The following is a 60,948-nucleotide window of genomic DNA, read 5'->3' as shown; positions in this document are numbered from 1 at the left end:
AATATTTAGTGTATTTATATCCCTATTAGCATATTATGTGTATACACTTATTTAAATACAAATTAAAGGAATATATCGTTTCACTTGTAATTAATACACAACTGCTGCCGACTGCTGCCTTTTATAGGCTCTCAGGGGCTGACACCGCGCTTAAGCATTCATCTATAAGGTTAGAGGGCGACACAGTGCTGTCTCGCCTGAGCACAGCCTACAGTTCTGATGCAGACCAACAAAAAGAAAAGTTCGGGACACTGATACTCGACCCCGTACCACCCAAATCCAACAAAAGCAAAAAACCACAACTATATAAAGGTTAAGAATACAGTTTGTCTACAGAGCTAATGCGCTATAGTTTCCTTTCACCAACCGATTTGTATTTTAGAACAAATATTTACATAATATTTGAGATGAAGAGCCAATATTGATATGTAACATTGCGCAGGCTATAACCTTGACTGATGCATATTACACAGTATTACATTGCGTGCTGCAGTGTTTAGGTTCTATGTCACTGATATAAATTAACTAGTAGATATACATTTAAAGCAACAGTAACTATGCATGAGGATTAAACAAACAGACTCAGTCTGTACTTAGCACATCGCTGGATCAGCCATGTTTGTCTATGCAGGTTCGATGGTACACATACAGAAGAGATGGAAGAACAGCAGGAGTAACACGACTTACGGCTACAAGTACACACAACGAGAAGTGCCATCTACCCCTAGAAGTAGTCTAGTTGTATCTACTAGTTGTTTGGAAGCTGTGTAAACAACAGCTATGACATCGATGCCACCTGCTGACATGTGTCACCGTCACATGTTCAGTGTATTAAGAAGTAATGAATGAACCAGAGCATAGGGCAGCATACCTTCGTTATTATTAGTGAACATCAGGTGTTGTGAGACAGCTGGATAGTGTGAACATCAATTCATGAGAAAATGGGATTAAACAGAAAGGCAGACACATCCAAAAATCTTAGCAAAATATACTACTGTTTTGTTCATAATATAAATGCATGTCTAAAGTAGATAATGATATAAAATTCTTTAGAAACTCTAACCGCAGTGGTAACTTGGCAGTTAACTCAAATATATTCAAATATGAAGATATCAAGTGCCCAGCTAATGACTGATATGTCACAACTAACTACTTTATATGCAATAAAACTACTTAGAAAGTTGCGTTAGAGAGAAAAAGAGAGTAGGAAATAAGTTAGAGACAAACAATAAACTAAACCTGTGGTAAACACAATGCTCTATATAAGACCATGTTACTAGATGTCTTCACACTACAACTCTCATTGGCTGGAAGAAATATCACATGACCTGGCCCAATTTTACCAATGGTTGAAAAATCACCTTGACCTTCTGTTGCTATGACTATACTTGCACTCTTCTCCTCACTCAAGACATAAGACCTTTCAGCTTCAATCTGTAAAAGAAATATTTGTGGTATCTCTACCCAGAAAAGGCTCCACATGATGAACTTGCAGGTTATAATGTCTGTTGAAAAAAATTGGTGATCATAACAACAATCATCATAGAAGATAGAGAAATATCGAATCTGGTGCTGGAGCTAAACCAGGTGTGAAAGATTCAGTCTATGATTGTTTGGTTGTCTCATGAAAATTGATTAAATCAAATTTAAAAACAGAATTAAAAAATAACTGTCGCTTCTCGAAGTAGACACAAAAATATGACATCGGACAAAAATTTCTGTAAATAAGTTCATATAAGAGGGATAATTCAGACCCGTCTAGTAAAACCAGAATATTCTTGCGGCCAACCTATTGTGATATTAATAAAAATTTCTATCATATATGGATAAATTTCAGAAGAGATCAATGCTACAACGATACAGTTTGTCAGAGCCATATCATAATTAAAATACACAAATCAACCGAATAACAATTTATAGAATACGACCAGCAGAGAAATACAAGTATTAATACTGCAACAAGACTGTTAGTGCCTGGCAGACTATTTGGCTGTGAAAGGGTCAAGTGAACCTACTATATAAAAAGTTTCATTTCGTGTTGGCGCATATATCTACTGTTAAAGTGACTTTTAGAGTGTTTCTGAACACTTATCTTTGTTTTTAGTAAACAAAAGTTGAGAAGGTGAAGGTTAACTGACAGCACAAATTTTTATTGCATTAACAGCAGCGGATAACACGACAGATCGAGGTTATTTTGGAATAATTTTGACCAAATACAGTGGACGCTCCTATAACGTATTTCTCCTATAACATAAATTCCAGATAACATAAAAAACTTATGTGAAGCTTTTGCTTCCTACTACATAAACGATTCCATATAACGTAATGTGCCAAGATGAGCGAGTTTTCAAATTCGATTTGAACGTTAATCTATTTCTCCGCACTTGCGAAAGAAAAATGACGTGTGTATACGTTATACCTATTAAACTATACAGCTTTTGCAAGTTGTATAGTTTAGCGACTAGTTCACCGTGATAGATCATCAGATGTGTCGACAAATCATAGAATAAGTAGCTGTGCATTGTTCATAAATACAAAGGCGATCGATTGGTGCAGGTGTTACAGCGTCGGTCCACCAATCTGACTGTCTCGAGTTGGAGTAACGTCAAAAACCTCCTTTATCCTAACCTTGACCCTTGGATACAGATAGACGACGAACAGGTATTACCACTTTTTGTGAACTATTTTGTTTTGCTTTCTTGTAGACATATAAAATATTTGTTATTAGTTTTACTTTGGGGAGTAGACTTTGCTGTTTAGAAAAAATAAGCAAATTGTTGTAAATGAACGTTGAAAGTGTGCGCTCTCCGTCAACTCATTGTAAAATTACCTCCAATCATGGCCTTTAAAACCAGTGATATTGATCACAAAAAGAAGAGAAGTTGTCGATGCAAACTGATATTGCTGCAGTTATGGTACAGCCCATAAATTAACCAAGTTAAGACAAGTTTTTCCTTTTTGTATGCCCAAAAAGGTTGAGTTTGGAAGGATTTACATGTATTTTACTGCTGTTATAGTTGTAACGTGAAATCCCTATAACCTAAACGCTTCTGGAACAAATTATTTACATTATATGAGCGTCTACTGTACCAGGTGAGCGTCTACTGTACCAGGCTTTACCGGCATCTTCAAGCCATGAAAAGAGCCAGAAAGAATCATCATCTATACAAGATATCGACCAGAAACAGCTGCATTAGCAATAATAATTATATTAAAATCACTTGTTATTTGAACTAGATTATCTAAATAGTGTCCATTTGATATCTTTATAAAAAGCAAAGCACGTGTTGAAAGATTTGAAATGGATGACTTCTGAACATAGCTAGCTATCGTGGACAGATTTTTAAATTTTCTACCAACTACTATTTCCTACTAACGGGAAGGAAGAATTTCTTCCTAGCGTATTCAACAAAATGAACCCACAACTTGACCAGTGTAATTCTATAGTGACTGCTTGAAAGTTAATATGGGACGTACAAATATGATGCAGACCTTTTCAGTATATGTTGACCCGAATTGGACCTTGCCTTATAATTATCTGCCATGCTGAGTAACTATAACAACGTAGCATGGTGATTAGATGGGATAAATGTATCATGGCAGCCAACAGAAATGTAACAGTCTCATGCTTTGGCTAGTTGTCGGCGTTGACAAGTCCAGACATTCACAAGTCTGGACTTTGTCGTACAAATGACTGCCTTAAATCACAGCTTGTAACTTGCATCACGAGTATTTTTGTCTCCAGAATAGGATTTTTGTTCTAACATCAAAATCCTTGCAGAAAACTAAAATATAATGATTATATCATTATGAATAGATATAAATTTAAAATACTGTCAATTAACCTGTAATGTTTTTTTGGTCCATTTTCGCTAAGGCCAAGTACAGTCGGAGCCCCCAGACCTGTAGCACCATCTGACACTTTCGACAGCGAGGCAGTTTACTAAGTTTTCTCAAAGTTACCTCGAACTGTATCATCAGAGCAGGTGTCCAGTCGCCACCTGATTATGTATGTTCTCACCTGTATGTCATGCACAGCGAAGTCAGGAACAGGTGGCTTAAAGACCCTGACACACGGATCATCCACTGAGATAGATGGAGACATGAGGTTGTCTTCCTTTGAACGGGGAGTGTAATCTAACATCTCAACTAGGGTATCAACATCCTTGAACTTAGGAGTGAGTCCAGCGCGTACGACATTGTCTGATGTGGCCATACACTCAATGCAGTCTACAACAGGACTTGACGCATGATCTGCAAGGCATATTCAGCGTGTTGCAGTTGACCTATAAAGGTTAGGCGGCAACTAACTTGCTGAGGTGCGTAGGAATAAACCAGTAATATTAGAGATGACAACAACAATAGTAAAGTTATCCTCCCCAGTAATTTCTTCCAAAACAACAGTGCTAAATCATTGAGCTAACGAAACTGATGCTAAGGAAATCAAGCACTCGGGAAGAACCTGCCAAAGGAAAAGGATGTCTCTACGTAGAAAGTGTCACTTCCAACTTTCGCTACGAACATAAATTAGTCACGGCTTCAAAAAGTGTGTAGTCATATAGAGAAACTTCCTACTGCAAAAGATAAACTTCCTACTGCAAAAAAGAAACTTCCAAATGCAAAAGAGAAAGTTCCTACTGCAAAAGAGAAACTTCCTACTGCAAAAGAGAAACTTTCAAATGCAAGAGAGAAAATTCCTACTGCAATAGAAACTTCCTACTGCAAAAGGTAAACTTCCTACTGCAAAAGAGAAACTTCCAAATGCAAAAGAGAAAGTTCCTACTGCAAATGAGAAACTTGTCATTACTAAAAAGAAATTTGTAATTCCAAAGGAGAAACTTATTACATCTAAAGAGAAACCTGTTAATACTAACGAAAACCTTGTCAATAAAATACATCAGCAGGAATTTGAAAAAGCAGAAAAAAATTTGCATTCCCCTTTTTGAAAGCTGCTAATGAAAATACAAAAACTTACCTCCACTGAGGTAAGCATGAGGAAGATTTGCAGCAAGAAACATGGCTTCTCCAGGCTTGAGTTTCATGTGGTTAAGAAAAAAGGCAGCAAATATACCGACATCTCCGGGGAACTGGCTGTTTAGTCGAATGATAAGCTCCATCAGCTCCTCTTCTATGCCTGAAACAGAAAAAATACACATAAAATTATGACAAAAGATGTAGCCTTGCATTCACAAGTACATTCAAATATTTATTTACGATATCCTTCATAGTACAGTCACACCCCTCAAAGCAAAGGTAATTTGGTTAAGATCTGTGCTGGATCAATATTGCTATAAAAATACAACAGTTCAAGCTGTGGAACACGAATGGGAAACACAGACTGGTTAACTGTCAGCTTTTCCTACTGGAATACGTTGAGACATCACAGTGTTAGACTGTTAGTCTGTCTCGAGATGCTCTATTCTCGTGTGTAGGAGTTGTCTGCTCTATTCTTGACTCGAAGTTTTGTTCAACTAATACTTACATTTATTTATTATTCTCGTTGTTTAAATATGCCAGACATATTTGCTACTATTTTGGAGAATACAGAAATATCAATAAGCTGTCACAGCTAAAGTATTTTAAACAGTGAATTGGCACATATATTGGTGAGTAGTTGTAGGAGTGAGACACACACAAATAGTGATAAAATACACACTATTGACTACTCGATGCCATGTAACAAGAATATTACAGAATATTATAAATTAAACAGAATAAGCAAATAATGACGGAGAGGACATACTGACACCCTATAGAAAGAGCTATCATGCCTTTCATGGTCTGTACGCAGCGTCTCACCAGTAATGGAATGCTATAATACGGTTTTTAACTTCAAAACCTTTTTAAAGAATTCATCGTGTTAAATCAAGTGCAGCCAGCAGTGTTCAGATTCAAAGAAGCTAATTTATCCATTCAATGACCAGATAAGTGATAAGTGATTAGGTAAGCGAATGAGTGAAAGGGTGAGCCACAGTTGAAGTATTCAGTTTCAGAAGATGGATGACATGCGATTGCTCCATGAAATAAATTAGTTTGCTAGCTAAATAAAGCAAGGTGAACTTTGGCCTTTGTGTTGTTTGCCGTAAAATTAAAAATATCTTAAAAATTCGAGCTTGCTTGATGTATTATGAGCCAGAGAAAGGTGGTAGCCTCTCGGTGACTACCCTTTAAGTTCCTCATGTAGTTTTTAATATTTACACACCGTAGATATACATTTATACATATAAATGTACATAAATACAATATATCATATTGACTCGCAGTGACACCAAACCAGAGAATACTAACAGTCGACTGGGAGATGGCTCTCCAATCTGGCCACAAGGGTCATGACCTGTTCCAGTATGACCATACTGTCCTGCCTCATCAGAAAACTGAATGCCTGTTTGAGGGCGGCCTTGATGGCCCCCTCATCATTGACATCTATCGAAATCACAGACTCAACAGCAGCTTCTCCCAACACAATGGCCAATTCTGGAACACCTGCAATTGCACAGGTGTTTATGTAAACATGCTGTGTGCATGTTAATCTTTCATTCAGGCTCAGATGTGACAAACTTGGTTGATAAAATGGAAGATTGTCAAGCAGCTGGTTCTTTGGTCAACTGGAGAAGTTTTTCAGTAAGATATGCAGAAACAATTAATTTACAAAAGCAAAAATTAAAAGATATTAACTGTACAAAGTTTACAGTTAAGGTGCTTTTGGATTCATTACGTTGTAGGGCTGATGTAATTGGGGTCACCATGAGCGTTGCGATTCCAATCATGTGCTATTTTAATTGTAGAAATGTTAGTGGTTTTGTTAAAATCTGACTGCATGTATGAAACTGTATTTAACAAGTGAAGATCACTCACAGAAGGCAGGCAAGTTCACAACAACGAGGTGTGCAATTGCAGAAATAAAATTGTGTCACGAGCAAAAACAAGTACAAAACATGAAACTGTAAATACCCAAATAGCTGCTGGCTTAAGAAATTATATTATTTCAACGTGCTACTTATAAATAACAGGTTTTGCCTTCATTGTGGTACAGAAGAGAAGACAACCACCAAGTTTGATAAAGATTAGCAAGTTGGGTAATCAGTGGGCAAGCGCATGCATGGCTTCGCAGAAGTAAAAGCCATGGTCTGACATCTTAATAAATATGTTAATGTTCTGAGGCTATGAGAATGGAATGAGTGCCTTACAGCGGACACACTAGAAGTAGGCTAGGCATATTTCATTATAGTTGTTCATGAGCCCTTAATAGAGAAGTTACGGTAACTAGAACCTATAGCTCAAAGCGGCATATAGGTGCTATATAGTTATATAGCATATAACTCCTGCTTCATCTGCAAAGGAGTTAATCTAGCAAGAGTAGACAACACCACGTGATATTTTTCACACGCTTGTTTTCTATGCTCAGCTAAACAGTTCATCCGCTAAAATTGATATAAAGTATGCCTTTATATACTTGAGATTAATGTATAAAAGAGGTTAGGTCATGGCCATGTTTATGTCGCTGCATATTTAATAATAGAAGATATGAAATAGAACGACCAACAGCGTACTCGCTGTGCTTTTAAAGGTGAAACATTCGCAAATTTCTTATTAGCGAGATATTTTCACATTTATACAATTCTGACTGAAGCTCTGCCATTCCATTTCTCTCAACAAGAGTGGACCATTCCCTTTCTCTCAACAAGAGTAGGTTCAAGTAGTGTAACAAATACAAACTTGGATATTTTTAAACAAGAATTATTGATCTATTAAAAAAGCTTCGCAAAAAAATGTTTTCTGTTAGTTACTTGCAACTTTTCGTTGAAGTTAAATTTCTTAAACGGAAACATTACAACTTTAAAACTTTTGCTACTATATTCGGGCATATTAGTGTACAATTATTATAACTAGAGCATAAGTATACATCATATTAGTGTACAATTATTATAACTAGAGCATAAGTATACATCATATTAGTGTACAATTATTATAACTAGAGCATAAGTATACATCATATTAGTGTACAATTATTATAACTAGAACAAACATAAGTATACATCATATTAGTGTACAATTATTATAACTAGAGCAAACATAAGTATACATCATATTAGTGTACAATTATTATAACTAGAGCAAACATAAGTATACATCATATTAGTGTACAATTATTATAACTAGAGCATAAGTATACATCATATTAGTGTACAATTATTATAACTAGAACAAACATAAGTATACATCATATTAGTGTACAATTATTATAACTAGAGCAAACATAAGTATACATCATATTAGTGTACAATTATTATAACTAGAACAAACATAAGTATACATCATATTAGTGTACAATTATTATAACTAGAGCAAACATAAGTATACATCATATTAGTGTACAATTATTATAACTAGAACAAACATAAGTATACATCATATTAGTGTACAATTATTATAACTAGAACAAACATAAGTATACATCATATTAGTGTACAATTATTATAACTAGAACAAACATAAGTATACATCATATTAGTGTACAATTATTATAACTAGAGCAAACATAAGTACACATCATATTAGTGTACAATTATTATAACTAGAGCAAACATAAGTATACATCATATTAGTGTACAATTATTATAACTAGAGCAAACATAAGTATACATCATATTAGTGTACAATTATTATAACTAGAGCAAACATAAGTATACATCATATTAGTGTACAATTATTATAACTAGAACAAACATAAGTATACATCATATTAGTGTACAATTATTATAACTAGAACAAACATAAGTATACATCATATTAGTGTACAATTATTATAACTAGAGCAAACATAAGTATACATCATATTAGTGTACAATTATTATAACTAGAGCATAAGTATACATCATATTAGTGTACAATTATTATAACTAGAGCATAAGTATACATCATATTAGTGTACAATTATTATAACTAGAGCATAAGTATACATCATATTAGTGTACAATTATTATAACTAGAACAAACATAAGTATACATCATATTAGTGTACAATTATTATAACTAGAGCAAACATAAGTATACATCATATTAGTGTACAATTATTATAACTAGAGCAAACATAAGTATACATCATATTAGTGTACAATTATTATAACTAGAGCATAAGTATACATCATATTAGTGTACAATTATTATAACTAGAACAAACATAAGTATACATCATATTAGTGTACAATTATTATAACTAGAGCAAACATAAGTATACATCATATTAGTGTACAATTATTATAACTAGAACAAACATAAGTATACATCATATTAGTGTACAATTATTATAACTAGAGCAAACATAAGTATACATCATATTAGTGTACAATTATTATAACTAGAACAAACATAAGTATACATCATATTAGTGTACAATTATTATAACTAGAACAAACATAAGTATACATCATATTAGTGTACAATTATTATAACTAGAACAAACATAAGTATACATCATATTAGTGTACAATTATTATAACTAGAGCAAACATAAGTATACATCATATTAGTGTACAATTATTATAACTAGAGCAAACATAAGTATACATCATATTAGTGTACAATTATTATAACTAGAGCAAACATAAGTATACATCATATTAGTGTACAATTATTATAACTAGAGCAAACATAAGTATACATCATATTAGTGTACAATTATTATAACTAGAACAAACATAAGTATACATCATATTAGTGTACAATTATTATAACTAGAACAAACATAAGTATACATATATGTATTAGCTAGAGCTCAATAAGTGATCTGACAATAGGCAATGTCAGATAGCATCCAAGCGATCTACTGTTGCAATAGATAAAACCAGGTTTAATGGTTACAGTTTGTCGAGATCTTTCAAAGTCCCTTTTTTGACAAGTGGTAATATCTGGTCGAAGCCAAGATTATTGCTGTATTGCTCTCAGCTGAATATCAGATAATGCTTTGACAAACGAAGATAAATCTTACCCTTAACATAAATTTGGAGCTCAGAGAAGGGACGGAAGCCACACATGCCCTCAAAGTCAGTGAGAGCGAGTGCCATCTCTGGCTTATGGTTAGAATCCTTGTATATGTCTGGGAACTTCCTGTTTAGTTCTTCGGCATGTTTCTACAGCCAACAAACAGACTAAGGTAAGTGTCTAGTAAGGTAATAAAGTCATACAACAGACTAAGGTAAGTGTCCCGTATGGTAATAAGGTCATACAACAGACTAAGGTAAGTGTCTAGTAAGGTAATAAGGTCATACAACAGACTAAGGTAAGTGTCTAGTAAGGTAATAAGGTCATACAACAGACTAAGGTAAGTGTCTAGTACAGTTGAACGATTGTTATACATCTCTTGAAATATGACATGTGGATGTGATCATTTGTAACCTGTAACTCTGTGATCACATGCTATCTGAACAGGTAATACAATAATTGTATTTTTATACTCCACTTGTAGAATGGTGGCAATAGAATTATACATTCAATTTGCTGTTTTTCCCTGACAATCCAATGATTATCATATCAACATAACAACGTAAGAACATGATACCACATGAACATGACAAAGCATGAACACGATGACACGTGAACACGATGACACGTGAACATGATGACACGTGAACACGATGACACGTGAACATGATGACATGTGAACACGATGACACGTGAACACGTGAGCACGATGACACGTGAACACGATGACACGTGAACACGATGACACGTGAACACGATGACACGTGAAAATGATGACACGTGCACACAATGACACGTGAACACGATGACACGTGAACACGATGACACGTGAACACGATGACACGTGAACACGATGACCCGTGCACACGATGACACGTGCACACGATGACACTTGAACACGATGACACGTGAACACGATGACGGATGAACATGCTGAACTTGGATTTTCTACTCTACGTCATACATAAATGAGATAGGGTTCTGCTTGTCATACATAAACTATCAAAGAGTTAGTGTAATAGACATACATGTATTTACCCTATCAGGATGAGCTAGGGTTCTCCTTGTGATACATATACCATCAAAGATTTGGTGTAATGGACATATTACCTTATTAGGATGAGCTTGGATTGATAAAGACTTGTTCACACTTAAAACCTTGAACAGGAATGGTAGGGCTTCGTTGAAACCATCCAATATAGTTTTGCCCAAACACGATGGATTTTTAGCGATATAATCAGGCAGGAGAATACCTTTTGGTTTCACAACTGCAGGTCCTGTTGCGAGTGTACCCATCCAAAGCTGCAATGAAATTTAAAGATAACTGCAGGTCCTGTCGCCAGCGTACCCATCCAAAGCTGCAATGACATTTAAAGACAACTGCAGGTCGTGTCGCCAGTGTACCCATCCAAAGCTGCAATGAAATTTAAAGATAACTGCAGGTCCTGTTGCCAGCGTACCCATCCAAAGCTGCAATGACATTTAACCCTTTCGCGGGCAAAGCGACATGTTTGTCGCTTTGCGATACTCCTTCAAATGGGCAGAGCGACATTTTTTTCGCCATAGAAACATATTTCTTTTATTGCGGCTTTTGGTTAGCTAAATGCCCTTTTTTGTTTACTTTTTTGATCGATAGCAAGCTACGGTATATTGGCTTCGGTTAGCCTCTAAAAAAAATTTTTTATTTGCACAAAACGAATGTTTTTAGCAGTAATAAATAAATAAAAATTGCGAAAAAATTAGAAAACCACTATAAATAATTTAATTATATTTTTCTTTTTGGTTCTGTTTTAGTCGTTATTTACTGAAAGCTTCGAGAGTTTTATTTTAGTTTATCGTCATGATGACTTCTAAGAGAACCCTCCATGATTATTCTAATGTAGCAAGTACTAGTACCGGAGTTACTAAAAGAATCACAGCTGACTGTAACTTTTTAGATTTAGTAGCCAGAGATGACAATGAATCAGGCTCAAATTGTGATTGTAATTATTTTACATCTGGAAGTGATATTGATGAAAAAGCTAGTAGCAGTAGTGATGATGAGGTGGGTGGGGTGATGCCAGTGCCTGGAAGAATATTACCAATATAAAAAGAGATAAATCTCCAACCATTCATCAGTTTGTAGTAGTGACAGGTCCAGTATTTACTCCAGTAGATGCTGTGTGATTGGTACAAAAAGACAAGAATAAGCACATGGTGCAAAAACTGTGATGTAGGGCTTTGTAAAGGAGAATGCTTTTGGATATATTATACAGAAATTGTGCTTATTAAAGTGTACATTTGTATCATAAAAAAAAATACAATATATATATTTATCTTGGTAGATCTACATATATAAATATTTTTATGTTATACATTTTTATTCATTTATAATATACAGATATATATATATACATCTGGAAATATACATATATACATATGCATGTTTATACATAGATATATGCACACAATAACATACAAAAGAGTGTATAAACCTTTTAAAAGAAATTGATTTTCTGGAAAATTAATTCGCCCAGGGGGTCTGATTAGGCCTGAAAATTTGTTTGCGAAAGGGTTAAAGACAACTGCAGGTCCTGTCACCAGTGTACCCATCCAAAGCTACAATGACATTTAAAGACAACTGCAGGTCCTGTCGCCAGTGTACCCATCCAAAGCTACAATGACATTTCAAAAGCACAAACTGTAAGATATTTATCCGTAAGTTCTGAGATAACTGAACCAAATCTAAATATATGAATCTCTGTGTTTATCTGTCGGTCGTTTGTCTGTTCAGTTATAGCGATAAGGTTACAGCAACAAAAAACAACCTTTGTACTGGATTTGAACTCGCTACATTCAAACCACAAGTCTACTAATAAGCACGCGTAACCACTAGACTAAGCAGTTCTTATCATTCAACGCTCTATCTATCCTTATCGCGATTGCAAACGCTAAACATGTACTTTTTCTTATTAATTAATATAATCTTTTGGGATTGTTTTTATTAAAAAAATTATTTTTTAAAGCGTTTTTACCATCGGCTATATTTTTAATTTGTAATTTTCAAATGTGCCATTTCAACTTCAAATGTGCCGTAACAATCATTCCCAATTTCGGTCAATCTATAAAAGCTAATGCTTTTTACACGAACGATTGTATTGTCTGGAGTAGGAAGCGCCTCTACATTCTCTCTCAGTTTGGTCAGACAAAGCATCAGACAAAGAAAGTCCGATATCTCATTTTTACGTTTGTACCATTTGTATCGAGAGGTACCAGTATCTGTACCAGTAACGAGCTCCTGCAGCAACATTAATCTTTTTTATACCCTTCCTAGAACTCATTGCTGATTTCTTCTATTAATTTATTTGCACTGAATAAAAACACTCATGATATGAAGTTTAAAAGTTAGAATGGTAAATGTTGTGTATGTCAATTAAATAAGTTTCCTGTCTTTTTTATTACCAAGGCAACGCCGGGCATTCACCTAGTATATATACATGTATAATGAGAATTATGCTTACTTCCGCATACATCTGAGACTCCTCAATGGTGAACTCCTCAGACCCAGCTTTCGCAAACTGGGCAACCTTGCTCGTGGATCCCTCCTTCCCCCAGTGGTAGTTTTTCACGCAGCATTCTAACTGTTTTGCTGTATGAAGGCAATTGCAATGCAGTTACACTGGCTGATAGATTAAAATAGTGGTTAAAATATAAGCTTACCTATTCAGACCAAAAATAATCCATTATTTTTTGTGGGAGTAGTTTACAAAATCTTTTGTTATGGCTTATAATAATATCCAGAAGTTAGCATGATCAGCCAATTCAGATTACATGTACATCTATACTCTCCCAGGAAAACACAAGTTGTCGTAACTTGAAATTCAAATAGACCTTACTCAGACAAATATGATATTTAGCCAGTACTAATTTCCAGCTTAATCCATAAAATTTTATGAGAATCAATAAACAATAAAATTAGATATATAGCAAAGCACAAAAACTTTTTGAATATTTTTCCTTGGACATGTTGATTTCATTGTAGGGAATTTGTTACGGTAAGAGCTAAGCATTTCACCATGTATCGGTTAGACTCTGAAGTTTTGATAAATTGCAGTATCACCAAAATCTACCAACTCACTTGTTACTCGTATGTTGCATCGGAGAGTAATATCAGCCAATCATTAGAACTTTTAAGTTACGATAAATAAGAAGTCAATTGCATGAAAATATAGATTTTTGAGAGACATTTAATAAAATTGGACACTTGATCATCACCCATAACGATTTCCTTTTTCTTCTTAGAAATACCGAGTCAGCTAACATATTGATGCTTAGATAAAACTTTAATAGTTTTAATATGAGCTCCTATAATATTTTGAAGCAGTATATTTCAGCGCACAAGTAGCTTGAAATCCAACAGCTAGCGAACCTTCAAAAGCTCATCTAACACTACTCGCTGGCAATACTGTCAAAAATATAATCAGTTCTTTATTTCCCTCTCCGTGTGCCATTTGTATTTCAGAACATCTATCCACATGCTCAAGCACCAGAGCTCCATCAATTTGTACGCTTGATAATTTAGTAGACTGCGTGTAAATACTAGCGCATGCTGTATGCCATTACAGTGGCAAATAAAAGGTGTAACACAATTAGCTACTTGCGACTGTGTTTTGATATTATTTATTTGTTTTGAGCAAAATGATAAGGTAACATGACGGTTGATTGACCAAATTAGCTTAGTTAAACAGAAAATGAAGTTTTCACAAGCTCTGAGCAATAAAAAATGCTCCAATACAGAGATTCTTTCAAACAAACAGTTCACTAAACAAGAAATATTCAAATATGAGTTAGGAAAACTATGTGTTGGAGTAAGTGTGTGTGATATACTTACGTTGGAGTAAGTATGTGTCATACACTTATGTCGGAGTAAATGTGTGACATATACTTACATTGGAGTAAGTGTGTGTCATATACTTACATCGGGGTAAGTGTGTGTAATATGCTTGCTTACTCCACCGTAAGTATGTGCCATATACTTACGGTGGAGTAAGGGTGTGTCATATACTTACGTTGGAGTAAGTGTCTGTCATATTCTTACATTGGAGTAAGCATAGACTCCTTAAAAAGGACTGCACACTGTGCTGCTCGGGCTTGGAACTAGGGTGCTAGATTCATAAAAAAGAACAATTTAAACTTTGGCCTTTTTTATACTATTCTAGGGTTCTAACACAGTCGGAAAAGTAGGGAATAAGTAAAGAATTATAAAACCTGTTTTCCAGACCGGGAAAAGGTCGGGCATTTCGTGAAACCTCCCTCGTGTTATTGAAAAAGTATGCAAAACCTTGATGACTAAATTGTAGATAAAAAATCATCCAATCTTTCTTTAATCTTTCTTTTTTGCAGTGCAAAGCATAGGGGATTCAAGCAATAAAAATGCCTAAGATGTGCAGCGTATTTGGCTGCAGAAGCAACTACAGAAGAGAGCCGTATACCAGGGTTGCGTCACTACCCACAAAACAAGACGAAAAAGACTGTTGGTTAGATGCACTACCCAATACTCGTGCTCAAATTCTCAATATAAAAATATTTACATTTGTGAGCGCCATGTCGACAGTGATTGGGTAACACCAAGAGATGGAAAGCGTTCTTCTCAGACCCATCTATTTTCCAGAATATTTCCCAGTCTTGAATGAAACAGCAGCAACCTAAAGACCGCACATCAACTTCAGCTGAAGCTGACTTACAGGTACAGCGTCTTGAAGCTTCAGATAGAATCGGCAACTTTCCCTTTTTTGTCTCAGGTTTACACACACGCTTTGGCAAAGATCACATTATGATTCAAGATGGCGAAGACCTTTACCTTTCATAAACGGACTCAAAAGGTAGGTCTGTGACTTTCTATTTGCATTTCCAACATGTACAATGTAGCAAAGCCCTATTTCACAAAAACAATGCCATGTTGCTTTCAAAAAATAGTTTGATAAGCAGATGGCCTCAGCTGGATAAGATAGTTGAGTGCTTAAAAGGCTACGAGCTAAAAGATGCAGACTTCCTCGAGTGTGCGCGTGAAGAGCTCAGTCACATGAGTTGCACTGACTTGCCACGCTACCAGCTTCTTTATGACCAACTGCAACTTCTTCTGTCACAACCAACACGACGCCGCTTTGATATGCATATGTACATTCTAGCAGCAGATATTTACAATATCTCACCAGCAACATACAGAATGATTCGAAAATCTGAATCAATTCTTTTGCCTCGTTCAAACTACGTAAAGAAGCTAATGTCACATTCACTCCATGCTGAGAACCTGTAAGCTCTCCTCGAGAAACTTTTGCCTCAGCAACGTCTCATAAATTCACTTTATGATGAAATCAAGCTAATGAAAACCTTGAGATATTCAGGTGGCCAAGTGGTGGGATATGCTCAGAATGAAAATGATGATGCGGGTGCTGAAACCCTTACAACCCATGCTATGGTGTTTGAGGTAGTCTGTCATTATGGAGGATCAAAATATATCCTGGGTATTGACGAATCCTGGTGTGGCGAAACTAAATGCACATCAGCTGAAAGAGCTCTTATTCAATGCACTTTTGGCTGTTTTAAATGCTGGAGACAGTGGTAGTGTGTGTATGCGACAATTGTGCAACAAATGTGTCTGTTTACAAAAGATTCGGTGGTCCTGAAAAGGTTTTCATGGAGGCCATCAACAGACACATTTTTCTAGTATTTGATTACATCCATATTTGTGAAAACATCCGAAACAATCGGATCACTGTACCCAACAAGAAGCTCACTTTCATGAAAGATAATGATGAAATTATGATTGTCTAATTAATTTCTAACTTCTAATAGTTTATTTATAATTATTATGATTAAAGATGACATTATTTGATTCACCACATATTCGAGTCACTTATTGAGAGATTTGTTTTAGTTGTTTATATCAACTATGTTTTTAACATATAAAGAAATTTTTGAAGTTGACAAAAAAGCACATATAAAATATGGTTCATGGCAAATTTGCCGAAATTCTATTGACCAAAATACACATTTGCAGAAAAGCCATTTGTTGAAATTCAAGCTTTCCATCGAAATGTGTAGTCTTGGTCAAAAACTTTGGACTATTAGTCGAAAACCCAAATCATGTAGTCGAAAATAATAATACTGTACAAAAAAATTATTAATTATTATATTAATTGTATGTTTTTACCTGTTAGATAAATTTCTATTTAAGTTAATGTTAGTTTAGCTTCATGATTTTGTTCTAGCTTTAACAGCTAAACATATGTTATTTTTAAGGTCGCCGGGGCAGCTGCCTTCACACCTACTCTCGGTCCATTGCCATCTATTACTATTGATTATGCTGGCTACCGAGTTCGCTTATGCAGTTCAGACAACGGCCCATCTAATCCAATGTAGCCCAGCTCTGTGTCCTTGAAACAGATACCGGAGTCGTATCTGAGCAGTCTCCGTGTAATCCAAATCAATAAATGAGACTGCGGTAACTAAAAGGTGTGTATTTATCGTGCCAAGGTCCAACACAGTACTGCCTTCTGAACAATTCGGGCTCCTTATATTTACAGTCCTTACGAGCAAAACTTGCCAGGATACGGATAAAACTAACTAAAAGCCATGCCAACTATAGTCGGTGATCTGGGTAAACAACATCAGGGGAGTCACCCACAGGGACCTCCTGTCTGGGTAGTACAGCTTCTGGCTCTGTAAGCCCTCTTTCTGGTATGGCCTGCTCTACCTCATGCTTCTGACTAACTGAACCTTGTGCCATAGCAATCGCCCAGAGCGATCTATGCAAAGCAGTACCAAGTCCTAGAAAATTATGGTGGGCTGGCCAAAGCCCACCTGGCATTTGTGGGCAATGAGGAAAAGTAATCCCTTCATTTTTCCTGGTTCTCTTGTTCCTATTATTTTTCCGGACATGACCTCTCACTTCCCCCTGCAATACAGATCTTCCACATAGCAATCTATGCAGTACCAAGTCCTGGATGATATGGTGGGCTGACCTAAGTATGCCCGACATCCGTGAGCAACGAGGAAAGGCATTCTCAAAATCCCATCCTCGATAACTTTGCTCACCACACAAGTCTCCTTAAACTTAATTTTCCGGAAATAGCAAAACAGTCATGCCACTGACAGCCAGACAGTTGTGCCATAGAAGGGCAGTCTACTCCCGACTGCCAATTGTCTGTACGTTGTACATGGCTCAAGCTACCGTTTGACCCTTCCGGGTAACTGGTCAAATGAATGCTATGCTGGTCAAATGAATCTTTGGACTTCCTGCCATGCATTTCTATCTCTCCCGTTTTTTATGGAGTTTCAGGTCTGGGGGCTGTCGCTGAGGCAGCAGCTTTCAAACCTGCTCTTAGTCCATTACCATCTGTTACTATCATTATGCTGACTACGAATCCGCTTATGCAGTCCAGACAATGGCCCAGCTAATCTAACATAGCCCGGCTCTGTGCCCTTGAAACATATGCCTGGTCCGAGTAGTCTCCGGGTAATACGGATCAATAAATAAGGCTGTTTGTCGCGACTAAAAGATGTGTAGCCTATTTCTCGTAACCAGGTTCAAATGAGGACTACTCTCCATACAATTCAAACTCGTTATATAACAGTCACTTGAAGGTAAAACTTGCCCAGACATGAATAAAACTAACTAAAGGTCATGCTGGTCATAGCCAGTGTTCCGAGTAACGAACAATACTATCGTTAATATGATATACCAAAAATGTAGTCCATATAATTTCATGAGCACAACTTAATACCAATACACCAATATACTACTATTAATATACAAACAATATGCATTGTAAATTGAACAATTAAAAACAATTATTAACTCGGCGGCTATTAGATTTCATTACACTATGTTATGATTGCTGAACCGTGAAAGAAAAAACAACTTCACACACAATGCACATGCATGCAACTTAATTCTTTTATAAAATTCTGGGACATGAGTTTAAAAAAAATATATATAAATATATATATGCTGTACATATATATATACATAAGGTAGAATGGGGGAATATGAACAGCAGGGTAATATGGACTTCTTAAGGATTTGACTGTAAACTGCATGAGTCCATTAAATTTCTTTGTTAAATTGGTTCATTTCCGGTTTTAGCAAGCACATTGTGTTGTAGACAACATCTGTACATTTTCAAGCTGAATGGTGAGTAAAACATCCTTTGACCATTCTAAAGTAAATATTTTGCATGACAGAAAACTGTTGATTCTTCTGATATAAGACACGCTGATGATGTGAAACCTATTGTTCATATAATATTGCATATGCACAATTACTAACAGCAACGTGAGAGGAGAAATCTTAATATTTTGAAATATATTTACTAAATTATTTTGAACAGCATTGAAGGGTAATATGGACAGCAGAAAATTGGGGAAATTGGACAACTGTACATATTACCCCATCTTCGTTGAAATATGTTGGCAAACTAACTTTAATGAATAAAGCTAAGAAATTCTCAAGTTACTGATTTGAAGTAGCTATTACGATTACATTTTGTGCAACTTTAGCATATAACTGTTATTTCTAGATCAATGATGCCTAAGACTTATGAAAGAAATACTTGAAGATGGAGTTACAGCGCAAAAGGACCCAGCATGCCATGCAGGAAGTTCAGCTAAATGGCAAGAGTAAAAGTGAAGACTCTAAAGCTTTTGGCATCAACAGACTAACTCTAATACATTTTTTTGAACAGTGGCAGCAGTAATAATGCTCTAGAACACAAAACTGTCTTCACAGCAGAAGAGGAACATATTCTGACTGAATATATCCTTTTTTGTTCAAAGATTTTCTATGGGCTCAATCTTAAACAAACAAGAGAGCTTACTTGCAAGTATGCAGTAAACTTGAAAATAGACCTAACAACAAAATGGCAGAGTGAGAAGATGGCTGGTAAAGATTGGCTAGAAGGTTTCGCAAGCGGAATAGCAGTTTAACATTGAGATCACCTGAGGCCACAAACCGTGCACGCGCAACTGCTTTTAATACGGCTATCGTCAAGTAATTTTGTGACAAGCTGGAATGTGTCCAAAGGAAATACAGCCTCACACCTGATTGCATTTACAGTTTTGATGAGACGGGCAATTCTTCAGCACAAAAAGTACAGAAGGTGCTTACCAAAAAAGGAGTTAAGCAGCTAGGGCAGGTATTAAGCGCAGAGCAAGGATTTACCATCACAATGGTTTCTTGTGTCAGTGCTACAGGGCAGTCTTCCCCTGATTTCATATTTCCAAGAGTTCATTTTAAGCTACACATGTTAAACGGCACATCTCCAAGTTCAAGAGGCTATACAAATCCTAGTGGGTATATGACTAATGAATTGTTTCCAGAAATACTCAAATGTTTTATCTGCCACATGAACAGTTCAACGGATAAGCCATAACTTTTGCTTCTTGACAATCATGCTAGCCACATATCTTTTGAGATTGTGCATATGGCTAAGCAACACGGCACCTGTCTGCTGACCTTCCCACTCCACTGCAGCCATGAACTGAAACCTCTTGATGTTAGTGTATTTGGCCTTTCAAGCAGTATTACAACACACATTATACTTAAGTCTGCGCTAAATATTAGCTTTTGCTATCGCGCACATGGCCTCATCATCACCTTCTCTGGATGCTCGTTGTCTAGTTTTCATTTCTTTTGTATATATTCATATATTATTGATGAAATAAAGCAAACAAACATATTTAGATTCTTGAATACTAACCAACCCAGGGAGCATGTTTCCTTTATACAATGTTTGTGAATATAGTGGGAAAGGCTACATGAAGGCAATGACTCCATTCATTATTGTGAAAGGCTTTACTACTAGTGGAATTTATCCCTTTAATCGAGATATATTTGAGGATGATGAGTTCATGAGCAGTGAGGTAACTAATAAGCCTTTGGATTCGGATGTTTTTGCCAGCCAGACAGTTCATCACCTCTTTCACCACTTACTAAAGCACCACCAAGGAAACAAAGTGCAACTAAAAGAAAACATGTTAAGACTTCAATCCTCACTTCAACTCCTGAGAAATTGATGGAAGTTACCGAGCCTTCTAGTTCATGTTTACAAGTGAAGAGAAGACCTCCAACAAAGCGTGTGATCATTGAAGAGAGTGATGAATGTGAAGAACACACCTCAGTATCAACAGATTCAAAGCAGACCGATGAAGAGATTGATGACCAGCTGATACCAAGGCGATTTTTGGTCGTTAAATTTGAACAAAAGAAAAATGTAATCTACTATGTGGTCGAGGCACTAGAAATGAAAGAAGATGAAGTTAAGATAGATTTCTACCAGTTTTCAAATGGACGATTTACTAAACCAGATCAGTCAGATAGTAAATTTGTTGAGAAAAGTCCAATAGTGCTGGTGTTACCACCACTAATATCAAATGGAAGCACTATGAGGCTATTGGGGGCTTGACATTCGCTATGGACTCGAGTTCATACAATCTAAGATGAGTTTGATGTTCAACATATCAAAAACAGTATTTTGATGGTGGTACTAATTGTCGCAAGCTACTATATCATCAACAACAGGACACGATCATTAGATTCATTGTGACCCTTTTGTAGTTCGTTGAACTGCTAGTATTTCAACCAATAGTTTTCCCTCATTTAACTTTTCTTATTACCTATTACCCATTGTTATATAAACTTAGTGCTATGTATATTATCTTCTGTATTGTCAACAACACGGCATTGTCGTTACATTCATTTAGTCCAAATTTAGTTCCTTTCACTTGTAAGTTTTCTTATATGTTATCACCATTTCAAAGTATTTGTATATTGCTATTACTATGAGGAAATGTTTTGTTTAATATAGGGCAAATAAACATCGCATGAAAAAGCATAATAGTAGCATATAATACGAACATATTGCGCGACAGCACTGTGCGTTCATATTACCCAACATGGGTGGGTAATATGGACACGTTGCACAATGTAAATGATGGGCAATAACTAATTTGTGCATCGATGCATCATGTTTATACTCCATGAGCATAAGGTAAATTTTGACACTGTTCTAAGATAAAAAATCTGAAATTGTAGCTCCAATACAAATGAAATTAGGGGCACTCGAAAATTTGGTGTCTATACTTGTTGAACTGACAATCTGGCACTGTATGCTAGACATGTGATAAATAGTATATTCACTATTAATTAGGAATTATGCTCTCGGTACGGAGTAGGCAACTCCAATCTATTCATGTATTACGATTGTGTGAATCACATTTTCTGTTTCCTGTTTCTGTTCGGCAATGCTTTGTACTTGTTGCTAAAAATAAATCATCAGAATTAATCTGCTTACATCGGCCTATTATGGCCACCAGCTCAACAGGTTATGGGCCCAGTGCTAGAAGCAGACTATATTTTGATGGAAATCAGCAATCATACACAATATGGGAAACGAGATTCATCAATTATCTCTACACACAGGATAGGGCAGTATACAAAGCCATATTACCTAAAGGAGACGATGATGATGATAATGATTTTCCTACCAAGAACAGAACAGCATATGCAGAACTGGTTCAAGTTCTGGATGAGAGATCATTACAATTAATTATGAATGATGCCAAAGACAATGGCAGAGATGCTCTCAAAGTACTAAGACAACATTACGCGTCTATAGAAAAGCCGCGAGTATTAACACTATATGAAGAACTTACAACCTTACGTATGCACGATAACGAGGATATTACTGACTTTATTATCAGAGCTGAGCGTGCAGCTACAGGCTTGAGAAGTGCAAAGGAAACCATTTCCGACAATCTCATCATTGCTATGATACTAAAAGGTTTACCAGAAGCATATAAACCATTTGTGGTCATACACACACAGCTAGACAAAGCAAAGTCTTTATCAGACTTCAAAGCTGCCGTCCACAACTATGCTAATACCGAAGCAATGCGTCTTGCATCACAAACAGCATCTGCACTAGCGACTCGATCTACAATAAGAAAACAACAACCGCGTGCTACTGCCAATGCCACTACTACACAACCAAGATGTATGGCATGTGGTAAGTCCAATCACACTTCATCTGAATGCCGTTCTAAGTCTAAACTGAAATGTACCTTCTGCCTAAGGCAGGGACATATTGAAAAGGTATGTCGTACCAAAGAACGAGCCCATAAAACAGGTTCTAACTCAACTGCAAATACTGCTACAGAATCAACTGAATTCTCATTCACCGTCAGCGCAGATGACACTGAATACGCCAACACGATATATCACAATGACAATAAACTATTAGTAGACTGTGGGGCCACATGCCACATGGTCAACAACTCCAGCCATTTTGTATCTTACGATAGAAGTTTCGACCCGAAGCGACATTTCATACAAATGGCAGATGGACACAAGACAAATGAATTGGTGACAGCCAAAGGTAAAGCTAAATTTACCATAATCGATTCTAAAGGCAGGCAACAAAATGTGACACTAAATGATGCACTACTAGCCCCTGAGTTTCCAGTTAGTTTGTTTTCGGTGCAATCTGCTGTGCAAACTGGTGCGGAAATAACATTTGCGAAAGATAACACCAAACTCACAGCTAACGGTACAGATTTCGACATAGCCCAACGCGGTAAACTGTACTACTTACACACTGTATCCGATACGCCATCAACTATCAACACCGCTGACGAATCAGCCAATGTTACGAAGTCACTAGATGAATGGCATGTAGCCCTAGGACACTTAAACCACAAAGATGTTCTCAACCTACAAAAAGTAACACTTGGTATGAAAGTAAGCCAAACTACATCAACTCCAACATGTACTACATGCACCACCAACAAAATGACACGTCTACCAAAGTCACATGACAATCCTCCTATCTATGCTACAAAACCTCTAGAGCGTGTACACTCAGACCTATGTGGTCCCATATCACCATCTTCTAGAGAAGGACATCATTATATCATGAACTTTATTGACGAATATTCAAGCATGATATTTATCTATCTACTACGAGCTAAAAGTGAAGCACACATTGCGCTACAACAGTTTCTCGCAGACATTGCACCTATCGGAAAGGTAAAGGAACTACACAGTGACAATGGAGGTGAGTACATGTCTGACTCATTCAAGAAGATACTGTTATCAAATAGTATTAAACACACAACTACGGCACCCCATACTCCATATCAGAATGGAAAATCCGAGAGGTCTTGGCGTTCGCTACTAGAAATGTCAAGATGCTTGTTAGCTGATACAGAGCTTCCTAAAAGCTACTGGTCCTACGCTGTGCGACATGCTCAATATCTGAGAAACAGGAGCTATCAAAGACGCACTAAGTCTACAGCCTACGAGTTATTTACTAACGCAAAACCCGACATGTCAAAACTTCATAATTTTGGTTCCCCTTGTACCCACTACATTGACGGATACAAACAAAAGCTAGATAAACGTGGGAATGTAGGAATATACTTAGGTGTCAATCTGCAAAACCATGGATATTATGTACTCAGTGACAACAAAGTCATCACGACGCGTAATGTCACTATACATGATAACAGTTCCCGAAACCATGAAATGCCTGAGGTAGATCCGTGTAGCATGCCTCTCCGTGGTACAAGTCAAGCCATAACAAGGGACAATGATTCTGGTACCATGCCTTCGGACCAGGAACCTGAGCCAGTGAACCAGCCAGTAACACTACAGCAAGCTGACCATAGTACTGAGCAGACAACTTCCATTCATGTACCTACCAGACCACGTAGAGAGAGGAAAACTCCACCTTATCTATCTGATTATTATCTGTCAGTAACTGATTATGCATACACTACAAACCTGGTTCCTCTCATACCAACGACTTATGAAGAGGCAATCAAATCTGATAACTCTACTCAGTGGAAAGCTGCAATGGACGCTGAAATATCTACACTGCAAGCTAATGATACATGGACCATAAAACCTCTTCCTGTCAATCGTGAGGAGACCAAAGGCCGCTGGGTGTACACCATTAAACAAGGCAGTCAACCAGGCAAGATACAGTACAAAGCAAGGTATGTGGCCCGAGGCTATTCACAGATAAAGGGTATAGACTATGACGAGACTTATTCGCCTACTACTAGGTTCACATCTATTCGAATTCTACTACAGAAAGCTGTAAATGAGAACTTACACCTACATCAACTTGATGTAAAGGGTGCATACTTAAATGCTCTTATAGACAAAGATATCTATGTACAGCAGCCTCCTGGATATGAGCAAGTGGATGCCAGAAACACACATCTCACATGTCATCTAAACAAGTCACTATATGGACTAAAACAGAGTGGCAGGAACTGGCACACCACGCTAACCGACTATCTGAAATCTATAGGCTACGCTGCCAATGATATTGATCCATGTTTATACACTAAACAAGATGGAGATGATCAGATAATCATTTTATTCTGGGTAGACGACATCATAATTGGAAGCAACCGCCAAGAGCTGATAACTACCACAAAGCAATCCCTACATGACAAGTTTAGAATGGATGACCGTGGTAAGTTACAATGGTTCTTAGGCATTGATTTTCGACGACTAGCTAGCGGCAATTACCAAATGTGTCAAGAACGTTATGCAGAAGCGATACTCAAGCGTTTCAACATGACAGACTGTAAGCCAGCTAAAACGCCAGCCGAGAATACATTAACACTCAGAAAGGCTACTGATACCGACAATATCGACACTAACTTTCCATACCGCCAAGCTATAGGAAGCCTTATATACCTAATGACAGGAACCCGACCTGATATCAGTTGGATCGTTTCCAAGCTTTCTCAATTTTTAGAGAAACCAACTAAGTCACATGTTGCTGCTGTGAAAAGAGTTCTGCGCTACATAAAAGCTACAAAATCATACTCTCTCACATTCACACCAACTAATGGCACATTGCTAGGCTTTACTGATTCTGACTGGGGTGGTGACTGCGATGACAGACGCTCAACCACAGGGTACCTCTTTAATCTCGGAGGCACACCCATTAGCTGGAAATCGCGTAAGCAACCTACTGTTGCATTATCATCCAGCGAAGCTGAATATATGGCGATTGCAGAAGGCACCAAAGAGGCATTGTATTTACGACAACTGTGTTCTTCTCTTGGTATGCCACAATCTAATCCTACTATTATACATGTTGACAACCAAAGTGCTATCGCACTAACTAAGGACACGGCCAGCAAACATAGCCGCACTAAGCATATCGACATCCGTTTCCATTTCGTTCGACAACAAACTGCTATATCGTATGTACACGTCGATACTAAAAGCAACCTAGCTGACCTCCTAACTAAACCACTTGGTCGAATTGCTCATTACAACCAAACACACGAGCTCCAGCTTGAGGGGGCATGTTGAACTGACAATCTGGCACTGTATGCTAGACATGTGATAAATAGTATATTCACTATTAATTAGGAATTATGCTCTCGGTAAGGAGTAGGCAACTCCAATCTATTCATGTATTACGATTGTGTGAATCACATTTTCTGTTTCCTGTTTCTGTTCGGCAATGCTTTGTACTTGTTGCTAAAAATAAATCATCAGAATTAATCTGCTTACATCGGCCTATTATGGCCACCAGCTCAACAATACTCCCTCCCCATTCTCCCCTATGTATATATATATATATGTATATATATATATATATAAATTTGTTAAGAAATTTATTAAAATTTGACTAAGCAAAAAATTACTAAAAGTTTCGTATTACACAAAAGGTGTGTAACACTCATCAGATAAAATGCTTAGTGAGGACTATACACAAGATTCTGCATTAGCTGGTAAGCTGAAATAAAAGCTCAGGTATTAAAAGCTAGATGGATAAGATCTATTATGTAATGCTATTTCGTGAAAGGTGTTTCTTAGCATGTCTACATGTAGATATTAGTTCACTACGTTTGTTAAGAGTTGCCTTCTCAGGTCTGTAAATGATGAAATATTTTTCTAATGTACATAATCTGCAATTTCCGCTGCTTTTAGAGTATGGCTTGGCGTGTGATAAAATCTTCCAGGCTATGTTGTAGTCAGTGCCGCTTTCCTTGAGTTCCCATATGTGGCTGCTTAGCTCGGTAGAGTGGCGTTTAGAAATGTCCTTGAATGTGGATTTGTGAAGGTTATATCTAGTTTTGAAGCTGTCTTCGGTTAGCCCTACATATGTGGCTGCAGGTTTATTGTTATCGGTGGTTGTTACGCTTGCCTGGTATATCACTGATTTTGCTAGGCAGTTGTCTGGTAACGGGCAGGTGTTCTTATTCCTGCAATTGCAGCCAATGTGAGTGTTACACACCTTTTGTGTAATACGAAACTTTTAGTAATTTTTTGCTTAGTCAAATTTTAATAAATTTCTTACCAAATTTATAGTAAGCTCTACTTTGGTATTGAGCACTTTATGCTGACTTTTAGCCTATACTTTATTGTATATATATATATGAAGTAAACGCTCATAGCCAGATGAACAACACTCTTGTACAAGGTGGTGGCCCTGAAGAGGGCCCTTTGGGAAAAAAATCAGCTCGGAACTGTAGGCTATAGTCCGAGTCGATCACGAGGGTCAGGTCAGATCGCGAAGACTGCTCGCTTTGGAGGAGCGTTGGAATTAGCATGTTAGAACTAGCTTACGGTATTTATGGGTAATAAGCGGGCGTATCGGAGAGAGGACTTGTAAAGCGGAGGTAATAGACACTCGTTTTGTTTGTTTGCGCTAACTTTTGTGGTAAGATTTGACTGGATCTTATCGTTTTGCTGTCTTATCCATGCGTGTAACCAATTACAGTCAGTAAAATTGACCTATATTATTTTAACCAATTATCTTAGTTTTTGCCATTTTTGTGTGTATATAAGAACATGCAATCGTGTTGTTAGAGTGTTCTGCTCGTGTTGTGCTTTGTGCTGATATTTGTGAATAAACTTTGACGCTTTCTCAAAGTGTTGTTAATTGATTCATAGCAGACTATCTAGTAGGGAGCACTAGCTTTATTTGTTTTGTCTTCTCCTCATAAGCCGTGGCTTAAGACTGCGTTTCATAGCTGCAGCCACACAAGGCTTCGAGGGACGACAGACAGATTTGGCGAGTCTGTAACGCTGTGCGTAGGCATGTGGTATTAGACAGCGAACCACAGCTGCATCCACGCTAGTGCACCACCTCAGCCAGACAAGTGTTCTGCCAACTAATAGGAACTAGACATTTAATGATAGTTGGATAATTTCATGCCTGAAGCCGAGTAACTCTAACTTCCAAGAGTTTTGTTCAGGAGTTACATTGTTGGGGTATACCGGCAACCAGGTTACGAGGCCAGTATTCGGTCTGATCCTATGAGGCCAGTATTCGGTCGGATTCTACGAGGCCAGTATTCGGCCTGATCCTACGAGGCCAGTATTCGGTCTGATCCTACGAGGCCAGTATTCGGTCTGATCCTACGAGGCCAGTATTCGGTCTGATCCTACGAGGCCAGTATTCGGTCTGATCCTACGAGGCCAGTATTCGGTCTGATCCTACGAGGCCAGTATTCGGTCTGATCCTACGAGGCCAGTATTCGGTCTGATCCTACGAGGCCAGTATTCGGTCTGATTCTACGGGCCTGTGTTCGGTCCCAAATTCGTCAGGGCCAGTCTTCGGTCCAGCTTAGTCAGCCTTAGGGTAGCTCCCGTATAATCTTGACGGTCGGGTGTGGCATCATTAGCGAGTATTACTTTATTGGTGGCAGCGGTGGGATCTTGCTGAAGAAAGATCAGAGAACCCACATAAAACAGGAGGATGTCGACACCCCAAGCCTCACCAATATCATCGCGAACCAGGGCAGCTATTGGAAATAGCTCGATTACAAGACAGATGGGAGCCATAGCAGCTGATGTGAATCATATGGCGGAAGAAACTGTACACCTAATGAAGGCATCAAAAAGGGCAAATCTACCTACACCTACGTTTGATGGGACCTCTGATGTCGATACATTTATACACCAGTTCACGCGAGTTGCACAGTTAATGCAGTGGGAGGAGCCAGAAGCTGCTATTAGATTTCAGATGGCGATATCGGGGCCTGCTAAAAAGGGACTAACAGCAACATCCTTCGAGGGGATGTGTACTCAGTTAACCTCCCGCTACCGTTTGAGGGAAGATAGCGCAGTGAAGCTATTGAAATCATTGAAGTGGAAGGCGAATGACAATGTTCATGAATTTGCTGCTTATGTGCGCAAATTGGTAGAAAAAGCTTTTCCGGAGCTGGATGATACACAGCAAGAGAAAAGAGCCATTAAGGAACTTACCAATGCGTTGCCATCGGGATGTCAGCCGCTTTCATGGGAGCTGCGCCATCGTACTCCTGACAGTTATGAAGAGGTGGTTGAGCTTGTACAGTCGTTTGGGGAGCTAAATTTTGGAGGACCCAATCGCATAAACCAGGTCGAGACAGATGAAGTGAGTTGCCTGCGGAAGGAAGTTGCAGCTCAGGCCGCCTTAATTGAGCAAATGGTAGCTTCGCAGGCACAAATGCAAAAGCAGCTGAGCGCTGCCTTAACACAGATACAGCCCAGGCGTACACCAATTACATGCTACCGTTGCCAAAAGACTGGGCATATGGCCAGGAGTTGTCCGACCATGCCTAGACCAGCCCCAAAGCTGCAAGCGGAAAATGGCAATGTTCAGCAGGGTCAAGCCTGAGCCCTGCTGAACAGGACCCTATCAGGCAAACCATTGTATTTAACATTGGAGGGCACACATCTGCTCTATTTGTTCCTACCAGGTTTGAGAACAAAACTATGCCCATGCTACTCGACAGTGGTTGTACACAATCCGTCATTCCAACCGCGGTGCTGGAGACCTTGCCACGAAGTTGTTACACACCGGTATCGCCCACCCGAGGTCGCGGGGTGCTCGCTAATGGGGAGGAGATCCGGTTAGATGGGGTCACAACACTAACCTTTAAGCTGGGTCGTCTACAAGTAAGTGCACCATTCTGGGTGGCGGACATCAACAACCACGCCTTATTGGGGCTCAACTTTTTCCAGGAGCATGACAGCTCAATCGACTTTAAAACTTGCCAGTTCCAATGCGATGGTATCAAAGTCAGCTGTTGCTCAAAAGAGGGAGAACCCTTACAGGTCGGGGTGCAAGCCAGACACGCAAGCAGGATTCCTCCGCAAACAGAATTGGTCATACAGGCCCGACTAAATCGTGTCTGGGTACATGGGGCTGGGTGTATTGAAACCACTCAAGCAGCCCCAGGAGTGGTAGTGGCTAGCTCGTTGCACCGCCCTAATGGGCAGCTCTTACCCATACGGGTGATGAACTATAGCGATCATCCAGTGACCATTCCTGCGGGCAAACGGATTGCGGTTTGTACAGCAGTGCAAGCAATAGAAAGCCTAGACATGGCCACCCCAGCCATACCAGACAAAAACTGGGAGGATATTGTCTGCAGATGGTGTGAAGGTCTGGATCAAGAAGGATCTGTAAAAGCAAGGAATCTGCTCAGCAAACATCACGCAGTATTTAGCAGAGAGAAATTTGATCTGGGTCGAACGGATGTTGTACAACATGACATAAATCTCAACACTGGAGCTAGGCCTATCAAACAAAGACCGTATAGACATGGGCCTGTGCAAGAGGAAGAGATTGAAAAGCAAGTTGAAGAACTAAAAGCACATGGCCTGGTCAAGGAAGGTCATGGTGCATGGAGCTCTCCAGTGGTGCTGGTAAAAAAAAGAGATGGCAGTTGGCGTTTTTGTGTCGACTATCGTAAGCTAAATGAGGTCACACAAAAAGATGCTTACCCCCTCCCGCGCATAGACGACAGTCTGGATGCTCTTGGCGGGAGCCGCTTGTTTAGCACCTTGGACTTGACATCCGGATATTGGCAGGTGGGGCTAGCTAAGGGAGCTCGAGAGAAGGCAGCCTTCGCCACACGTTCTGGTTTGTGGGAATGGCAAGTCCTCCCCTTTGGTCTAACCTCAGCTCCATCGACATTTGAAAGACTAATGGAACGAGTACTGCGAGGGCTACACTGGCGAACTCTGCTTATATATCTAGATGATATAATCGTGTTTTCCAAAGATTTGGACAGCCATCTCAGTAGGTTGGAAGAAGTATTCACCCGACTGAAGGCTGCGGGGCTGAAATTGAAGCCGAGCAAATGTACGCTTTTTGCAAAACAAGTAAACTACCTGGGACATGTTGTCAGTGCAGATGGGGTGGCAACAGACCAAGAGAAGGTTGCAGCTGTTAGAAATTGGCCAGTACCGCAGCACAAGACTGATGTGCGGGCTTTTCTGGGAACTTGCGGGTACTATCGTCGGTTTATTGCCGGGTTCTCCGAACTCCAAAGGCCACTCAGTCAACTTTGTAAACGGGAGGCAAACTTCCGTTGGGATGAAAATTGTCAAAGAGCATTTGATATACTCAAAGAGAAGCTGACATCAGCTCCTATTTTAGCTTACCCAGATTACACTTTACCCTTCATTTTGGACACAGATGCCAGTCAGGTGGGAACTGGAGCTGTTCTCTCCCAAAAGCAAAAGGAAGGTGAGAAGGTTGTCGCCTACTACTCCAAAATGTTTTCCCCGGAAGAAATGAACTATTGTGTCACCCGCAAGGAGCTTCTGGCCATAGTCAAGGCAGTAAACCATTTCCGGCCACAACTATACGGCAGGAAGTTTGAGATACGGACGGACCATGCCTCACTTCTCTGGCTTTTACGAACCTCTGTTCCAACTGGTCAACTTGCACGTTGGATGGAAACACTGTCAGAATTCGACTTTTCCTTGGCTCATCGTTCCGGGCGCAAGCACAACAACGCTGATGGATTGAGTCGCCAAGAGTGTCAGGACTGCAAGCAATGTGCTAGGTTGACAGGGGAGATTAAGTTGAGTGCCTTAGACAACCCAGAGATTCAAGAGTCAAAAATAACCTCCGAACAATTGGCTGACCCACACATTGGACCAGTCCTACAGGCCGTGAAATCAGCAGGTGCTATTGATGAAAAGCATGCATCGGCAGAAACTCTCAAATTGTGGTCAAGAAAAGAATTTTTGGAGATAGGCCCAAACGGGGCTCTCCGGATCCAATTGCCAGATGGGCGCCATAGAAGTTACCAAACTGTGTGCCCTCAGGAACGGCGGTTGCCAATCATGACTGAAAATCATAACCAGGCACACCTGGGAGTCAACAAAACCCTACTAGCTATTCGCCGAAAATGGTATTGGCCTGGTATGACTGGAGACATCCGAAGATTCGTGGCGTCATGTACAGCGTGTCAACAAGCCAAGGTAGCTCGCCATCGCCACTTCCACCCCAAGAATCATCTAACGGCAGGCCGGCCTTGGCAAGTGGTTGCTGTAGATTTGTGCGGACCGCTCCCTGAGACAGAAGCGGGAAATACGCAAATATTAGTGCTGGCAGACCATTTTACCAGATGGTATGATGCCATTCCGATTAAAGATGGCAAAGCTTCCACCGTGGCTAAAATACTGGATGAACGGGTGTTCTCATATTTCGGCATTCCTGAAACATTACACAGCGACCAGGGGGCGCAATTTCAGTCCCAGCTGCTAGCGGAATGCTGCAAGCTCTGGAACTGTAAGAAGACCAAGACGGCACCTTATCACCCACAAGGGAACTCGGTGGTAGAAAGATTAAACCGAACGGTAGGGAATTCCCTGCGTGCCCTATTGCGTGATTCAGAGCATCGAGAATGGGATGAGCTTTTGCCACAAATTATGAGAACCCTACGTGCCACGCCCCACCGGATGACAGAAGAAACACCGAATTATTTGATGCTCGGAAGAGAAACGCGACTACCACCTGATCTACTCCATGAAGGACGGGAGGAATCCGTGCTGCAAGAAGATTATGCCCAGCAACTCCAGGAGTGTTTACAAATAGCTGGAGAAAAACTTCGAAGGGAACAGCTAATGCCTCGAGTCTCAGATAGTGAAGAGCCATCAAAATATATGGTTGGGGATAAGGTGTGGTTGAAATCCTTCTATAAACCTACTGGGAGGGGCCAAAAACTTCAGCCCAAATACATTGGTCCATACCACATTACGGCAGTGCTTCCATATCAGAGTTACGAGATGAGCCGAAATGGCAAGCTATCCGTTCAACACGAAGGACGTATCCGGCTATGGCAGGGAGGGGAACAATCGCAAATGGAGGAAACTCCAGCTCAATCAGATACAAATGAAGACACCCAAGAAAGCCATGACATAGGCCGCCAGGTCGCAAGTGCCGTTCAGAGACAGCAGGTGTGGAAGTCACCCCGAGGAAAGAGGAAGTCTCGTCGACCCAGATACCTAGATGAGTTCCACTTGGACCTGTGTAAGGCTCAGGATATGTTTCCGGTTGACAAAGAAGTAGCTATTCTGGGACAGAATTCAGTTCTTGTTGGGGGTAGTGAAGTAAACGCTCATAGCCAGATGAACAACACTCTTGTACAAGGTGGTGGCCCTGAAGAGGGCCCTTTGGGAAAAAAATCAGCTCGGAACTGTAGGCTATAGTCCGAGTCGATCACGAGGGTCAGGTCAGATCGCGAAGACTGCTCGCTTTGGAGGAGCGTTGGAATTAGCATGTTAGAACTAGCTTACGGTATTTATGGGTAATAAGCGGGCGTATCGGAGAGAAGACTTGTAAAGCGGAGGTAATAGACACTCGTTTTGTTTGTTTGCGCTAACTTTTGTGGTAAGATTTGACTGGATCTTATCGTTTTGCTGTCTTATCCATGCGTGTAACCAATTACAGTCAGTAAAATTGACCTATATTATTTTAACCAATTATCTTAGTTTTTGCCATTTTTGTGTGTATATAAGAACATGCAATCGTGTTGTTAGAGTGTTCTGCTCGTGTTGTGCTTTGTGCTGATATTTGTGAATAAACTTTGACGCTTTCTCAAAGTGTTGTTAATTGATTCATAGCAGACTATCTAGTAGGGAGCACTAGCTTTATTTGTTTTGTCTTCTCCTCATAAGCCGTGGCTTAAGACTGCGTTTCATAGCTGCAGCCACACAAGGCTTCGAGGGACGACAGACAGATTTGGCGAGTCTGTAACGCTGTGCGTAGGCATGTGGTATTAGACAGCGAACCACAGCTGCATCCACGCTAGTGCACCACCTCAGCCAGACAAGTGTTCTGCCAACTAATAGGAACTAGACATTTAATGATAGTTGGATAATTTCATGCCTGAAGCCGAGTAACTCTAACTTCCAAGAGTTTTGTTCAGGAGTTACATTGTTGGGGTATACCGGCAACCAGGTTACGAGGCCAGTATTCGGTCTGATCCTATGAGGCCAGTATTCGGTCGGATTCTACGAGGCCAGTATTCGGCCTGATCCTACGAGGCCAGTATTCGGTCTGATCCTACGAGGCCAGTATTCGGTCTGATCCTACGAGGCCAGTATTCGGTCTGATCCTACGAGGCCAGTATTCGGTCTGATCCTACGAGGCCAGTATTCGGTCTGATCCTACGAGGCCAGTATTCGGTCTGATCCTACGAGGCCAGTATTCGGTCTGATCCTACGAGGCCAGTATTCGGTCTGATACTACGAGGCCAGTATTCGGTCTGATTCTACGGGCCTGTGTTCGGTCCCAAATTCGTCAGGGCCAGTCTTCGGTCCAGCTTAGTCAGCCTTAGGGTAGCTCCCGTATAATCTTGACGGTCGGGTGTGGCATCATTAGCGAGTATTACTTTATATATATATATATATATATATATATATATATATATATGCATGTGTATGTATGTATGTGTGTTTGTATGTGTGTGCATGCGTGCGTGTACAGCATATTGTGTTTCATTGACTCAAGAGCAAAGTTGCTATGCAAAATTTTGTTTCATGAAAGATGCCACAACTTTTTTTCCATGCATGCTCACGTTCTTTACAGGCTATGTATGGTTAAATCATTTGAGATGACATAATTTTGGTATTATGGCTAAGATATGCACTTTTTAGGAATTGTAGCAAAATAATAGTGTTTTAACACAAATCTTCAATTTCAACTAATAGCCTATGAATTCGATTAATAGAATGTCGGCAACAACAGTTTCAACCATTATCTTTTAAACTAAACCTCCATTTACCAAAATTACTCCAGAAAGTGTGTGGCACGTCTTGAAAAACATGCTTTTTTGTCATGAATGTCGATTATCACAATAAATAATGTAATAAAAAAAAGAAAAAACAAGTAAGCAAATGCGATGACTTTGACAAGATACTTAGTGAGTGTAAGAATGTAATCTTACTACGAATATCGGCAAAACTTTCAATACTATAATGGCATAATAATAATAATGAAACAGTAAAACACCAGTCTCACATCAAACCAATTTCAGGGTAAGTTATTTGGCAACTCATTTCTTAAACTTACCCATTGCAAACTATCGTTTATAAGAGTATGAAACAAACCGGAAGCGAAGAAGGAAATTGCCAGCGGCCCCATTACTCATGGACTCGCTAGAGAAGGCATTCGGCCGTAACCAAGCTGTGAACAGTGTCGCATAGGGAGTGTTACGCCATCAACAGAGCCTATACAAACGCATCGAAAGTTCCAAACAAACATCGGCCACGCCTACTTTTATATAGAGTTACAATGGACTGCTCGTACCTGTCTTTGTTTATCAATTAATAAAACTACTTTGGGTAACCTTAGAGCACTATCAAGTATACCACAAGAAAGCTCAGGTTTTGCTCTAACTCACATAGCAGTTGTAAAAGTGACAATTCCATATTTACAGGTTTTCTGCTACTTCATAGTAAATAACTCCTATTATCTGCACTAGAATGTCTTAGCTAAATTGTGTTTACTTGCAATTTCACAACTTTGGGCTGCCAAACAAACAATTTAATGTATTCACAATGATAATTATATTTATAATATCATCACTTGCCAATTTTTTTGTTCATAAAAATTATAAACAGGCTTGTTTTATGCAAATTAATGGACAACCGTTAAGTTATTACGGTTATTACAGATTTTAACTAAACGTGCAAGAAGTATGAAGTACAACATAATAATTGAACAACTTTCCATAATAAAAACTGAATACTAGAAGAGCATATTATACTACACAGAAAATCTTTCATAGTAGTGTTACAATAAAAATTATTAACTTCGAATAAACAAGTCAAAGAAGCTAAGCTGTACTAGTACTATAGTAAGGTACGCCAACGTAGTATTCTGTGTGCAATGGCTGACTCACACATGTTTATAACATATATACATATTATACTAGTCAACAAGAATGAGTACAGCAAGAATACAGAAAGCATCAAATTTCAACAACACTTAATGATGAATATTCTGAGCTAGTGTTCGCATGGCCATGCTTTTGCTACCAAACTGCACTGATTGTGAGGAGGAGGTATGTTTTTACATAAAATATGAAGTCTAACATTCACAAACTTTCTCACTAGTTTCTGCATAATAGGATGACAAGTGGGCACTGCTCACATGGCATATCAATATTCAATACCAATGGCATATCAATATCAATTTTCCACATCGCTTGGTTGCTTGACCCCATGTCTGAAGTAACAGCAACAACTTTCAGACCAATACCGCTTGCATGTGTTATGATATCAATAATAAGGGAAGCTAGACTGTCCCCGGAAATAGATTTACCAGTGAGATGGAATGCGACAATTTGTTTCCATCTTTCAGTAATTCCTGCAAAGATACAGCCAACACTTGGATACGAAGTACATGTAAAAGTGGTAAAACTGCAGACACAAAGAGGAAAGTAATAAATGAATTAAACAAGAAATTAACCTCACCAACCTCCAAGCATAACCACTAAACCATGACTAGCAAGGCCACTTTTTGAGAGCCATTTCATGGGTTTGGACTTTTTCTAAGGTAGCCCTATATTCTTGTTGGACCTGCAAAAATTAAACAAGTGGCTACATTGTTGAAAATGTTCTTGATTACCACTACTGACCCTATTGAGTAATTGACTATGCAAGTTGATATTAAAATAATCAATAGCAACATTATAGATCTGCATGTTATCAAACTGCGATCAATCACAATTCTCAACAAGCATATACATGTTAGGGTTTCAGAGAACTTAAATTTCCTCAAAATTACTCGCATAAAACTGTTCTATACCAATATGAGACTGAACTGCTCTTACCTCGATGCATAATAGCGTAAATCAGCTTATATTTTTAAAATAATCTATATCAAATGATAGTTTTCAATAATCTTCACTAATAACCTACTTTCTTAAGCTTCTTCCGTAACATTTGTTCTATGCTCTCGATTTCGGATGTGATCCAAGTTGTAGGCTTACTTGTCGCTAGTTCTGATTCTAAGACATTCGGTGAATCAATTTCTAAAATTCCAAATATACCATATTAAAATAATGACAATTATAGTCACTTTTAAGATTTAAGCATTAGCAAATGGGGAGCACTGTTACTTTCTGGACAGCGCATAAACTTGCAAATCAATATGAATAGAATGTGAGAAACGTTTGCCTGTGTGAATTGAAAATGTGCAGCAAGCAATTTATCATCATTGGCGATGAGGGATTGAATTCATTAGGAAATACGTGTATGTTAGACAGATATTTAAATCATACATATCACTTATACATGCGCCCTTAAATTCTACTGGCCACAACAACTTATAAGATAATTGTTGTACCGCTAATAGAAAAAATGTTATAGAAGTGAGTGTCAGCTAGGAAAGTTAGAGTGTGTAAGAAAGCTACATGTATAAAGAATACAATTGTTAATCACACAGCAATTTTGTTCCCATACCTCTTTGTAGTCACCTGTTACAAGATACATTTAAATTAATAACTGAAACTTAGTGTAATATAAAATTACCTTTGCAAATATCTGTTGCACAGTTTGATATATCATAAGCAATAAACCAGAAATTGAATATAGAAATTAATGACAAAAATTTCCTCACCCATATTTTGGCTTGTGCTGGGGAATGTAGAAGAGCTGCGGCTTGTGATTATAGTATTTTTAAAGCAGTTTTTCTTTCAGAGACAGGTGGTGGCCTGTGAGCAAACAGAGTAGGAATGGCATCACTTGTCAGTCCGACGTTTTTCCGTTTTAGTCAGTGTAAAACACTTTTCTTCAAAATGTCTCTATAAGCAAACAAAAAAGAGGAGAGGTAAGCAAGGGAAACAGTAGGCTAATATGAATACTACTATTATTATTAGGCCTACTAATAGGGCTACAACTATTACTATTCAACCTATTCTTAGATGCCTATACAACTTTTTCCAATACTTTTAACCGGTTATCTCTTAATGAATGCAACATACTATATGCTATTTTTATCAACTTCAATAATAAAACAAATGCAAAGCAATACAACAGATAAGAAAAATTTGGTAATAATAATAAAACATGACAAAGAACAATAGTGGTACTATACAAACAACTAAACTTATGAATAGTATTTATGTTAATTGTAAAATGTATTCTAACAACTAGCAGCAATAATTACAATGACAATAAGAATACCAATATGGTTTAAAAACCGATATACGTATAACAAGATAATTTTATATTATATTTTGACTAACCTCACAAAGTTTAGAAGAAGCAGTTGGCTGCCGAAGTTTTGGATTCCTTTTGCTACTTCCAGAATCCAGCCTGTAATTTTCACATTGACACTGTTTAAATAAAATAATAAAAAATGACTCCGTTCACATTGGCCTGGCATAGCTGTGAATAATAGTCTACAACTATTATTAGCTTTCCTACTAATCAGTTCAACATTAAGTTAATAGTAATATCTAAATCTATACAAGTGCAAACACTAAAAACAAGGTGAATCTTACCTGCCCACTTTAACAATCCATGCATTCCTTCTTTCAGGATCTTTTGGGAACTGAAAAACCTGTAGGTCTAACTCTGATCTGCCTGAGTATCCCACAGCCAACAATTAACCATTATAATAAAGATGCTATTTAAATCACAATAAAATTTAAAATAATAAAAAATAAAGGAGAAAAGTGTTGACGCAAAGATCGAAATACATATAACTCAACGCTGTCGTATAAACGGAATTTTGCTTTTAGCCTGGTGTAAATCTAATTAACCACAGATAAGACGTTCGTGTTATACATGAAAAAAAATCAGAAAATTCTGACGATCTTTGTGGTATATAAAAAAGCTAAGAAAATGGTGATTTCGACTGGGTATAAGTCGTATTTCTGATTCGATACCTTAGTTTTCAACAGAACTTTATATAGCAAAGCGAGTTTGTTTGGAACTCTCTAAAATGACGTAACTCCAGTTGGCGTAACTCTCCCTATATGACACTGGCTGTGAAGACTGCAAAATGTTTTTAGACTGAGAGAAATTGTTTTTTGCAGCTTTCACTTTATCGTTCACTTTATACATGTGTATTCATAAAGTGAAACTAACACTACGCAATTCGTTACGTTGTTCCGTTGGCATGGCGTTTAAGTTATTTAAAGGTTGACTTGCAACAAAATTCACATTACAGTTATTTGGTATCAAAAATTCACCGTGTCTTACTCTGTTGTGTTGTAGGTGCAAAATATGTGGAAATGTGATTACAAGCTCTTGTTATAGCTGAAAATCATGTTTTTGAAATAGCTGTATATTAGCAATGTTCCCACAAACGTAAATGTCAAGAGATTAGTTGATAAGTAAGAAACTTAGCAGTTACAATACATTCCTACAGCATATATTATCTTCCACTAACGGAAACAAGTATGCATCAACAACCATTGCTTACATGCTGCATACGTGTACAATATTCTTACCATTTGATTGTGGAGTTGGGAATTATTTACTCAGTCCATAGCATCACTATAGTAGGAACACAACTCCTATTCAGTCCATCCAATTAAATAGAAGTAGCTTAATAATTATGTTCATTCCATGTCTAGCAACTAAGGAAGCAACATCATTTAATTGTATACTAATAGTTGATCGATCAACATGTATATTGTATCATAATATCTTACGTCTAGACTGCTATTCTAACCCCAACCCAGTCTTCAGAGGGTTGGTTGGAGGTGTATGTACAGTAGCGTATATATGAGGCATCGTTACATAAACTATAGCATTGGATTAGCCTTGTTGTAGAACCGTAACCTGACCATCACTATACTACCTCCCACCTATCGGCATCGACCCTTACATAGACGGTGAATAACACTATAGCACCAGCTAACCAGAGTCCTCTGCACCTAACGACAAACACAACTGAAGTGAAGCCCAGCCAACAAGTTTCCACCAGCCAACAACTCGCCTTCAGTTTCAAATCAGCGTTTGAAATCTTTCCTGCTGGTTCTAGCAGTTTATATGACAAAAACAGGGCAATCTGTCGGTTTCGGTAATGTATAACAAGTTGCTTTCAGTTCTGTTGTTGACTATAACAGGCCGTATCACTGAAAGTGATGGGAACACTGCAGCCTTTTGGTTTTAGCAACATATACAGAGTCGGTTCCAGGTCTCTTATTGGCTCACACAGATTGTGTCATGATGAGTTTTGACATCGACACACGTGGATGGTTTCAGTAGAGAATAACAAGATGGTTTCAGCTCACTTCGTTCGCCTCTAGCTGGTTTTCTCTCAGTAGGTACTGAGTTCGGTACATTCTCTTGGCTTCTGCAAAAACCTAGATAGTTGCGGGATATTATGTAAATATTCGAGGTTACCTAGTGATTAGCCGGTAACACGGGGCTGGCTTTTATGGAAAGCCAGGACTTTGAAAAGCTAGCTTTTGACAGAAAAGCTGAGGAACTAACAGGTCTCGCTATATAACCAGGCGTTAAACAGATGCTTGGGAGAAGGCAAGGAAAGCAAGTGAGCTGATCATCTGTATTGCCGTGCTTCTACTGACAAGAAATTTGCGCTGTGGAGATCGAACTTTAGAACCCATTGGGTAGCAGTGAGGCTGCTGATTTGGTTTGCTTACGAGTTGACAGTAGGGACTGCCGTGAGATCGGTGACAGACAGCATTTTGCTGTGGGCGTGTATCGCCAGGGAGGTGAAGGCTGGTGGCAAAAGGGAGGTTGGTTTGGCATCGTAGCAGCTTGGTTGTGTTGCTAACAATAGTGTGACAGGGAGCTTAATTGTGAGAGTTATTATCGTCTTTCTTTCGGAAGAATATGCGTTTGTGCGGGTACGAGTGTATTAAGGAGCTGTATAACATAATTCTTTCTAAGTACGCATGTAACAAGATTATAGTGTTATTTTCCCAGTTTTAGTCAAACTGCTACGCTATGCATAGCTGTTAGTACATCGTATATAGTATAATGCAATACTATGGACATCTCTTAAACAGCTCTCATTCTCATTTATAAGTTGCTGACTAGCTGATCATCCAAGTCTCTTCTCCCTTGCATTTTGACAAATGTTATAAGCACCCCCTTCTTTCATCTTACCTCCAAATGTGATGTCACTGCACCTAATAAAGCTGGCATGAAATCTGTCATAGTTAATTACCATTGATGAGTACTTCACTATTTATATTACGTGTTTGGAAAATTAATGTTGAGATCGCAAGAGTTACTATGCGTGAGTATAAGCAAGAGTTACTATGCGTGAGTTTAAGCGAGAGTTACTATGCGTGAGTATAAGCGAGAGTTACTATGCATGAGTATAAGCGAGAGTTACTATGCGTGAGTTTACGCAAGAGTTACTATGCGTGAGTTTAAGCAAGAGTTGCTATGCGTGAGTTTAAGCAAGAGTTACTAAGCGTGAGTTTAAGCAAGAGTTACTATGCGTGAGTTTAAGCAAGAGTTACTATGCGTGAGTTTAAGCGAGAGTTACTATGTGTGAGTATAAGCGAGAGTTACTATGCGTGAGTTTAAGCAAGAGTTACTATGCGTGAGTTTAAGCAAGAGTTACTATGCGTGAGTTTAAGCAAGAGTTACTATGCGTGAGTTCAAGCGAGAGTTACTATGCGTGAGTATAAGCGAGAGTTACTATGCGTGAGTATAAGCGAGAGTTACTATGTGTGAGTTTAAGCAAGAGTTACTATGTGTGAGTTTAAGCAAGAGTTGCTATGCGTGAGTTTAAGCAAGAGTTGCTATGCATGAGTTTAAGCGAGAGTTACTATGCGTGAGTATAAGCGAGAGTTGCTATGCGTGAGTTTAAGCAAGAGTTACTATGCGTGAGTTTAAGCAAGAGTTGCTATGCGTGAGTTTAAGCAAGAGTTACTATGCGTGAGTTTAAGCAAGAGTTACTATGCATGAGTTTAAGCGAGAGTTACTATGCGTGAGTTTAAGCAAGAGTTACTATGCGTGAGTTTAAGCGAGAGTTGCTATGCGTGAGTTTAAGCAAGAGTTATTATGCGTGAGTTTAAGTGAGAGTTGCTATGCGTGAGTTTAAGCAAGAGTTACTATGCGTGAGTTTAAGCAAGAGTTACTATGCATGAGTTTAAGCGAGAGTTACTATGCGTGAGTTTAAGCAAGAGTTACTATGCGTGAGTATAAGCGAGAGTTACTATGCGTGAGTATAAGCGAGAGTTACTATGCGTGAGTTTAAGCAAGAGTTACTATGCGTGAGTATAAGTGAGAGTTACTATGCGTGAGTTTAAGCAAGAGTTACTATGCGTGAGTATAAGTGAGAGTTACTATGCGTGAGTTCAAGCAAGAGTTACTGTGCGTGAGTTTAAGCGAGAGTTGCTATGCGTGAGTTTAAGCAAGAGTTATTATGCGTGAGTTCAAGCAAGAGTTACTGTGCGTGAGTTTAAGCGAGAGTTGCTATGCGTGAGTTTAAGCAAGAGTTATTATGCGTGAGTTCAAGCGAGAGTTACTATGCGTGAGTTTAAGCGAGAGTTACTATGTGTGAGTATAAGTGAGAGTTACTATGCGTGAGTTTAAGCGAGAGTTACTATGTGTGAGTATAAGCGAGAGTTACTATGCGTGAGTTTAAGCGAGAGTTACTATGCGTGAGTTTAAGCGAGAGTTACTATGCGTGAGTTTAAGCGAGAGTTACTATGCGTGAGTTTAAGCAAGAGTTGCTATGCGTGAGTTTAAGCAAGAGTTACTATGCGTGAGTTTAAGCAAGAGTTGCTATGCGTGAGTTTAAGCAAGAGTTACTATGCGTGAGTTTAAGCAAGAGTTACTATGCGTGAGTTTAAGCAAGAGTTACTATGCGTGAGTATAAGTGAGAGTTACTATGCGTGAGTTTAAGCGAGAGTTACTATGCGTGAGTTTAAGCAAGAGTTGCTATGCGTGAGTTTAAGCAAGAGTTACTATGCGTGAGTTTAAGCAAGAGTTACTATGTGTGAGTATAAGCGAGAGTTACTATGTGTGAGTATAAGCGAGAGTTACTATGCGTGAGTTTAAGCAAGAGTTACTATGCGTGAGTTTAAGCAAGAGTTGCTATGCGTGAGTTTAAGCAAGAGTTACTATGCGTGAGTTTAAGCAAGAGTTACTATGCGTGAGTATAAGTGAGAGTTGCTATGCGTGAGTTTAAGCAAGAGTTACTATGCGTGAGTTTAAGCAAGAGTTACTATGTGTGAGTATAAGCGAGAGTTACTATGTGTGAGTATAAGCGAGAGTTACTATGCGTGAGTTTAAGCAAGAGTTACTATGCGTGAGTTTAAGCGAGAGTTGCTATGCGTGAGTTTAAGCAAGAGTTACTATGCGTGAGTTTAAGCAAGAGTTACTATGCGTGAGTTTAAGCAAGAGTTGCTATGCGTGAGTTTAAGCAAGAGTTACTATGCGTGAGTTTAAGCAAGAGTTACTATGCGTGAGTTTAAGCAAGAGTTACTATGCGTGAGTATAAGTGAGAGTTACTATGCGTGAGTTTAAGCGAGAGTTACTATGCGTGAGTTTAAGCAAGAGTTGCTATGCGTGAGTTTAAGCAAGAGTTACTATGCGTGAGTTTAAGCAAGAGTTACTATGTGTGAGTATAAGCGAGAGTTACTATGTGTGAGTATAAGCGAGAGTTACTATGCGTGAGTTTAAGCAAGAGTTACTATGCGTGAGTTTAAGCAAGAGTTGCTATGCGTGAGTTTAAGCAAGAGTTACTATGCGTGAGTTTAAGCAAGAGTTACTATGCGTGAGTATAAGTGAGAGTTGCTATGCGTGAGTTTAAGCAAGAGTTACTATGCGTGAGTTTAAGCAAGAGTTACTATGTGTGAGTATAAGCGAGAGTTACTATGTGTGAGTATAAGCGAGAGTTACTATGCGTGAGTTTAAGCAAGAGTTACTATGCGTGAGTTTAAGCGAGAGTTGCTATGCGTGAGTTTAAGCGAGAGTTGCTATGCGTGAGTTTAAGCAAGAGTTACTATGCGTGAGTTTAAGCAAGAGTTGCTATGCGTGAGTTTAAGCAAGAGTTACTATGCGTGAGTTTAAGCAAGAGTTACTATGCGTGAGTTTAAGCAAGAGTTACTATGCGTGAGTATAAGTGAGAGTTACTATGCGTGAGTTTAAGCGAGAGTTACTATGCGTGAGTTTAAGCAAGAGTTACTATGCGTGAGTTTAAGCAAGAGTTGCTATGCGTGAGTTTAAGCAAGAGTTACTATGCGTGAGTTTAAGCAAGAGTTACTATGCGTGAGTTTAAGCAAGAGTTACTATGCGTGAGTTTAAGCAAGGGTTACTACGCGTGAGTTTAAGCGAGAGTTACTATGTGTGAGTATAAGCGAGAGTTACTATGCGTGAGTTTAAGCAAGAGTTACTATGCGTGAGTATAAGCAAGAGTTACTATGCGTGAGTTTAAGCAAGAGTTACTATGTGTGAGTATAAGCGAGAGTTACTATGCGTGAGTTTAAGCGAGAGTTACTATGCGTGAGTTTAAGCGAGAGTTACTATGCGTGAGTTTAAGCAAGAATTACTATGCGTGAGTTTAAGCAAGAATTACTATGCGTGAGTTTAAGCAAGAGTTACTATGCGTGAGTTTAAGCAAGAGTTACTATGCGTGAGTTTAAGCAAGAGTTACTATGCGTGAGTTTAAGCAAGAGTTGATGACAAGTTTCGAGGGGTGGGAAGATAACCTGAGTCTACAGGAAATAAGTGTTGTCTGTTTGATTAGCAGGACACCAAGCACATGTACTTACATTAGGGAGGCTACAGGCTCGACATCAAAATTAGACATGCCTAATAGAGAAGATTATTTGTATAAACTCTTTAATTTCAAGGCAGCTATTTTAGCTTCTGATAACTCTTTTTCTAGCAAATGTTTCCAAGTAGTGGAATTAGTGATACGATGTACAACTCAGTCACAATTATAAATAGACATATGGTTGCTTCTCCGGGTAATGAACTTTTCTTAGTAGAAGAAGCTTTCTGTTGACTTTATAATGTGCCAATTTCTGATTATATTTCAATAGATATATTATTTGATTATATTTATGACCAATATGACAATAGATTCGATTTCAAAAAAATCAAATCTGTTGAACTATAGATAAGATCTTTTGGAATTTGTAAATTCAGCGATATGACGGATCACCAATTGCTTAAAGGTTTACTTGCAACAAAATTCACATCACAGTTATTCAGTATCAAAATATTTACCATGTCTTACTCTGCTGTGTAGTAGGTGCAAAATATGTGGAAAGGTGATTACATACTCTTTAAAGCTCAAAAACGAACAGTTAATTGCCGCCATCACAAAACTGCCGTAGATTAATAGATTCTTTTCCAGCATAACAACTACCTCATAACTTGTACAAATCTAAAGAACATCTTGTAAGAACAGGTTAATGAACATATCCATTAACACTTTAGCCATGATGTTTGCTGACTAAAGTAATCTTCATGAACAAATCTAAATGAATTTATTGTTTTGCTCTCATTTTATTTCTGTTCTGATTTCTTACTTTTGTTGACTTCAACTAGAACCAAACCCATTACACATTAATATTTCATTTAAATTTTAAAAGCAGCACTTTTGACATTCAATGCCTGAAGAGCGTATTGAAAAGTTTGATACAGCAAAGTGAGACCTTCCGTAACAAAATGACAGAAAACCTGTAAAAAAATTGACCAACTAGTCAACGAACAAACTTAACACAATGAACAAAAAAATATTATGAATTTTAACATTTATATGAATGCAACCAAAACGGATTAATTGGTTAAATACAAAAAGAAAAGAACGTCTTATAAGAACAGAAATTTTAAAAATACTCCTTTTCTGTAATTATCTGTAATTATCCTTTACTGTATTATCTATAACATTGTAGTACTATTATTAGGATGTGATTTAATGAGACTGGCTCACCAATGAGAGCAGCAATGGCAAAGTCATGCTGAAAAATTAACATAGAATGAGCTAAGATTAAGGTATACAATATCTGTGTATGGACTAAATTATTTTCATGAATCACAACTGGTAAAAACATGCATCAAACCACAGAGTTAGCAAAACTATAAAACAACAAATCTAGCGAAACTGTGTTTCTATAAGGTATCAAGCACAATAGAAGTGAAATTGTGAGCAACCTGTTCCAAAGCATCTGTGATGGTGAAGCGATCAATCAGATACACGCACTCGCTCAGATATTGACAGATAACACCCTCAGAGGGTCTGAACACTAAGTAGATGAATAATACTATGCTCTAACAGAAAGTCAGTTATGTAACTGAGAGATGTACATCTGTACCACACCAACAAGTAAGGATAGTTGATGCTGTAGAGCATACTGATTTTAGTCTTGCTGATGTGTATCGTTGAGCTCATCGAAGGAGTGCAACAGGCTGTAGTGTCATGCTATACAGCCAATATAGCAGCTGGCATTTCTCATTTCAACCATAGCTAGTTGGCTATGGGTGTAGCAAGACAAGTTGTCAAGATGAGTAAATGCTACACAATTGGAGTCTTTCTGACACACGTATGTACATGTTTCCAAGTTAGCTCCCCGTAACACTAGTGTTGCAAAATAATGGTTTGCGCACGCGAAAAGTGAATTCTTTTTGAAGACTTTTCTTCCGTCACATTTTGCTGTATCTTGAATGCGAAAAATTACATGTTTTGAGTTATCAGCAATGATAAGCTGTTGGTTGTCAGAGCTAGATATCATCACATCAATCGTGAGAAAAGTTAGCTGTCCATAACATTGTTGCAAAGCGACTTGACTATCCTTCCTGCAATATGCATGAATCCTGCCAGTGCTGACATTTTTATAGAGCAGCTGAGAGCCGATCCAAGCGTACTTGGCAAGGACAGCTGCGGAGCCAAAACCAGCTACTTCTATTTGCCTGCTGCAGTCCGTACTAACAATTTTTGCTCGCCAGCCTGACATGAATGTGTCAAGGTCATTTTGAGACAGGGATATCGCGGCATCAATGTCAATAATATAGACTATATTATTTATGAAATGTTCGACGAGATTTAAGTCATTGGAGCAGAATGAAGTTTGAAAGTCGGGTACTTGATGAAAAGAAACTACTTGCGATCTAAAATCGCATGAAGCTAGCGTTAACTGACCCATGTGCTGGTCTGAGACTATGTAAAGGTCTTTATGTTGTTCTGTCAAAGCTGTCTGTGACTTGCTGAAGAACATAAAGTCAGTTGTTATTTCAAAGTCATTTCCGTCACAATCATCCTTGTAAGGACAGTCTTGCAAATCTGTAGCTCCTATGAGGGTGTAACAGTTGCTTTCATTGTCTATCTCAAGCAGAGTATATTTTGTGGCAGCGATGATACTGCCAGAGAGCTCTTCCTCGGCCATGTGGGTGATTGTTAAAGAAGAAGGAACCTGGATGTGCTTTGTAATAGCTAATGTCACATCTTCCACGGATCCATCCCAAACTATCAACACATTAAGTTAAACATGTCCCCATTTTGCTGCTAATCTTATTGTACCACGAGCTAATCTAATTGTACCATGTGCTAATCTTATTGTACCATGGGCTAATCTAATTGTACCATGTGCTAATCTTATTGTACCATGGGCTAATCTTATTGTACCATATGTTAATATTATAGTTCCGTGTGCTAATCTTATTTTACCATATGTTAATCTTATGGTACCATGTGCTAATCTTATTGTACCATATGTTAATCTTATGGTACCATGGGCTAATCTTATTGTACCATATGTAAATCTTATGGTACCATGGGCTAATCTTATTGCACCATGAGCTAATCTTGTGGTACCATGTACTAATCTTATTGTACCATGTAGTAATCTTATTGTACCAACTGCTAATCTTATTGTTCCATGTGTTACAATCATTGTACCATGTGCTAATCTTGTTGTACCATGTTCTAATCTTATTGTACCATGCTCTAATCTTATTGTACCATAAACTAATCTTATGGTACCATGGGCTAATCTTATTGTACCATGTGTTAATCTTATGGTACCATGGGCTAATCTTATTGTACCATAATTATGTTAATCTTATGGTACTATGGGCTAATCTTATTGTACCATGTGTTAATATTATTGTATCAAGTGCTAATCTTATGGTATCAAGTGCTAATCTTATGGTACCATGGGCTATTCTTATTGTACCATGGGTTAATCTTATTGTACCATGTGCTAATCTTATTGTACCATGAGCTAATCTTATTGTACCATGTGTTAATCCTATTGTACCATGTGTTAATCTTACTGTACCAGGTGTTAATATTATTGTACCTAATCTTATTGGGCTAATCTGTAATTATTAAAATGCCAATCTTTTATCTTATCCTAAACTTGAAATGATTAAACACAGAAATTTTGCGTATCTATTATTATTATTATTGTGTATCGAGAAACTCGAAACTTAAAATTTTGTCACATGTTAGTATTTACGCAGCTGAGTGTCAATGATCTGTAATGGGTTATTATTATCAGCTGTGTGTTATTATTATCAGTCATGTGTTATTATTATCAGCCATGTGTTATTATTATCAGCCATGTGTTATTATTATCAGTCATGTGTTATTATTATCAGCCATGTGTTATTATTATCAGCCATGTGTTATTATTATCAGCCATGTGTTATTATTATCAGCCATGTGTTATTATTATCAGCCATGTGTTATTATTATCAGTCATGTGTTATTATTATCAGCCATGTGTTATTATTATCAGCCATGTGTTATTATTATTATCAGTCATGTGTTATTATTATCAGTCATGTCTTATTATTATCAGTCATGTGTTATTATCAACCATGTGTTATTATTATCAGTCATGTGTTATTATTATCAGCCATGTGTTATTATTATCAGCCATGTGTTATTATTATTATCAGTCATGTGTTATTATTATCAGTCATGTCTTATTATTATCAGTCATGTGTTATTATTATCAACCATGTGTTATTATTATCAGTCATGTGTTATTATTATCAGCCATGTGTTATTATTATCAGTCATGTGTTATTATTATCAGCCATGTGTTATTATTATCAGTCATGTGTTATTATTATCAGTCATGTGTTATTATTATCAGCCATGTGTTATTATTATCAACCATGTGTTATTATTATCAGTCATGTCTTATTATTATCAACCATGTGTTGTTATTATCAGCCATGTGTTATTATTATCAGTCATGTGTTATTATTATCAACCATGTGTTATTATTATCAGTCATGTGTTATTATTATCAGCCATGTGTTATTATTATCAGTCATGTGTTATTATTATCAGTCATGTCTTATTATTATCAGCCATGTGTTATTATTATTATCAGCATGGTTGGCATTTGTCCCGGGACAAACTGTTTTTCCCAGAGCAGTGGGAAAAACTGGTAAAAACTGGTTAAAACCGGGAACAGTTGGTAAAAACCGGGAACAACTGGGAAATATTATAACTTCAGAATTTTTTATTCAAATATTTTGCTAAACAATGAAACTTAATAAAAATAGAAAATTGGACTAAACAATTAGTTGTGCGACTTCATATTTATATCAACCAATAACAATGGAAATAAAATAGTGTTTAAAAGTGGGAAAAATTAGACAAAAATCAACACCCATAATATGGGCCAGTGTTAAATAACGATGAGCCTTTTACAGTCCAATAATATAACTGTTTTGACGTGTATTGTTTAGCACTTTTCCTTAGTGCAGACCAAGCTGTGCAACAGGTTTGGTGTGGAGAAAGCGTCCAAACTGGTAGCTTGATACCAAAACCTCAAAAAAGTTTCATTAGAGTATGTTTTGGCCGAATACGAGGATTAACTTTTCTTAGATAATTCAATTCTCAATACTCTAATCTGTTTGTTCAGTTCACCGGTCTCGACTACTTGGCATTATTTTTATGTGTTCTCGTTTTCAATTATTTTCTAATTGTTGCATTATGCTTACTGTCATGTTTCACACATATCAATTTTGTTTTTCATTCAATATTACTATTTAATATATGTAAATAAACAAATATTATCTTGTGATCTAGTCTTTTTATTCAATATTTAGTAAATAAACCAATTATAAAGGCTATGCAATTTCTTAGCCGGAGTACTGGTAAAGAGTCATTAAGAAGCTCTATGACAGCTAGTGGTATAAGTGTATTGTTATTCTTTGCTTAAGCATTAGTCAACTTGTCAAAAAAGAGGTTTTTTAGTTTTTCTTGCTTTTTCCCACTTTTGGACAAAAATGAGGTTTCCCGGGGCAGTAAAAACCAGTATAAACCGGCGGTAATAACCATCAGGGGAAATACTATGCCAACCCTGATTATTAGCCATGTATTATTATTATTATTATCAGCCATGGTACAATAAGATTAGTATTATCAGCCATATTTTATACATTTAAATGTTAAAAGAGTTGAATTTATATTTCCTTACATCTTGGGTGCATGAGGTAGAATGTTTTAGTCTTTTTTAAAGGTAATGCACAGTTTCCGTGACAAAGGCTGCGCAAGTGCTATGCCTGTGCAAGTGACAAACCTGTGCAGGTGACAAGCCTGTGCAAGTGACAAGTCTGTGCAAGTGACAAGTCTGTGCAAGTGACAAGTCTGTGCAAGTGACAAGCCTGTGAAAGTGACAAGCCTGTGCAATGGCTATGCCTGTGCAAGGGCTATGCCTAAGCAGGTGACAAGTCTGCGCAAGTGACAAGTCTGTGCAAGTGACAAGTCTGTGCGAGTGACAAGCCTGTGCAATGGCTATGCCTGTGCAAGAGCTATGCCTAAGCAGGTAAGAGGCATTTAATGGCAGCATTAAACTACATGTATCAGTAAGCTTGAAATCGCAACATATCATCGATAGATTAGTAAAAATAATATTTAAAACATTTTGGATAAAATGTAACACTGCATTAAAAATCCGACCAGGTGGTTTCAGAAAATGCCGGCAGATGTTGCTGGACCTAAAGCCGATAGCCTATCTAGTCTGCTTTCAATAGTTGTGCAACTTTAAGTAAAATTCCAGTATTATAATAAAGATATGTAATATGCATGTCTGCAAATTTTACATTAGCTACCTCTAATGTTATGTTAGTTTGCTTGCATAATTGGGAGTTGTTTACCTATGTTATCTCTTTAGCGTGTTAGATAAGAATAGTGTTCCTTCATTCTTGCTCACTGTATTTTTATGTAAGCATCAAATAATTTATCAAGAAATTTAAATCCATAAACATTCTTCAACCTCAAATCTATAAAGAACCTAGCAAGAACGTGCCGCTTTCGTACTAGTAGCCTAAGCTCTGTCCGCATGAACATTAAAGAACCTAGCAAGCACGTGCCGCTCTTGTACTAATAGCCTAAGCTCTATGTCCGCATGAACATCAATAGCATTCTAAAGAAGGCAAAAACATGATGCACTGTAATGCTGGGCAATTGTTAAATATACCTGAACAAGGGTAAACAGAGCGTGTCAGCAGGGCACCTTCAGCAGCCTTCAGCGTACTGCTGTTAACCACATTTCCATAATGGCTACAGCCAGGTCTCTGCATATCCACCAGTGGTACAGAATAATTCCACAGGTTGAAGTTGGCAATACTGCCAAGAAATGCCTTGTCAAGTTCCAGGTCACCGCTTAGAACTTTTAAAACAAAACACTACACAGTTAAAAAATTGTTTTTACCAGCAAACTAAACACTACACAATTTGACCAGACTTTTCTCATGCCAGTTTTTTTAGAGGGAACTTTGCAAACTTTCTAATAAGTGATGTTAGCAAAAAGTTTATGTAAATAGTTCATATGATCAACCGCTCTCTTGTGCTACTAAGCTGTGCTCTAATAACTGGTTCTTGTGGTACTTTTTAAATGCCAATATATTACAATGCAAGATAGAAAACACAACGACAATCTCATGTACTCATGAAAGTTACAATAGGAGCAACATGGTTAAACAATTTGAGAGCATTTTAGTTAGTTATTGCAGACAGAACACAAGAGTACGGCGCATGGCAGAATGAAGTTCAATTGATGCAAGGAAAGGCAACTCCTAAATTATACTTGAATAGCTGCACAAAGACCGATTAGCTGCTATCTTTTTTACTTGTTGTTTGTACTATTGCGATTTTTATTGACATCATTCTTGCTTTTACCATAAATTAGTTTTTGTGATTGGAGTAACCGGTTTTAGTTATAATATATATTTGTTAAGGTGGGCATGAAACCCATGCCTTACTTTCATTTCCTGTTGATTAAATACATTTCTTTATTGCAGAAACATGCGCACATTAGTTTGAATCAGCTGATAACTAGTGAGTGTTCAGCCTCACCGTTTGTTCAGTTGTGCAGTAGCAACCTCGCTCAGCATTCTTATAGCCTGTAGTCATTAAGATTGATGTGATATTATAGTTCAAATGAATTATTAATAAAACATAAATTTAAATTTTAAAGTAGTTAGTTTGTCATTTTGTATGTCATATATGTAAAGTTTTATTAGCAAGTAGAATAGTATAAAAAGGCATTGGACTTATCAAACCATTGATAGCATAACTCTTATATCAAGATTTTTAGTGGCTTTATCAGACAATATTAAATAAAACAATATTTTGCAATACAACTATTCACCCAATCAGATGACTTGTAATAAACTGCCATAGCTTACAATAAGAAGTTTGCTCATTTAGAAGGACGAGTTTGCCTTTGGTTCCCAGCTCCAAAGAGTTGCTTCCGAGTGAAAACTCTTGGACCAATTCAACCAAACCAGGTAGACGACTGTCTGCCTGGTTAAATAAATAAATCAGTTAAGTTACATCTTAGCTAATCATATGTCAAATCCATTCAATTTCTGCTTCTGTGGTAAACTGCAAAACCTCTCACAAAAAATGGTGTGACAACATGCAGCAAATACATATGCACTTGCAGCGCCCTTGAAAAAGGTGTTTGTAAGAATCAGAAAACTGATGATCGCTTGATTTATTCCTAAGTTGTGATGAGGTTCACGCTGTCGTCAGATATGTGCTCTAAATTAATACAGAAAGATAATATATAAGAAAATAATTTAGCTCGGAGTGTATTGGTTCAGATCATGCCCAAAATAAAGTTCATCAACCCAAAACTTTGTAATTCTATGTTCACATTGATCACTTTACATCCTGCCTTGATCCAATACAAATGGAAGGAAGTTGACAAAACAAACGTTTTTATCTGTATCGTGTGTCTTTGGAGCTGAATGGTAATCATTATGAACCAGGCTTAAAATTAGAGTTTCCTATCTTGACCTTTACTTTTAGAATGCTGTGTTTAGTATTAAATTTTTCACATCTACAAAGCCTATTAATTCATAAACCCAGGTAATAGCTCGTACACCCAGGTTATGGTTCCCACACCCAGGTAATAGTTCCCACACCCAGGTAATAGTGCATACACCCATGGTGTTAGGTCCTACACCCAGGTAAAAGTTCATAAACCCAGATAATAGCTCATACACCCGGGTTATAGTTCCCACACCCAGGTAATAGTTCCCACACCCAGGTAATAGTGCATTCACCCAGGTAATAGTTCATACACCCAGGTAATAGTGCATTCACCCAGGTAATAGTTCATACACCCAGACGATAGCTAATACACCCAGACAATAGCTAATACACTCATTTGACTGAATACGAAATTATCCTGATAAAATCCTTTGATTGAATGTTTAATAGTCCGGATAAAGTCATTTTCCTGAATATGCAATTATCCGAATTGAATCATGTGACAGAATACTCAACTATCCATATCAACTAATTTGACTGAATATTCAACTATGCAGATCAACTAATTTGACTCAGCATTTAATTATGCAGATAAAATAATTTGATTGAATATTTAATTAACTAGATCAGTTCAGTTGAGCGAATATTTAATTAACTGATTAAGCTACAGTGTTTCTATAAAAACATCCAGTCATTGAACAAATTAATTTTAGGCATTTGTTAAACTAAACCTTATCTTCCTGTTTGTCACTAAACTTCAAAAGTTACCTGTAGACAGTATAGATTTTAATCCCTTTTTAAATGCTTAAAATAATCTGATTCGTTCTGTATACATGCTGGCTGATACCTTGAGCGTGTTGGCTACACTTGACCATGTGTAACAATGATGATGCCTCTCACTCCACAGATTGATAAGTGAGTCAGCCGCGTAGCTATTCTTGTCATTGTTTTGCCACACAAGCAATAAAGATTTATCAAAGTCAAATCCCAGCATAAAGCTCCTTGTCTGACCTATAAAGCAAATGACATCATAACAAAACGTATCTTTAGCAGTAAAAACTAAATTGAAAATAACTACTGATTCTTTATCTACGAGTCACCTAGTCTGGAGATGCTTAAAATGGATGCCTTTTCCTGATACCATCCTTCTGCTGTGCTGAACCAAAAGCATGCTGTCATCTCAGACATAGCTGGCAGGTTCCACTGGTAGAGGTATTTAGTCACATCTGATGTTTGCTCAAACGTCTCCCATTCTACTTCTGTGATATCTGTATTTATACAGATATGTCTTCAACTATTTGCTTCAATAAGGTCATGTATGTGTTTTTTTAAATGCACAAAACTGTCTAACATACAATCATATGCATCACATTATTACTGGTTGCATTGTTATTGAGCCATAATTGAAAAAGTTCATAACAACCAACATGCTTTTCTGACGGATGACAGTGGTTTTATGCTCGCAATTTGATTGTCTAGCTGCCAAAGGAATCTTTATAGGCACTTTTGTATGTTTCTAAATAGAGCAACATCATCGTATTGTTTCAAAACTGTAAAACATCCATAAATTAGTTGATTGCTAATCAGGGTACAAGTTTTAATGAATACCCAACTGTATAAAAATAATTTCTTGCAGATTTTTTTGTCTTACAACTCCAAAAATGTGACATTCAACTGATGCAAAAAAGAAAAGTTTTTTTAATGAAATTATCTGAGTCTGTGGATTGTCTAAGTCTGGGGATTGTCTGAGTCTGTAGATTATCTGAGTCTGTGGATTGTTAATATAAGAGATGATGAGATTCAGTGACACGCAAGTGGAAAATAAAATGTTGAAATGGGTTAAAAAGTTAATAATTAGAGTTTTGAATTATGGAGTACATGTAGTGTATGTATCGTCATAACTCACTACTATGGAAACTTGTATAAAACCACATGATAAAACTGCTCACTTTTGCATGTGAAGGACATTTCAACCGCCAACACAACTGTTTACAGTTGTGTTGGCAGTTAAAACGCAGCTGTAAACAGTTGTGTTTTACAGTTGTGTAAAACACAACTGTAAAACACAACTGTAAAACACAACTGTGAAACACAACTGTGAAACACAACTGTGAAACACAACTGTAAAACACAACTGTAAAACACAACTGTAAAACACAACTGTAAAACACAACTGTAAAACACAACTGTAAAACACAACTGTAAAACACAACTGTAAAACACAACAAAACACAACTGTTTACAGAATGTCCTGACAGTATTACCTTCGCTGATTGACAATAATAGATGAGACAGGCATAGGCTGAGAAGCACTAGTAATTTGGCTGCCATATCTTATGGGCTGACGGCATGGAACTCAATCCTCAAACGCTGTCCGAATCACTTTAAAAGATTTATGCACAAATTCTGTAATTAATCGACGTCTAGCTCGACAGCAGCTATTTGTGTGACAATACTTCTCCGAGTCTTGTAATGATCAATTTTATGTAAGTGTTTGATAGTCATTAATTTCATGATGACTATTTGCTTCTCTTGGTAGAGATTTCCTTAAACTGCGGTGACATATTGATCATATGATAAACTAAAGCCATCAGCATCGTTATGTTGAAAGTAAATTCAATAATTAGATTATTATCTAAACAAAATAACGTCCTGTAACTTAAACCTACTAAAAGATTACCACTTTGAAAGCAGTACTAATTTTAATTCATTCCTATAATGCTACTCATCTCCTTTGTCAAATAAACTACCTTTAAACCTTGACCTTGGGGTTCATCAAACCATGCTGTTGGCTGGCAAAAGGTTTCCAATTGTGCTAGAAAGCAATTATGATGTTGTTAGTTCTTTACAAGGGCTTTGTGTTAGTCGTTACCATTTTGGCAGTATTCAGTAACAGTATGTGTTAGTCGTTACTATTTTGGCAGTGTTTAGTAACAGTACGTGCTTGTCGTTGGCACTTTAGCAGTGTTTAGTAACAGTACGTGTTAGTCGTGAGCGCCTTAGCAGTATCTAGTAACAGTACGTGTTAGTTGTTGACACCTTAGCAGTATTCAGTAACAGTATGTGTTAGTCGTTGGCACCTTAGCAGTATTTACTAGCAGTATGTGTTAGTCTTTGGCACATTAGCAGTATTCAGTAACAGTACGTGTTAGTCGTTGGCACCTTAGCAGTATTTACTAGCAGTATGTGATAGTCCTTGGCACATTAGCAGTATTCCGTAACAGTATGTGTTAGTTGTTGGCACCTTAGCAGTATTCCGTAACAGTATGTGTTAGTTGTTGGCACCTTAGCAGTATTTCAAGGACTTTAAAATGTGGTAAATGAATATTTACAGCTAAGCTATTTAAGCTAAGATATTGTTGAGCATTTGTAGATATTTTTTTGCAGACACACCAATATTATAATAAAATACTACAGTATACGTATTAGGTAACAATACGCAAAAGCAAGTGAAACTTCTTCTCTCTGAGTGGCTTCAGTTATCAGCACTTTTTGAAAAGAAGGGACAACTCCAGACTGGCCACTTTTGACTTGACTACTCAGCCATGGTGACTTGCTACCATAGACATATTAACTATACTATGCTGTATAGTTAATAGGTCTATGCTTGCTACCATGAGCTTCGCATTCCTCTGGTGTCATGGCAAGAATAAATTTGTGCTATCTTGGAAACCTGCTCTCAGACTTCTAGCATAGCCACAATGATAACCAATTTTACCAAGCTTTCTGTGATAGCTTAGGTTGCTGGGCTTTGGCTGATGCCAGCAATAAACCAGCTACAAGGTTAGTTATCCCTCTTACCGCCACAAAACCGACAGCCTATAGTTGAGAAATCAGCTCAACTATCAGCTGTCAGAGGGAAACAATAAAACTTGTTCACCACTCACGAGATTGCAGCAAACTTCAATGTGTAGCCTTACTGTCTCTGATTGTTGGGCTTGCTGAGCTTTGTATATTATGGGAAACTCTGGTGGGCATTGCACCATAAAATACGTATATAATAAAAAAGCATAGAGATTATATACAACTGAGATGAGAGCACAAAGCGTTATGGTTACTGTATCCCTTGCTACAAGCTGATAGGTTCTATAAGCTGATTGGTCTGTCTAACACAGTATTACATATTCTAAAAATGCTAGACTTATCTGCAAGAATGATAATCATTTGTACCCCCACTTTATGGAAAAAGCCTATGAGGGTGACTTCCAGAATTAGTCAGATGTTGTGTCTACTGTCAAACAACTGAACATACCCATTTGGCTTGGCCAAATGCTTGTAGCGACTTCAGTCCTTTCAGAGTAGTGTGTTTAGTTCATTGAGCATTGTTTCGGCATCTGCATCAGAAATACCCAAGTGCTTCCATCTAAAGAATACAGTCCTGGCTCAATAGCAACTGATCTAATAATCTGTTCTCACCCGAAAAGTGGAAAATCTCTAGCAGTTGGAAAACTGAGGATAATACTTTTATACAACTATTCTTAAACCATGCCTATTATGGCAACGATGATGAACCTGTTTCTAGCTTCGCTTCCTAAAAAGAATTATCAAATATGTCAGCAACACTTTAAATTAGTTTGTGTAAAAAATGATCAGAAGTTGCATTGAATGAACCTTTAGTCATGTGATAAAAACCTTTATATTTTTCAGACCTTTTCACGTTCAGACAATATAACAAGATAGCATCTATTTACCATAAGGGCTCCAGCCGAATCTCCAGTAACTAGAAACAAGTTAGGATCATGAAGTGTGTTTCTCAAACTTCATATATCTCTTTCTGTGTGTTTCGTACCATTAGGTTAAACTGTGGCGCAGTGTCCAGCTATATTTAAATAGCAGTTCCTCAAATGAAAGGAAGGTGGAGCCTGTCGCTAATCTGTTTTGCTTCTCCTTCCTTGCCTTCTTCACCCTTTTAACCTCTTTCATAGGCATGTCAAGCCTCTTTGGCCATCATATGTAACTCAATGTGTGCATAGGTTGACCGGCTGTTTGTAGGCTGGTGAAGGCAGGTACAAAGGATGATGTTGATGATGAATATTGAATTCTTCTCAGCTGCTTCGCTTGGCTGCTAGCCAAGCAAATGGTTGGATGTCATTAATACCACCACCAGTGCCCTTTTTGAAGTATTGCGAAAAGATAATTGAGATGATAGAGCTAAAAGTAACGCACCCTCACACACTGGTAATTATGTAACTCAATCACACACACTGGTAACTATGTAACCCACTCACACACACTGGTAATTATGTAACTCACTCACACACACTGGTAACCATGTAAATCACTCACACACACTGGTAACTATGTAACTCACTCACACACACTGGTAACTATGTAACTCACTCACACACACTGGTAACTATGTAACTCACTCACACACACTGGTAACTATGTAACTCACTCACACACACTGGTAACTATGTAACTCACTCACACACACTGGTAACTATGTAACTCACTCACACACACTGGTAACTATGTAACTCACTCACACACACTGGTAACTATGTAACTCACTCACACACACTGGTAACTATGTAACTCACTCACACACACTGGTAACTATGTAACTCACTCACACACTCTGGTAATATTGTAACTCACTCACACACACTGGTAACTATGTACGGTAATTCACTCACACACACTGGTAACTATGTAACTCACTCACACACACTGGTAACTATGTAACTTACTCACAAACACTGGTAACTATGTAACTCACCCTCACACACTGGTAATTATGTAACTCACACACACACTGGTAACCATGTAAATCACTCACACACACTGGTAACTATGTAACTCACTCACACACACTGGTAACTATGTAACTCACTCACACACACTGGTAACTATGTAACTCACTCACACACACTGGTATCTATGTAACTCATTCACACACACACTGGTAATTATGTAACTCACTCACACACACTGGTAATTACGTAACTTACACACACACGCACACGCACACGCACACGCACACACACACGCACACATGCACACACACACACACTAGTAACTATTTAACTCAGAATTAATTGTAACAACGGTCAGACTGTCGAGGAATAAGCTGGCAACTCTCCTTTCATAAATGAGAAGCATCAGAGTGAAACTAACAACTATGTCTACCAAACACCTTCTCTAGGTTTGTGGATTCGGGACAGCAAGAACCCTAGTTGGAAAAATGGAGAAATCACTAGTGGATAAACGGTCATTCACTATAATTCATATTTCAAATCACTGAGTTTTTGTTGCCACTGGACGAGAATACGACTAATCAAGTTATTAGATCTCTGTAGCGGACCATGGGAACCACTGAAATTGAGGCACAGCTTCTGCCTGCACAAAACCAGCCCACAAAGTCCTGTGACCAGTAAAAGATTTGACAGAGACAGGGTAGGGAATCCTAAAAGGTCTCAGCTCCCAGCTACGTGTGGTCCACATATGATGAAAGCTCATCAGTTGTGGATCTTTCAAAAAAAGATCGAATAGAAAAAAACTTGAAAAAACACAAAACTGACTGAGCAATCTTTTTTTAGGGATCGTCTCGCCCACCTAAAACCAAAAGGGGGACTAGTGATTCAAATATAGTATGTTTTACTTATACTTGAATGTATTACCCTGTTATGTTGCACCTTATTGTAGTAAAAATAACAAAGGACATTAGCAAAATCATCAGTGATCAGAGCAGTGATTAGCCTGTATGGTGTACTGAAATTGTGGTGCATGAACTCAGACGAGAAGATATTGATATCGCTACATTGCAGAAAACAAAGCTAGCTGACTAAAGCCAGCTGACTAAAGCCAGCTGATTGAGTCTAAGATGGCTGGCTTTACATTATAATAGAAAAGAAAAAAAGCTGACAATAAATGGTTGTATTGAAAAGGTTCTTCTGTAAAAAAGAGCTTGTAAAACACAAGGACCATCTTGTAGGTAAACTTGAGATCACCTGAGGACTCTGCTACGTTATTCAGTGCTCATGGTCTCACTCTCCTGGCTGAGCGGGAGTACTAAAAGCTATTCTAATCAGCTCTTGCTGACGTAGTGACCACTACCCAGACTGTTCTGCTGGAGGAACTCACTTCTAAGGTCAGCGCTGACAGCTAAACATGGGATGAAATTTTTAAAAAGGATAGCAACAGGAATAAGAATATTTGTAAAAACTGCTTGCAATACAGCCACAGCGGAGAAGAACACGGAACGCCTGAACCAATTACAAGATTATTTTTCTCTCCCAACCATAAGTAAAATAAGACTTTCAAACTAAAGTCAAATAGAAACAGGATGATATTACAGATGAGGAGAATGCTGACTCAAATAATTGACTAGTATTAAAAGCTTTTTAGCATGTGAGCAATTACTTTCAAAAACTGAAGGACACCATCATGATAAATTGGACAAAAATGATGACAAAATGAAAACCATGCAAATAAGTAATGAGCCAGATTTTTCGACTAG

General features: G+C 37.9%; 1 protein-coding gene and 1 long non-coding RNA gene across 3 annotated transcripts; both read right to left on the bottom strand.

Annotated features, from left to right (window-relative positions):
* Positions 1 to 866: 866 nt before the first annotated feature.
* LOC137405650 (mannose-6-phosphate isomerase-like) lies at positions 867 to 35,434 on the bottom strand. 2 transcript variants are annotated; one of them, XM_068091977.1, is made up of 8 exons: positions 35,358 to 35,434; positions 13,482 to 13,609; positions 11,092 to 11,283; positions 9,989 to 10,130; positions 6,289 to 6,483; positions 4,976 to 5,134; positions 4,022 to 4,230; positions 867 to 1,434 (listed from the first exon to the last, which is right to left on the bottom strand). In XM_068091977.1, exons 1-8 carry the CDS (start codon positions 35,359 to 35,361, stop codon positions 1,234 to 1,236), a joined length of 1,230 nt encoding a protein of 409 aa, XP_067948078.1. In that variant the 5' UTR covers positions 35,362 to 35,434; the 3' UTR covers positions 867 to 1,233. The 2 variants fall into 2 exon arrangements, with proteins under 2 accessions (XP_067948078.1, XP_067948080.1); XM_068091979.1 differs by lacking the exon at positions 35,358 to 35,434 and adding an exon at positions 15,026 to 15,060 and having other exon boundaries at positions 13,482 to 13,601.
* Positions 35,435 to 36,199: 765 nt separating this feature from the next.
* Positions 36,200 to 37,326, bottom strand: LOC137406603 (uncharacterized). The gene is made up of 3 exons (XR_010979915.1): positions 37,211 to 37,326; positions 36,768 to 36,868; positions 36,200 to 36,656 (listed from the first exon to the last, which is right to left on the bottom strand). It is a non-coding gene; the product is annotated as an uncharacterized lncRNA (long non-coding RNA).
* Positions 37,327 to 60,948: the final 23,622 nt, after the last annotated feature.

This window comes from Watersipora subatra, chromosome 10, assembly GCF_963576615.1.
Source record: "Watersipora subatra chromosome 10, tzWatSuba1.1, whole genome shotgun sequence".
Classification (NCBI taxonomy): Eukaryota; Metazoa; Bryozoa; class Gymnolaemata; order Cheilostomatida; family Watersiporidae; genus Watersipora; species Watersipora subatra.
Note: the sequence above shows the minus strand (reverse complement) of the source record. Positions and strands in the feature narration are given on the sequence as shown.

Bases quoted from the DNA above. Each gene is read 5' to 3' on its own strand.
- LOC137405650 (XM_068091977.1), bottom strand. The intron at 6,484-9,988 runs GTAAGATTTATC...GTGCAATTGCAG, and splicing joins GCTCCAAATTTATGTTAAGG to GTGTTCCAGAATTGGCCATT. The intron at 5,135-6,288 runs GTTAGTATTCTC...TTTCTGTTTCAG, and splicing joins GAGCCATCTCCCAGTCGACT to GCATAGAAGAGGAGCTGATG.